This window comes from Notothenia rossii, assembly GCF_949606895.1.
Source record: "Notothenia rossii genome assembly, chromosome: 12".
Taxonomy (NCBI): domain Eukaryota; kingdom Metazoa; phylum Chordata; class Actinopteri; order Perciformes; family Nototheniidae; genus Notothenia; species Notothenia rossii.
The window spans coordinates 22,613,251-22,685,339 of record NC_136911.1 but is presented as its reverse complement, the minus strand read 5'-3'; the positions used below and the strand labels follow the sequence as shown (position 1 = coordinate 22,685,339).

The 72,089-nt window shown below is 41.3% G+C and overlaps 3 protein-coding genes across 9 annotated transcripts in view; 1 reads left to right on the top strand and 2 right to left on the bottom strand.

Moving 5' to 3' along the window:
- en2a (engrailed homeobox 2a) overlaps positions 1 to 5,386 on the bottom strand; it is an 8,862-nt gene extending 3,476 nt beyond the window's left edge. The window contains exon 1 of the mRNA XM_079661466.1: positions 2,372 to 5,386. Coding sequence (XP_079517592.1) covers positions 2,372 to 2,861 — 490 coding nt within the window. The 5' untranslated portion in view covers positions 2,862 to 5,386. The remainder of the gene's footprint in view (positions 1 to 2,371) is intronic.
- A 9,517-nt stretch (positions 5,387 to 14,903) lies between these two features.
- Positions 14,904 to 24,146, bottom strand: insig1 (insulin induced gene 1). Its single transcript, XM_079661706.1, has 6 exons — positions 23,981 to 24,146; positions 23,522 to 23,869; positions 21,991 to 22,115; positions 20,894 to 21,060; positions 19,629 to 19,728; positions 14,904 to 16,854 (listed from the first exon to the last, which is right to left on the bottom strand). Exons 2-6 carry the CDS (start codon positions 23,853 to 23,855, stop codon positions 16,825 to 16,827), a joined length of 756 nt encoding a protein of 251 aa, XP_079517832.1. The 5' UTR covers positions 23,856 to 23,869; positions 23,981 to 24,146; the 3' UTR covers positions 14,904 to 16,824.
- A 9,789-nt stretch (positions 24,147 to 33,935) lies between these two features.
- LOC307026223 (protein NLRC3-like) lies at positions 33,936 to 64,929 on the top strand. 7 transcript variants are annotated; one of them, XM_079661449.1, is made up of 13 exons: positions 33,937 to 34,026; positions 51,595 to 51,723; positions 52,098 to 52,232; positions 55,680 to 55,784; positions 56,989 to 57,269; positions 57,907 to 59,716; positions 61,358 to 61,531; positions 61,927 to 62,100; positions 62,571 to 62,738; positions 63,131 to 63,301; positions 63,714 to 63,758; positions 63,926 to 63,949; positions 64,413 to 64,929. In XM_079661449.1, the coding sequence occupies exons 3-12, from the start codon at positions 52,108 to 52,110 to the stop codon at positions 63,933 to 63,935; spliced, it is 3,063 nt and encodes a 1,020-aa protein (XP_079517575.1). In that variant the 5' UTR covers positions 33,937 to 34,026; positions 51,595 to 51,723; positions 52,098 to 52,107; the 3' UTR covers positions 63,936 to 63,949; positions 64,413 to 64,929. The 7 variants fall into 7 exon arrangements, 5 of the variants coding, with proteins under 5 accessions (XP_079517577.1, XP_079517575.1, XP_079517573.1 ...); XM_079661447.1 differs by having other exon boundaries at positions 57,904 to 59,716; XM_079661450.1 differs by having other exon boundaries at positions 33,938 to 34,026; positions 57,904 to 59,716; positions 63,714 to 63,754; positions 63,929 to 63,949.
- Positions 64,930 to 72,089: the final 7,160 nt, after the last annotated feature.

The following is a 72,089-nucleotide window of genomic DNA, read 5'->3' as shown; positions in this document are numbered from 1 at the left end:
GTATTGAAACAGAGACTGCATATTGATGGTTTTTGGCACTGTACGGTGGGGAGGGGTTCCGCAGATCTTGGTTTGTCAGCATCAAAACATGGCAAGGATTACAAGGCAACAACGTGACCAAGCATACGGTTTGATATCAATTTTAGAAATGTATTTTAAATATAGGTTGCTCTTTAAAATACTCTATTCAAACAGAGACATCTTAAACTGGTGTTTTTTGGCACTGTAATGTGGGGAGGGGTCACTCAGATATTGTTTTGTCAGCATCAAAACATGGTCATGGTTACAAGGCCAAACGTAATGATGCATACGGCTCAATAACAACTTTAGAAATTAATTTTAAAATGAGTTTTCTCAGTACTCAATCTACGTGGTATCGTGCTACTTTACATGCAAATGCGTCCAAAACTCGTGCGTAAAATGTATTTTAGAAGTAAACTGAATTTTAAAACCATCCAAATTGAGAAATAATTAAACCAATCCATACATCCAGGGTAATATGAATCCAGAATACGTGCGTAAAGTCTACTTAAGAAGATACATTAGATTTGAAAACGTATTTACCATATAAGTAAACCAATGTGCATGAATCATTATTACGGTAATGTTCGTATTAATCTTAAACTGGTGCGTAATGTCTATTTAGAAGAAAATGTGACTTTCCAAAATAGATAAATATGTAAACCATTCTCAAAACACAAAGGGTAATGTGTATGTATTAAAAACAGGTGTTTTAAGTTTGTTTTAGAGGACAACATAGATTTTCAAACGTATTTAACGAACCAAAATAGAGAAGTAACTAAGTAAACCAATGTTCACGCATCCTCAAGTCATTCGGGGATTACGTGATTTCGTTTTAAACAATTCACAGAATAAGTTTGATTGATTCCCAAAAGCCTTTTTTTGGCACACTTTAATACGATTGTAAAATTATTGACACCACCAACACCCAGGAACCAAAACCTCCCCCCCTCCCTCCCTGTTCCTATCCTTCTTCCTCGCTTACACACACATATAGGCTATACACACACACACACACACACACACACACACACACACACACACACACACACACACACACACACACACACACACACACACACACACACACACACACACACACACACACACACACACACACACACACACACACACAGTAGTAATAAGGAATTATGAACCAATAGGACGACAGTAGGAGAAACATCACTTTTACGCAGCAACAGCGCACAGGATACAGTTCGCTGCAGCTGCTTTGCATTTTTGTTTTTGTGGGCCACTTGAAAAGCTCCTCAATGGAGGAAACGTGAAGAGAATGTAGAGCAGCAACACATTACGATCATTTTCATTCTGCTTATAGAGGCCTTCGTGTTTGGTTCCCTCCTCCAATCAGCGAGGAAAACATACATGAAGCTATACAACACGCCGAACCTGATGAATCAGCTTGTGTGTGTGTGTGTGTGTGTGTGTGTGTGTGTGTGTGTGGTGTGTGTTTGTTTTCCACGCAGCCCATATACAAGCTGAGCAGCTCTACAACTCGTAGTAGTCCTCTACGCTACTCCATACAGCGTTACATAATGCATGAGAACAAGTTGTACTCCACTTTTCATATGGACGCTCCAGAAAACACTCCTGATATTAAGTTTGCTGCAGGCTGACAACTTGTACCCTATATTTTCTTATAAACAAAACACAGGGAATAATAGGAGACACTTCTGGACAGTATACACACATAAGCTGTGGGAGCGTCCATTGTTGAAACATGCATTTTTAATTCACCCCAAACTCAACTTTCAGCAAAGAGCCAAAGTGCTAAAACAGGAATATAATTTTTTGCAAAATTGCAGTTCCTCTGGGAGACTTTATGCATGCATCGAGCTATTTTTTTTGTATTTATGCGACCCCGGTTTCATCATATTCAAACCCGAGGAAATAAACAACAACTTGTAACATTTAAAGAAAAATAAATCTGTGCGTAAATGCCAAACAGCTATTTTTAAAATGTATTTTTAATTACTTTGTGAGTAGTTTAAATACAAGTTACTTTTAAAATACATAATATTCCTTTCTAGTTTCAAACAGGCCTCATCTCACGGAAAATCCCGATTTATATTTATTTAGATTTATAAAATCACATTTTACAACCGCATACTCTTCGTGGACCAAATGTATTTGTGTTTTACATATAAATGATATTTCTACACAAATCCTACGCGCTTTTATGCTCAGTATATTCTCAGTTTTGCTCCGCTCTCTCTACACGCGTCGCTGCTCCACTCGGGAGAACTCGGTCAAGGCATCCGGGGTCAGTGTTACGGGGTATTTCAGGTTACCGGGAATACGGGACGGAGTGAAAACGAAGTGAAGCACCAACCTGAAGAAGGCCTGTCCGAGTACCGGGTGCAGTAAACCCAGGCCGGCCACAGCATGGGTTTACTGGACTGGGGAGGGTTCGAGCTGGCTTGGGAACTGTCTGAGTCTGAGCTTAGGCACTGGTCTCCTTTCTCTCTGCGGGCTTTCAGGGGCTCCTCCTCGGCTATAGGGGGCTTCTTGGTCCCGGTGACAGTGTGAGGAGTGGAGGTGCCCTCCGCCGGCACCGTGTTCCCTCCCACCGGCTCGGTCTGAGCAGGGCTGTGGAGGTTCAGGCTGCTCTCTGATCCTCGGGTCTCCCCACCGTCCTTTTTGCGTCCGAAGTCCGGGCGCAAGATGTTATCAATGAAGAAATTTGTGACCCGGTGCGGGATCTGCGGGTTCCCGGGCTGATGGAGCATGGGGAGGATGGCTCTGTTGGACTCATCTCTGTTGGATTCATCCGCCGACTCATCCACCACCACGTCTCTGTTGCCCTGATCATTTTCTTCCATACTGATTCACTTTCCTTTACGCGCTTTAACCCCTTTGTCGCCTCTGCAATTTAAAATGTGCAAAAAAGAACTTCTGGGGAGAAATTAAATTGCAGGATTTTTTGCACGCAAAAAAAATAAAACTCAAATGCTAGTGAGCGCCTCGGACACCATGCAAAGTCTTGCAATAGTGTCCTCTGAGAAAAGCATACTTTTTTGACATATATTCCCTCAACCTCGGGTTACAGCTGAGCTAAATGTGCCATTTGCGCACCGTCCAATTTATCCGATTTCTGTGCGCTCCGCTACACCTAAACTAAACTAAGGGTAAATAAAGAGGTTCCTAAACTGATGCTCTAATACTCTCACTCTGGAGTTTTGTTCTTATTTTCAATACGAGCCCCTCGAGTGACGTTTTCCCACCGCCCTCCCAGACACGTGCCTTGGACCAATAGGATGGCAGAAACTAGGCCACGTGACGCAGACTCCGGAGCAGTCCACAAACGCCCATCCTCGCCCCAGTAAAGGGGAAGAAGCCTCATTTAAATCCAGTGCATGCTCACACACACTCCCAATAATTACTCTGCGTAAGAAGCTGCATTCTATTTTTTCTTTATTTTAGTTTGCAATGCAAAAAATGATACACATCACATTGTTTGATGTTTTAAAACAATGGAAGCACCGTCTGTCAAATTGAGACCCCCGGGGCTCCTTTGCTTGCAGGGCAGGGAGGAATTCCCAATAAAACCAAGAATAGTACATTTTTACTACATTAAAACATATCGTAGGTGTACATACGTTTCATTGTAAGCACTTTGAGGTCACCAAACTTCGATTTTAAATCAATTTAAACCCACAAATCTTATTTTAAAGCTAACGTGATAAAATCCCAGCGCTCAATGTGGACGAATTTGGAGATTTAGGACATTAAAAGCTTTTTCATTTACAATATCTGAAAATATATTGAAAAAATCATATTTACAACAGGCTTTTGTCTGCTTTACAGGTTATTATAACACCTCTGAGGTCAATAGGACTTGTGGGCCAAGGTTAAAGCCGGAAAACAGTGCACATGCTCACATTTGGAGTCATTGTGGACCCTTTAAAACATGCATCTCTTTGAAATCCAATGCAGTTACATAACAATGGTAATTATAACCAATTTATTTGAAGGATGTGTCTCACAATTGGCTCCAAAAGGCCTGAAAACAGAAACTGTGCCAAGCTAAATGTCCATGTGTGTTTCTGATGTTCTCATGTTGGCCTCTCGTGACGCTGCGCGCGGACAGGGTTCTTATCCCTTTAACAGAAATCAGTGATGCAAACAAACTGTTTCGGGACACTGAGTCGCGCCAAAGACAAAACTTTGGGTAACTTTGCTGACCGATGTGAAGTTAGCTCTCCTCCTCCCGGGACGCCCCCCCCCCCCCCTCCAGGCCTTTAGAGGATCCAGAAGCCGGGTCTCCGCGACTGATCCCGGGCGTAAAGAGCCAAGAGGGCACCGAGGAGGACCAGAGACTGAGTGAGGAATAAATCTGTTAGAAAGTCACGAAGCTGCTTTCTTTTTACAAGTGTGCATTGTTTTTAGGAAGTGGGGGAAGCTTTTTTGTGTTTTTTAAAAATGATTAAGCAGTTTTTTTTTACCTTTTGCAATAACATATAAACTACTATTCATGTGCTGCTGCCCAAAACTGTTTTAATGTAAGTACATTTTAAGTTAGACAGTCATGCTTTCTTGTTATCATCTAAAGACTGAGAACGTGCATTGTAGGTTTTTGTATTAGTTGTGTTGGAGCAGAAGGACTGAGACTGAGTGAGACACAAATCAGTTGGAAAGTCACGAAGCTGCTTTCTTTTTACAAGTGTGCATTGTTTTGGTTTTTTGGAGTGAGAGCAGCTTTTATTTTTGATTGATTTTTCAGTTTTATTCACATTTGCAATAAACTAGTTTTCATGTACTGCTGCTCAAAAGTGTTTTCATTTCAGTGAGTCATGCATTTGCTTTCTCTTATATGACAAGCACAGTGTTTTGTTTTTTTTGGCAGCCTTCATTTCCTAAAATGTTGAAGCATTTGTGTGGTTTTTATATGATTTTGCAATTTTTCACCTTTTGCAATAACATGTTAACTACTTTTCATGTGCTGCTCAAAACTGTTTTTAATTTCAGTGAGACAGACATGCAGATGATTTCTTAGTAAATAGTTGTGGAGCAGAAGGACTGAGACTGAAAGCATCTGCTTTCTCTTGACTATCACAAGCGTGCATTATTGATTGTTTTGTTGATCTTACATTTCCAAGATTATAGTAAAAATGTATTTGTGATTATCTTAAATATCTCAAATGGAAACAACAGTATTTTTTATAACATTTTTCAGTGTTTTTCTAGCTTTTGCCAGAACTTACAAGGTACTTTTCTAAAAAACTGTTTTCATTTCAGTTAGAAAGACATCCAGATACTTTCTTTTTACTAGGACAAGTCTACAAGTGTGCGTTTTCGTTTTTTCGGGAGTGGGAGTAACTAAAACTCCTTAAAATGTTATTTTGCTGTGGGCCTTTTTAATATGATTTCGCTTCTTTTTTTGTTGCTTTTGGCATACCCGCAATATGCACTTTTCCTGTGCTCCTTTTCAAAACGGTTTTAATGTGTTGGTTTCTAAATTGAAGCTCGAGAATAAGTGTGTCTTGCGTACACACCCTATAAGTGACTTTTCACTTGTTAAACACGGGCTTTGTGCAAAAAGCGAAGCAAATTAGATGATTTTATATGACCTAAAATACTTTAGCCCATATTCTCAAAACGCACGTCACAGGCTGATATGTGTTTCTTTCTTTCTTCATTTTTAAAAATCCTTATCCCTAAAATCTACCTGTTTGTGTCTCTCATGTGGCACAAAGGGCTCATCACATGTCGGCTGCACAGAGTTAAAAGTGAGAGATGTAATTAGACAGCCTCTCTCATGCTGCGATTGTTTCTCCCTATGTGAGGGGAAGCGCAGATTAATGTTGAGGCTAAATAAACACAAAGGACCCGCAGACAGGCCGCTGCTGGCCTCTAACCTCACAGAGCAGGAGGAAATCAGTCTGGAGGAAATGACACCAGCCTCTGAATTATAATAAGAGCTGTGTGCACTGCTAAACATGCACATATCAACCCATATTACAACTCATACAAGCCTATCATTCTTTAAAAAGCGATATGAATGTTATTTCACCTGTTTCTATTTTAAAGTGCCGGTTATGATTTTTACGCACAGCCACTTCTACCCCCAAAAGTGCGCAGAAGTAATCTTTCTATTTTGCAAACTAAACTAGAATATATGTGTGTTTTCTGCAGTAAATATCACACAATTACACATATTGTATTCTCTATTGTTTGCTCACTTTGAATCGGTTTCTTTTGGACACAATGCTTCCTGTTTTAGGAGAGCCAGTCATTGCTTACTGAGGATTTTTTGTTTGACTGAGGCCTCCGTTTTTACTCTTAGGACACGTTGTACTGTGAATGAAGGGTTAACATATAGCTACAGCATCCAGTTGATTTGCATATTAGTGTTATTTTTTTACAAGTAAAGACAGGCAACAAGCTAGTAAGTGTGATTTTAAACCTGCTTTATGATTATGTTTGGCTGTTTTTGGTTATATTGTCTTGCGCTTCATCGGCCACTGAACCCCGTTCATGTTATTCAGTTGTTTCTTCAAATATTGCTGGATTCAGTTGGAAATATCCATCCAAAATGAAGCGTTTATGACCCTTGAACATATTTTTAGGTGTGTTTTATTTTAATTGTACCCGTAGGTCTGTGCAAACGTGGTGTTAGGATGTGAGTCGACATTTTTTTTCTTGCTTTTATGATGTAAAACAATCCAAAAGAGTGCGTAAAACCTGCGTTAAAAAGCTTTACAGTTGGTTTAAGCGTGTGTACTTTTTATTTAGTAATTAATTTAAAACATCCACGCACATTTTGAATAGTCCAATAGTCCAATAATGGCGTTTTAAAGACACGCTGTCCTTCAAAGTCGACTATAATTAACCTATTTCCGTGTGTAACAATCGCCCTGCACACACGTGCACGTTCCAAGCGTCTATTCTCTCATATAGTCGGAATATTTTGCACAATTCTTCTTTTTTTTAGGCCTTATTGTAATTCCCCAACATACGATCACACCCTCATCACCGCAGCTTGTTGTTCTGAACCTGCTTAACGCACGTATTGCCTTGTATTTGAAGCAAACCTCGGATACAATTATAATTTACATGAATATATTCGGCTCTTGTTCATGCAAGCAGGAAATATTGATCATGCACATGTCATGTCTGTCTGTAAATAAGTGAATGCTTTACAACAAAAAACACACACACTGCATGGTGAAGCTTTCCTGCTTTTGGGGTTAAAATCCCTAAGAAAAAAATCAGTTTTCGCACTTCTAGTTTTGTTTCTGTGCAGGTTTCATATTATAGCTGCCCCCTCCTCCTCCTCCTCCTCCTCTTCCTCACACATACCCCCCCTTCTTACTACTACTATAAGACATCGAGTGCATTGTGCGCATGTGCCCTGTCCTTGAGTTCCTATAACCTATTTCTCCCCCCCCCCCACCCTCCTCTCTTCTTCTCTGTATTTTCCTTGGTAGGATTGTCTTCCACGTCACCAGCGCTCAGCACTATGGAGTTACTACAAAAGGTGACGCGCAGAGGAGGATTTGTGAATGGACGCCGTGATGTGTGCAGCTCACAGATCAGAGGGTGCTGGGACCTCTTCTGCAGATGCACCCTGACCCCCCCCCCCCCCCCCCCCCCCCACACACACACACCCCAACATCCCCTCCATACACCCCCTCCAGATGAATGGGGGTCTCTAATATCAGCTCTGTCACTATGCAGGGGTCGCACCAAATCCTCCAGCTTCCTGTGCCTTTCAAAACCCTGAAAGCCAGCCTCTGCTTTTTGGTGATCCTGTATGATTTTTTTTTTTTGTCATGCTTTAGAGGGTCTGGAAGCCCCCCGGTTTTTTTTTATCACGGGTCAGGTCAGAGCAGTAGCCGAATGAGAGATGATTAGAACCGGGCCTAATTACGCAAAGTGCAAAAAGTCCGAAAAGCAAATTAATCTAAAATACATGTAAATGATTTGGAGAGTGACTTCCACCTGATTCCATGTTCTTAATTACGTGTAGTGGGTTGAAAATGGGAGAACTGGTCAAAGCACCAAAAATACATGGTAAAAAAAGAGACATTTAGATGAAAAAAAAGGCAATTATTTGTCAAATCATGAATATTTTTGCAGCGTAAAACACGAACCTCTTTCTGATTAGCGTGCGTAATTTAGCTTTTTAAAATATGCTACTATACCATGCTCAATATTCTACTTTCTACTATGTATATTCGATTTATAAGGCCATTGCATGATATACAACTTGTATTTTTAAGTCTAATTTGTCATTTTTACGTCTAGTCATCCAGAAATCATAGTTTACTCCATTCTTTATTCACCCTATACACTCCCGCATTGTGTGTGTGTGTGTGTGTGTGTGTGTGTGTGTGTGTGTGTGTGTGTGTGTGTGTGTGTGTGTGTGTGTGTGTGTGTGTGTGTGTGTGTGTGTGTATACAGATGAATCCTCTGGACTTTGGGGCTGCAGGCTCTTCTGGTGTCGGGCCTTTTATAGGTTTTAATAACTCCTAATCCTTCTGATCGCTCTGGCGTAGATAAGTCTCATTTCAATGCGGATTGTTCTTAAGGAGCGGCGCGTATTTCTGCACAACAACATGTGCGCCACCCTGAGCGCAATTAAGGCCTCAGCTAAATTGGATGAAGGCTAATTGAATGCAGCTGAGCTCCCTTCAGAAGACTGCTCACAAATATGAGGAAGACGTGCACGTGGAGTCTTTGATTTCTTAATAATTCCGTAAAAGAAGTGAAACTCCTGCACGAATTAACATCAAGGTGAACACTGTTTTTAGTTGCTGATAAAAAGTGAGGTGAAGTTTCTGCAGGTTAATTAAGTTGTGACCAAATACAAACTGTGCCGAGTTCATTTAAAATAGATTTTGCCCGAGTGGAAAATATAGTTATTTTTTTAGAGCTATGATTAGTGTGTAAATCCTAAACAGGCTGATTAGGACACTGAGAGGCTGGAGCAGGAGATCAGGCTTTCTGAATCATTTATTGACAAAATACGGAATTTTAAATCGGAGAGAAACACACCTTCCAGCTCTGAATAACAACCAGGAGACATAAAAGTTACAACAGAAAAACTAACACAGAAAATATGTTTCTATTATTCATTTAGAATTGTAAAAACGACTTCTCCGTCAAACCCAAATGAAGTGTGCAAAAAGAGAAATGAAGGCTCATAAAAACGCATGGTTTAAAGTAGACTACTTTAAATTTGAGGTATACTTTAACTGAGTATTTTCATTGTATGCCACCTTAAACTTCTACTTTACTATGTTTGAAGCCAGTATTATACTTTTTACTCTAGGCCTACTACAATTACCTAAAAGCTTTTACAGATTCAGATCATTAGCTAATGCAAAATATGAATCCACTAGTAAATTAAAATATAAAGTAAAGATATCCAGAAGCAGTTTATAAAGTAATTTAAATTAGCTCCACTTTCACCAAAAATCCAGTACTTTAATATATATTATTCTGTATAACATGTACTTTTACTTTTGGTACTTTGAGTATTTTTTAACGCTAACACTCTAGTGCTTAAGTAACATTTTAGTATGCAGGACTGTTACTATACAAAATGGAGTACTTCTTCCACCTCTGCACCAAAGACTGTGCTTTAAACCTGGGCAAAGTTTTTTTTTTTTTTCAATAATGTAATTTAATACAATCGTGACCAAGTCCCTTCAGAAATTCTGTACAAAGAAATATGAGAGTGTTGCAGCAAAACAAAGTCACTGAGTATTTTATGTTACTTTATTTTGTTGGCTATGACTTTGTACTGAACTAATAGTGTTAAAATATTGTCTTTGTCCCTTTTTTAAATATCACCCTCATAAATTAACCCCCCAGTAAAATTGGTCTAAGCACCACTGATGCGTAAAAGTTAGAATGTAGTAAGAGTTTCTTCCCAAATGTTGCTAAAGTCCCCGGATGTGCATCAGGTAGCTGCCTTTTTCCCCTCTGAGGCCCTCAGGTCTATTTCGGGATCAGGTCTCTGGGTTTACATTCTCCATATGCAGCAGGACGGAATGCAGAGTGAAAGAAAGAATACGATAATCTAATGTACTTTTAGTGACCTGCAGCTCCCCATCTAAAGTATTCGGTTCCTCCCAGCATGCTTCACGGGCTTTGGATGGTCCAAATGCCTCGTGCACCTGTGTCAAAGTCCTGTTTACGAGCAGGAGGAACAAGTGTGAGAGAGACAGGTGGAAAGCACTTGCTGCAGAAACTGTGTCTGAGAGCAGGTTGGGGAAATACTCTCTGGTTTTTCTGATTTGAAACATGTGACGTGCAATCCTAAAGATGCATGCAGACACTAAGAACATTTCCCCAAATTATATCTATTTTCAATTCTCATAAAGTGGGTTAATGATCCAAGCGTTAAGTCGCTTGTTTAATAAATCTGTGGGAAAACCTCATACTACTCTTTGCACCTTCTTGTTAGATGCAAGCTGCATTTCTTTCTGTGCATTGGCAATAAAGTTGGATCTAATCTATAGAAAAAGAAAGAAAGAAACACACGTGCAACTTTAACCCCCTTCCGTGTATTCCCGTTTCCAGAGTTCATTCTAAAAGTGAGAAACAATTCCTGTAATGTCCGCGCTCCGGAGGTCAGACTCCCTGTGTGGTATCGGATAAAAGAGCAACCGAAATAGCACCGGACTCCCATGAAAGCACCATGTGCCACCGGGTCCCTTTCACCCCTGGGTGCACCTGAGTTGTTTTTACCCCCCCTCCCCAGCTTCAGATATGCTGTGAATTTGTCACTTATCAGGGGGGCTGAGCTGCCAAAGGCCATTTTAGGCGCAATAACTTTCCCGGATGGATTTAGCCTGCCAACTTTGCGCGTCTCTCAGCAGCTCAGAGATGCCTGTTGCTTCCCAGAAAATGTCTCCCGCGCCTGCTAATGAAGACTAATTAAAACATGACAAACATCGACCTTTAGTGCATCCTAAACAGGGCTGCAAGCATGACTGGGATTATGCAAATGAAGGCTGCTTTCTTTGACAATATGTGAGCAGGTGATTTATCTTATATGTGTGTGCGTGTGTGCGTGCGTTCCTGTGCATGGAAACAGCTCTGCTTCTTTAAATATGGCGCACATCTGTCTGCACAACAGGTGTCTGAACTGTGAGTTATAAGGGTACAGATTATTCTAAAAAACGTGTTTATTCTTCACATTCTGGTATCTTGTACTACGTTTTTATTCCGATGTTTTTCTTATTCCTGCAGCCTTCTGTCACCATTTTGTCTTTTGCACTGTTTTATTGCACGATTTCCTTTTGTTTGAAGTGTGTTGCATTGTTGGAGGACACTCGTCATATAAATCATATGTAAAGCTGCAGGTAAATCAGTAGAATCCACACGATCAGAGCTCTCCCTCGTATGTCCTTATTTATTTTAATGTATCAAGGGAAAGGCTATGATATTAACTTGCTCTGCACCTTTTTTTGCAAAGAAATGTTGACTTCCTGCCTCTCGGGGTATCACGTTAGCTATTATTATTATTATTATTACGCTGGTCGGTTTAGGGAGTCAGATGTGAGCTGAGCTGCAGCAAGTGTGTTTTAATTTACACTGGGAAGGATTTGTTTGGATGGCATGCATAATTTTCCATCACATGAGGTTTAGCCTGTCATTCTGTTGTTGTCCTGCGGAGGAGGAAGAGGAGGAAGAGGAGGAAGGAGAAGAGGAATGGCACACAAGGCTAAATCCCACTGTGACGTTGTTTCAACATGATTCTGTGTCTCTGATTTTACTTTTGATTTACTGCAAGACAACCGGTTTTATTGTTCTGAAAACCCCTCCTTAAATGAAGAGTGGGGGGATAATAAGACCCTCCGATGGGAGCATGTGCAGAGCAGCCTGCCATTTGAATGATCACAGTAGTAATTTGAGCTAAAATGGAGTCCAATGTTCTCCCCCCCCCCCCCATGGCATAATAATTCATTATTCCTGGCCTACAGTGGGAGAGGCACTGATCGAGGTTAGAGGACAGGAGTGGACCTCAGCTCTGGTGTAATGAAGACTCAGTAGACCCTAAACACACACTCCCACACACACATAATCTTTCGTTATACATCTCGCAGGGCAGCACATTAATGCGGCGGAAGACCTTTTATATTTTTTGGGCCGAGAAAGAAGAGAGTGCAATGATTTCCTCCACTCGATCCATTTCATTGACCTTTTCTATCATGCATTTGACTCGCTGCAGCGCCGGATACATATTCCAGGAATAATCTCCCTGCCTGCCAATGTTTAATAAATCATCTTTTGGAAATCTGAATTTTTATGTTCTGGTGCATTTAAGGAGAAATCTGGTGTGGAGTTCTCTCTCTTTTGTATTCAACATGTATAAATGTGTTGTCTGAATTCTCCTGAGTTCATACATGTAATTTTGTATGGAATAAGTTGATGAATAAAACCTTTTGCAAGAGCTCTCCCGTTTCCCGTGCCTCCACTAGGGGTCCATGGAGGTCATGGTGTTAATGTCCAGACAGAGTAAGAGGATAAACACTGTCATCTGGTGGCAACAAAAGCCATCACTCCTCACTGAGATCTACCTGCTGCACTTACCTCTCCTCAATGCTCTTGTTTTTAACTTCCACCTGCATGCATGCAACGCTCAGAGACTTTTAAATGTGTGTGACAGGCAAAGAGAGGAGGAAGAGGGGGAATGGCGTCTTCACCCAGAAACTGAAGAGACCCCGAGGTGAGGAGAACACACACGTTTATAAAAAGTCATTTACTGTGAGGTTTTAAACACTTACACACTCTGAGTTTACACACTCTGAGTTTTAAACAAAAAAGGAAATTAAATGTGGTCTGCTTTTTATTTGATTGGACCTGTAGATTCTGTAACACCTTTCTTGATCCGTACTTTCTATTCTAATCCGCTGTGCCACCTTTCATTTCAGCAGTGGTGGAAAGAAAATAAGCACATTTACTCCAGTGTTGTACCTTTTTGACATATTAATACTTGAGTATTTGAAAGAGGACCAACTGTATTCTGCTTTTTGGGGGCTTTCTCTTCCCTGTAGTGGCATCAGGGCGACTGTGGTCGTCCTTCAACCAGAAGGCTGTGGGTTCGATCCCAGCCCATGCAGTCAACATGTCGATGTGTCCTTGGGCAAGATACTTAACCCTGAGTTGTTCACGATGGCCAACGGTGTGTGAGTGTTAGGTCCTAGAGTAAGGTACACTGCTCTGTGTGAACGACATGTAGAATGTAAAGTGCTTTGAGGGGTCTTAAAGACTGGATCAAGCGTTCAGTCAATCTGACCATTTACCTGTAGTGTATTCTTTAGGTTTCGGTGCATGTGAATGGTCTGCAAAGGCTAAAAATCCTCCTATATTGTGTCTTCGCGTGTGAACAGCATGTCATTCCAAGCTAAATCAATAATTAATGCACTTGTGTGGCAACAGCTTACAGTAAGAGAGCCCCCTTTCTTTTTTGGACATGTGACATCAAAACAAACTCCAGTGGGAAAACCAAAATACACGAATTCCCATAAAAAGGCTTCCCTTACAGTTGCATTAAAAAAAAAAATCTGACTAGCGTTAAATTGGGGATGTATTCAACTAAAACTGAGCATTGTCTGTTGGCTCAGATTTGATTTGTCTTTTTAACTGTAGTATGTGCTCGTGGTGTCTAGGCTACTGCCTGAATGCTTCATGATATAAGGTCTTTTAGCAGAGGACACATTTTGATATGTTTCCTGGCAGACAACAAATTAATAGGCTCAATAACAGCTATTCCAGAGACAAAATGGAAACACAATGTAACTGCGAAGAGATGAAACTGATGTTCAGATCAATACATCAGATGGGTCTGTCTCCTGGCCTTGGAGGAAGGACGTAGAGAGGGGGGGGTGTACGAGGAGGGGGGGGGTATTTTGGCAATAAGGAGGCGCTCTAATGGAGTCTTTCAGTTTGCCGTGGCTGGAAATGAAAGGAGGCTGAAGCCCGGCCAATTATTGTGCCTGAGAAGAGGACGAGGGGGAGTGAAAGAGGAAGAAGAGGAAGAAGAAGTGGCGTGTGGCGCCGGATCGTTGGCCTGTCAGAGAGAGAGATAAATAGAGAGAGGGGCTTCCAGAACGAGGGGTTTCCATTCAGAATAGCCCACAGATATTGGCCCCACTCCCAGAAATGTCCCTCCCCAGAGCAAAAGGTTAACTGTCAGTCCCCCGCTAGGTATATATAGAAGTCTGCCCTCCAGAAAGGCGTGTTTTCGGAGGGGAGGGGGAGAGCTAGTGACACACAGGGGGTGGGTTTTATTCGGGGAGGGGGGAGAAGATGCAGCCGAAGACATTATAATGGCTCCGGAGACTGACAGAGGCCACGGACAAAAGAGTGTCCTCATCTATTCAATTTGGGCCTGACAGCAGACACAACAAACAGCCCAGAGACCCCCGGTGCAACGGACCCCCAGACGAAAAAAACAAACCCAAAGCCATTGTGTTCCTGACGCTGCGGAGACGTGTAATTAGGGTAAAAATAAAAGGTCTATATCGTGATGTAATTAGTATTAAAGAGGCCGTATTCAGCTTTTTCCTGTAGGGTGTTGTTGTGCATGTAGACCTAACATAATGACGTCCCTATGGAACACCCGCGCTCCTATTGGCTACTGCTCCAACACATTGTACATGATAGGTTAAGGGGCGGGATATCTCTTAGTGTTTGACCAATCACAACAGAGCCGTCCAGAGCAGACTGGGCTCTGGTTTCAGACAGAGGGTGAAAACAGGTGCTGCAGCACAGGCAGTATGGGGAAAAATAAAGAGCTTTTTGAAAATTAAAGCATGAAGACATGTCACAGTAGAGACACTTAATACACACTTACAATTAGAAGGATATGTCCTCTTTAATTGAAGAATGACTAAAAGCAGATCTCCTTATGAGGTGTTTTTATTTTTCACTTAAATCCATGGTAGCAAAAAATGATACACCGCTGAAATATCAGACACACAAACGCTTAAAACATCCAAAAAGGTGCTTCACCACCTCCAAAAATAAAGCTTCCTCTCCAGAATAACACACCTGAATGTGAGCAGATCGAAGTGATCCGCCACAAAATGTTTAAAAAAATATGGTTTCCTTCTATGATGAGAATTGTTTTGACACAATATATTGTTTCCTCTCTTGTGAGAGTCATTGGTTTTGACTCTGAAGGCATAGTCTGACACTAACCTCTGAAACAGATGTTATTGTTTTAGGTATCCACACTGCATATACTTGTCAGAAATAATAAATAAATGGGCTCATGAATACTCTGATTGCACTTAATCCTCACTAACTAACATACTGTAGGTCTAGTGTGGCAGTAATACCTGTCTCACAAGGAAAGCCATTTTACATTAGCAATAATGTCGTGTTTGTACAAATGATGAAACTAAAATGGTTATAGTGACAAAAGCACTACGTTCTATAATACACAGGCAATCACAGACTGCAAATCTTAATGTCTTCTTCATCGCCGTATGTTCCCAAAACTAAAATCACCGGAGAGCGGTTTAAACCGGTTTACCCGTGGCAAAAGTACTTTCCTCCTGGTACATTATCTCCAGAATAATGCTCTGACTCTGTCCATAACTTAATAACTAAAAACGGTTTTATATGGAGGAGGATTAGGGCCCCAAACGTGAGGATTATGCAGGGAAAAAAATATATTTTTCTGAAAATCTGATATTCTTTTCAGGATTCTGTTAATTTTTTTTCCTTAGAATTCCGACTTTTTCTTAGATTTCCAACTTTTTCTCCCAGAATTCCGAAATATTTTCTTAGAATTCTGACTTAATTAGATTTCCGATTTTTTTTCTTAGAATTCCGAAATGTTTTCTTAGAATTCCGACTTTCTTAGATTTCCGATTTTTTTTCTTAGAATTCCGAAATGTTTTCTTAGAATTCCGACTTTCTTAGATTTCCGATTTTTTTTCTTAGAATTCCGAAATGTTTTCTTAGAATTCCGACTTTCTTAGATTTCCGACTTTTTTTCTCAGAATTCCGAAATGTTTTCTTAGATTTCCGACTTTTTTTCTCAGAATTCCGAAATGTTTTCTTAGAATTCCAACTTTTCTTCTCGAAATTCCGATTTTTTCTTAGAATTCCGACAAAACAAAACAAATCTCTTTTGGTCAGATCTCCCCAAAAATGTCACACGCGGCCCTCATCATCCTCCACCGTTTTATAATAATTGTATGGTGTAGGTATACCACTCAAGGGTCAATGCGACTTGAATTTTGACTCGTAGCATATTGAATTTACGCAGGTGAATCACAGCCTGTAAAGACTAATTGGCACTCCTCTACATACTCCCTGTCTCTCTATTCCAGCCACCATCGTCACTTTAAAGGAATACTTCCATATTTGGTTTGGGGTCATTCAAAAATAAATACTTAATTTGGTTAAACTGGGAACACACATCTCCCTGCGCTTCAACTGAGAATACATTTCACTGAGAGAGAGTGAGGACATCTGTTTCGCCCACTCGTACAATTCCCTTTTTATGATTATATATATTAAAAATAACAACAAAAATAGTCTTTTCCACCAAGTCCAGGGTGCATCAACACCTCCACTCAGGAAGATGCTTCCAGCAGGGAAATAAATCACTTCAAAATCAAAGAAAAGGCAAAACACCGTCCTCCTGTCTCGATGCTGATGGAGGTTTGGCCACAAGGAGGTGCATGGCACTTTGTCATGAGGACGAAGGATGAAGTCTAATCAGAGTCTTTTCCCTCCTGTTCTCTCCTTCTTCACATAACGTGTCCATCTTTAATTCGCCTGTCCTTCTTCCTCTTCTTTGTGCTGCGTTCAGTCCATGTGGGGTTTCTCCACGCCGCCCTGAGGGGAGGCAGAAGAGTGTCAATAATACACTTTATTTATACATGTTTGACGCTGCCCAAAGAGTATGACAAAATAAATCACAATAACAAATTAGGAACATAATTAAAATATGTAAAAACATTAAGCTGTCCTTGGCTCTTTTTCTGCTGTAACAACGTACATGTCCCCTCTGTGGGACTAGTAAAGGCATTCTGAAAACAAGAACAGTGATACATCTAAACAGGAGAGGCCAAATAAAAAAGATAGGTCTCAGAAAGCAGCCTCTCCAGTTTTCTTGTAAGGCAACTTTAGGTACTTTTAAAAGTGAAACATTGAAGGATGTAAGTAGAAGATTGCAGCAACACATATTCACCAAATCAAATTAATGCAGAAGTTAAAGAGCTGGAATGAAGCGCTTCAACGTGAGCTGCTTCATAGTCAGATTCATGGTGCTGAAGTGCTTTGTAGAGCGATATCATAACTCAAAGTGTCGATGTGTTCATGACCTCAGGTGACTCGTTTCCAAGAAATGAATCTGAGTAGTTTCACTTTCCTGTGAAGAGCTGCACCCTCTCTCAACAACCAGTAGCTTTTAAGCAAATAAGGACCAGTTGCTGCTTTTCAAAATATATTTTAAATGTCAGCACAGGAATATTTAGCTCTCAGTTCCTATTTTTTTTGGAAGTGCTTATTCCTTATTTTTGCAAAAGGGGAAGATGGGACTTCTTGCTCAACATGTTCTGCTTTCTGATGGCTCATTTAGCCAAATATCAAAGAGATATCATAAGAGACATATCCTGCCCTTCCAGGTATCGTTCTCGGGTGAGGGCCAAAGGCTCAAAAGCTGCTCAAATGAAGCCCCTCGTTGTGGTTTCACCTACAATTATGAAATGTGCTATGTGTATGTAGCATGGTGAGACGAACAGAAAAGCTTCTTGGAGACATATCGAATAACGAACAGGAAGTCGGCTATTTTGAATTTTCTATGCAATGTTTCGCACTTACTCGAGCCACATTCGAACAAACTCATGCTGCAAAAAAGATCTGTAAGAAAAAGCCCCCAAAGTCTCGTGTTCTTCCTAAAATGCCCCTCTGGAACAAAAAGAGAGAGAAACCCATGAGTGCCGCCTTGTGCCAACATTCCTCCGGCCCGATCACAAACAAAAACAACGAGGAGCAAATGACCCTGTGGTCAGCCGAGTCCTGACTGCCAACACTGTGACACACAAACAGCTTTAATCTGCTTTCACGCTGCCACTCGAGTCAAACTGAGCGCTGACGGGACTTTACAGACAGAACGAGGTGAGGCTTCTGGGCACGAGCTTAATGGAGACATCAGAGCTGACTTGACGGGATGCTTATGAGAGAAGTTTTTTTAAAGGGCCCTGACGTGCTGCGGAAGTAGATTTATTTATTTTTTGTGTACAAACTTTTAAAAAATGTGATATTTGAAGTGTCTCGTTCCCGGGTGAGGGTCTTCAAAGTTGCTAAAATTGAGCCCCTCGTTGTGGTTTCACCTACAATGAAACCTGACATATCGTATATCCAACAGGAAGTTACATTTTCTATGCAATTATTCGTACTTTACTTCTGGGCACAAGCTTAATGGAGACATCAGAGCTGACTTGACGGGGTAATGGTGAGAGAAAGGGGGGAGGGGGCGTCCAAGGCACTACTTTTTTGACAATGTTATCGTGGCGCAGCTTAGTAGATGCACATAAAGCGTGCAGAGGAGTTCTCTAATGCAAATCTGAAGCTGGTTGACGGCATGTTTTGTGGAGCTGTGGGATTATTCTGTTTGCTGAACATGCATTTCTATAATTAGCAACCCGCAAACACTTAAAACTATCAAAGTATTGTCTTAAACGTGCTTGTTTTTAAAAATATATTATGCTTACCATCAACATAAGGCTCGTTACTTGTAATCTAGGATCCGGTATCGTCCTTTAAAATGAAAACTAATTGGAAATCAATGTAGTTTACAGTTTGCTAAAGTACCAAGAAATGTTAAATACCTTAAAGATTTATGTTAGAAATGAACAATATAGATCCCCAGCACGTAGAAACTGCCGGATGCCAACTTGCATATGTTGTGTTAATCAGCTTTAATAAGCCTATTAGTACAGCTGTTTGAAAATGGCATTCAAATCGATCCTCTCAAACTTCAAAATGGATTAAAAACAACCACACCGGGAGTTGAAATACGGCCACTGTCTGGTTCAATGTGTTATCGTGGTGCAGCGTGTGCAGAGGAGCTCTCTAGTGCAAATCAGAAGCGGGTTGACGGCATGTTGTGTGCAGATGTGACACGCCAAACACGAGGTGTTTAACCTTCAAGTGTACTCTTTGCAAAATATGAAAAACATCCAGGTCAAGAGTTTTGCATAATTGGAAAAGTTCCCTTGAAAACCGCAGAAGTGGAACTGGTTTGGTCGCTGCTTTAAAGGATTAGCTCACCCAAAGTGACATTTAACTCCATTATCTCCAGAATAATGCTTTGAATTTCTCCATAACTAAACAATCTCCGTCTGAGTTGTACGGAGGAGGATCAGGGCTCCAAAAGTGAGGATTTTGCGAAAAATAATCCGGCTTTTTTCTGAAAATCTGAGATTCTTTTCAGTTTTCTGAATTTCTCCTCATCATAATTTAATTAAAATATCATATTTTGCCCTTAAATTAGATATTAAAGAACTGAGATGAACATAAGGACTGCACTTGATATCTTTAAGTGGAAATAAGCTGTCAAGATAAAACTTTAAGTTGTATCTTTGATGCTTTTAAATTAGACGTACCATGGCGAGCTGGCGTCCGATGTTCCCCACGGTGACTCCGCCTGAGAAGAATATGCACGGGAGCCAGGAGCGCACATACAGGAAGTCCGGAGACGTGTATCTAAAAGAGAGGAAAAGCCCCAAAAATGTACAATTAATATCCATGAAGTAGAGATGTTTGGTTCAGCAGCTGTTAAAATAACTCCCATTGATAAGAAAGGCACCTCGAAGGACACCTATGAGTGGGAAAACCCATCGTGCTAGAAACTGTATTCATCATTCAGTTTCTATCTCGTAAAGTCAGCTGCGGTTTGAGCGTCTTATCGTGAACAGAAGTCTCTTTGCTCCGCTGTGTGTTTTTGATGAACTCAGGAGGGTTTGTTCATTTGGCTTCAGGAGAAACTTCCCAAAATAAACCTTCACCCATCCCGTCTGTTTGATGGATTCCTACAGGTGGGACAAGATACTTCTCAGTCTCACAAGCTGTGTATTTAAAACTAAACCTACGTGGTTTGTGGTGTGAGAGCAACATGAAACCAGGAGTTAGGGATGACAGCGCACTGCTCCTTAATCCTCTGGCATTTGTTTCCTCAAAAGGGAACACTTGTCTGTCGTTTGCTTTGTGTGTTTTAATATTTTTGTATCTATTATGAGAATGTGTATACTTATCTCATTTGCTCTGTTTTTTTTGTTTTTTTTCTTGGGGGTGGGGAAACATATATTTGATCTGCTTTTTGGCAGTCTGGTTGAAATGTGCACGGTTGCATCTACAGTATGTATTTGACTGCTCAATGACATTCTGTACGTGCATTGGGGTTAAAATCCCCTACGTGCATTTGGGTTAAAGTCCCCTACGTGCATTGGGGGTACAGATGGGGTCCAAAACTAGCAAGCCACATGGCTGTCTGGGAGCAAATTCATTTGATATATATTGAAGTAACAAGTAACATGTCATGATATGCTACAGAAATATGGCCAGGATCCGTTGAATATTTTGGAATATTGGGTTGCAGATTAACATTTTCAAAAAGGGGGGAAAATAACTAAATAAGTTGAAAAATAAAGTAGAAAGAAAGTGAGGTCAAAGAAAACTATTTCTGCTAAAAAGTGAGCAGTGATTGAGTCAGAGCTCAACATTTCAGATGTGTGTATCTCACTCTGCACTGTCTGTTTGATTATCTTTTAAAGCAGTGTTTTTAAATGCCATTTTATAAAATGTTTCTTAACGTCTTTCCTTCTTGTAAAGCACTTTGGATTGACTTTCCCTCTTTGTGCACTGAACTCACTGGTAGACTCCGTTGTAGACGAGCAGCTGCGTGAACACGGTAGCGAGGACGGCGGTGGTGATGCCCAAACCGAAGCCGCTCCTGGACCGATCGAACGTCCACCAGAGACCCAAAGATAGAGCCGCCAGCGTGAGGGAGAGCTGCACGTTGTTGTCGAAGTCGAGCTTCTGTGGTGCGGGAAGTTAAGGACAAAACCAAACAGTGTAACGCAAACACAGGATTAGATCTAACTCAAATATTTGTAGAGGCTAAGTTAGGGATCCTGCCAGTTTCCGGACCGGAGCACTGACCTATTGATATCGGAAAGTTATTATTATATTTGCTAAGAGTAAATAGTGTTTTTAAAAGGCCTTGCAAAAGTAGATTCTTTCTTTTTTGTGTGCAAACTTTTGAAAAATGTGATATTTGAAGTGACTCGTTCTTGGGTGTGGGCCAAAGAGTCTTCAAAGCTGCTCAAATGAAACCCCTCGTTGTGGTTTCACCTATTTCACCTACACCTATATTTTTGGAAGTGCTTATTCCTTCTTTTTGCAAAAGGGGAAGATGGGACTTCTTGCTCAACACGTTCTGCTTTCTGATGGCTCATTTAGCCAAATATCAAAGAGATGTCATAAGAGACATATCCTGCCCTTTCAGGTATCGTTCTCGGGTGAGGGCCAAAGAGTCTTCAAAGCTGCTCAAATGAAGCCCCTCGTTGTGGTTTCACTACAATTATGAAATGTGCTATGTGTATGGAGCATGGTGAGGCGAACAGAAAAGCCCCTTGGAGACATATCGTATAACGAACAGGAAGTTGGCTATTTTGAATTTTCTATGCAAATTGTCGCACTAACTCGTGCTGCATTTGAACAAACTCTTTCTACAGATTACATCCGATAGACTTAACATCGAGTCAGTAACATCTTAAGACCTTGAGGAACAAAATGTGTGATGTGCAAGGGCTCGTCCAAAGTGTTTGCAGCTTTAATAAACCTAAATAATTCTTAATCAGGTAATGACATCATGACATCCTTTGGTTCAAAACTGTAGATAGAACAGATAGTATCCTCACATAACACAGATCTGTAAAAAAGAATCCACAGGCTCTGAAAGGATACAACACTGGCGTGGTTGATGCCCACGAACACTGCGATGCACCTCATGACGCTGGCCCACTCCCTCTTGAACTTGTGCGGCTCTCCCAGGTGTTTGTCGAGGCACGGATACAGCAGACCAACCACAGCTGTGCAGAGGAGAAAACAGACCAGTCACACACGATAAGCAGACAATCTGGAAAACGCCAGCTGGAAAATCCTGTCACAGAGCGGTGGGATTATTCTGTTTGCTGAACATGCACTTCCAAAATTAGCAATCGACTATAGATAGATATTATGTTAACCATCAACATAAGGCTCATTACTTATAACCTAAGATCTGGTATTGTTTTGCATTCCTTTAAAATGAAAACTTTAATTGGAAATAAATGTAGTTTAGAGTTTGCTTAAGTATATTTGACCTGGAAATGTTAAATACCCTAAATATTTATGTTAGAAATTAACAGTACGGGTCCCCAGAACGTAAAAACTTCCCGATGCCAACTTGCATATGTTGTGTTCTTCAGCATTAAGAAGCCTATTTGTACAGTTGTTCGACAAAACGATCCAGCATCAAAATCAACCACACTGGGAGTTGAAATACGGCCACTTTGATTAAATGTGCCCTTATGGATCCTGAAATTTCAGAAATGGATACAGCGTCCTCTAAAAAAAACAAAATAACTTAAATATTGTACAAATCTGCTATTCTTTCATTTGAACTTTTGTACATAAAGGCTAATACTGCTAGTTAATGCTTATTGCCCAACAGATTCAAGTTTTCTTATTGCTGGGGACGCATACTCTACATTTCAAGTAGCCTACAAAACCTTTGCTGGTTCACATCAGGAGTCTATGAGCCACTGAAAGTTTACACAATGAAAACGAGTCCCTACATGATATGAGATATTTATTGGCACTCAGTAATGTCAACAATCTGTAAAAGCCACACATCTCTTTCATGTGTTTCTGCCCTGCAGCACATGGAGGAGGAGGAGGAGGATGTTTTTTCACTTCTTTCTCCCCCCCACTTCCTGGTTCCTATCCTTAAAAGGTACCGCCCCCTTTCAGCTCACCCGTTATGACACTAGCCAATCAGCGCCCAGGTCGTATAGTATCCGGCAGCTGCGGCCAATCAGAGTGCGAGAAAGTCAACCCACTGGCAGAAGATGACCACGAAGACTAGTATAGCATTAGACAGGAAGGCTTGTATAATTGCCAACAATAACAAAGCCGAATGATGATTCATGACCACATGATCATACAGTAAAGTGATATAAAAAGGGAAAATAAAAGGAGAACAGTTTAATATGTACAATTGTTTAAAATTGCACTATTTTACGCGTAAGTTTGGTGAGGCATGTGCGTAAACGTTACATTTCCAGACTTTTGGCACCCATAAATTCATGTTACTAGTATTATTTTCGGCCTTTACAAAGAAAAGGCTACTTCCCCTCTTTGTCTGAAACTAAGCAGCCAACTCAAATTGCTCTGCACAGATATTTTAAACAAACTAGCTTCCATTTTTCTCCAACAAACAGTGTGTTTAACTCACCGGCCCCTGTGCCGCAGCACGGAGGGATCCACCAGGCAGACGAAAACAAAGTTGCCATCACCTCCTCGGGAAACAAGGTGACATTTCTCTGAATCTGCAGCAAGTTGAGCACCAGGGCCAGGAAAGCCCCCACGGTGAAGAGCACGAGACCCCTGCGGATCAGATTGGCCGTGCGCACATCGTGCAGAGACCCGTACGCGTTGCTGAGCACAGAGGTGATTATGGACATCATTTCTTCAGCTTTGGATGCTAACCAGTGAGCTCCGGATGAGTGTTTAGTCTCAACACTTGATGCACAGGAGCAGCTCCAACAGTGGTCCTCTAATCTGGGCATTTGGCACTTTAAGGCTGAAGAAGAAGTGGATATATTTAGATCACAAGTGGAGAGAGAGAGAGAACACAGTGTTGCAGAATGGAAACGGTGTTCTGTTACAATAAGTTGAAAAAGCTGGTGTTTACCTTGATCTGGAGACGTCTTGTTCTGTGCGTAAAGACTCAAATCTCGTTCACATCATCGTTCGAGGAGAAAACAAACAGCTCTGCTCCATTCCACAGCACACAGCTCATAGCAGGCACAGGAGCTTCCTCTGCACAAAACAATCACAGCTGTGTCGGGTGAGAATCGGCAGCCAATCAGAGCGCGGCGGGTGATATGACGTAGCGCCACTCCACCGCCCCCTCGTGCAGGACAGACGCACAAACTCCAGTCTGCAGAGCAAGTGAAAGTGGAAACAGAGAAGTATTTAAATGTCAGCCAAAACACACCAGAGTCTGGATCAGAATCAGGTGTATGGCCAAGAAGGTTATTCATACGAGTAGTTGGCTTATGATGTAAGTAAATAAACACAGATAAAGAAGATACATTATGAGAAAACGACCAAAGAAAATACAACTATTATGGAAAACTATTAAAAAAAACATTAAAATATACAGAAATATTTACATGAAATATAGATAAATATAGATAAATGCTAGGGATAATATCATGAAATATAATCTGTGAAGTATTGGTATTAAAATGATAAAGCTGTGCAGATATTAGGAGGTATCTTTGTCTACAAATATGCAAAAATATTCAGAGGGTTTTGCAGGACTGACATGAAACACAAACTATGAAGAGCATTTGAACAGCTGCAATAAAAAGCAGTGATGTTGTTTACAAAATGAGATGTTATACGAGCTAATAGACAATAAAGGTCACCCAATAAATCATGGTAAAGTCAGTGCTGAGATAATATAAACTAAGATATTCTTTTATTGATCCTAGGATGGGAAATTCCTTTGTCACAGCAGCATGTAAACAAGCATTGCACATGAATTAAACATTACATAAAATACAAAATAACAGCAAATATATATGTATACAGTAATACATTAACAAAACAGAACAGTATGTACATCTCAACAGTGTCAGATGTATCTCTATTGAACATACAATATTAATACACAGATTTGAAGTCAGTGTAGTTTGATATTATTTGCTATTAGTTAATAAGTACAGTTTGGAAAAGACCCCTTTTAGATGTTTTTATAACTGTTTGTTTACCACTTCCTGTCTGATACTCTCCCAGATATTTTCCAAATAAAGGTTACACAAACTACTTCCCCTCTCCTGGGAACAGGGGTTCGTTGTGGCACATTTAGTTTAGTCTGTTGTTGATGAAAAGTGGTTGAATTCGGGGTCATGTTAAAGGAGGTGTGGCTGAAAAAGGAGGAGTGTGCATGAAGCCAAACGGCACGTCAGTGAGAGATAACGTGAGGGGGAACGGTTCAGTGCCCGAATGACACCATTCTCCAAGGGCCGACGACAACAAGGAACATGTTGTGCAAGAGGCCGTGTGACCTAGCCGGGTGGGCCGAGTGATAACAAACCTCCATGGCATACGTGAGGCAGAAAGCATACATCCATAGGTGCAGGGGTTGTTTTCCACTGAGCCTGAGGACATGCATACACTTCCTTTTGCAGGACACATCTGAGACAAATGGAAAAATACAGTTATTTCAATTTAATGATAAAAAATGGATAGACTAGCTGCTGGCACTGTGTTCAAATTAATACCATGGATGAATCATCTTTTTTTTCATGCAAATAAGCTTGAAAATTAAGCGACGCCTCATGACCTACAGCAAATTTGCAAAACAAAAACAGAAAGCATGTCAATCAGATAGCATTTAATTTCAATTAAGCTACATTGGTGTAATTATGCCGCCAATGTTTAGGGTATTAAATTCATTTTTGTGTTGTTTTTGAAATGATTTGCGTGTTAAAATGAGGGGACTATGTTTCTAGTTGTCACCAAGTTTTCAGCTTTAATAGAAACAGCTGAATTCACCCTGTTGTTTGTATGGCTGCTTCGACATGTTGAGGAAAACGATGCCCAATTACTGGGAATATTGTCAGAAAAACCAGCTGTAACTATGTAAATACATTTCAGGCACAACAGATCCTTTTTTCCAGCAGCAGTGCTTTGGTCTAGGCTGAAATACCTCAGCAAATATTCCATGCATTGCTGTGAAATGTTGCACAGACATTCATGGGTATCCTAAACACTGCCTTCCTCTGCACTCTGCAGGAGTTTATAACACAGCAGGCCAGTCCATAGCTGAGTGCAGGAGAGAGAAGACTCTTCTTTACTAAACAAATGGTGGCTTCTTCAAACCACCCCTTAAGTTTTAGGGGAATAGTACAGTCCAATTAGCCAGATACATTTACAGGTATTGCTCAACAGCTCAGATGTTTGCCAGCCAATGCCAGGATCAAGGTGAGCTTCAAGACACTGACACAACACACATTAACAATCACTAAACAAAATGATAACCTTCTCAATCCCCCAGAAATGGCACCAAAGTTGTGCTTTTAAGGGAAAATCTCTGTACTGTACTAAACACTTTCTATTTGGTGCTAAAAGCAACGGATAGCATGTTGACTCGCCTTACTGAGACCTGCTTAGCAGAATAATAATGCATGTATTTATATAGCGCTTTTCCTGGTGCTCAGAGCGCTTTACAAGCAAGTAAAGAAGAACAATAACAACAAAGTAAAAAGTGCTAAGCTAGGTGGAATAGGAGTTGAAGGCAAGAGTGAAAAGGTGAGTTTTTAGGGCTTTTTTTTAATCAAAATGATTCTGATTTTTGAGCATGTTGTCTTCGTGAGCATGTTGGCAAGCTGATGTTAGCATTTATCTGAAAGTACTGCTGTGTCTAAAGTCAATAAAGCTCCTAGCCTGAATTTACTCTTTACATTCAAACATCATAGCTGCTTAGCATGTTAGCATTATCTTTTTGAGCCTGTTAGCACAGTGTTTTTAAAAGTGGGGGCCCCGACCCCCCGGGGGCCGCCAGGGGGCACCAGGGGGGTCACGCAAAGTTTGAAGGAAAAGGGATTTTAATAATTTTTTTAAAGTTACATTTTTTTTTCAGCTTTTGGAGCAAGTGAGAGCGAGTCAATGTTTCGCTCTGCAGCTGGATGAGAGCACGGATGTAGCAAATGTCGCAGAATTGCTCGCATACATCAGATTTATTTCAGAAGACAACTTTGTTGAGGAAATATTATTTTTGCAAAGCACTGGAAGGTAGGATCACATGAAGAGACATTTTTCGAGTTTTAGATGAGTAGGCTACATCATCTCAAATGGACTTGACTGGTCTCGTTGTGTGGGTGTGTGTTCAGATGGGGCAGTGGGGCTATGACAGGCAAAGAAAGTGGAGTGACAGCTTTGATCAGGCAGAAGGCCCCAAATGTAGTGGCAACACACTGCCTGCTCCATCGCGAGGCACTTGTACACATCATTTAAAAAAAAAATTGCAACAGGGGGGTCCCCGCCAGAGGATAATGCTATATGGGGGTCCTTGGCATGGTAAAGTTTGGGAACCCAAGCACACTGAAATGAACATTTAGCTGAAAGTACTGCTGTGTCTGAAGTGTCCCAAGCTACTAGCATGAATTCAGACTTGTACTTCCAAAAGCTGATGTCAAATACAGGGTAGCAGAGGCTACTTTATTCCAGAGACTTATTTAAAGTTATTAACCATGTCATCACACAATTTAGAAGATAGCCGAGCTGTTTTAGTCCCACATGAGCAGTTTCTGAATGAGTTTCTGAATGTTTCACATGGATATACGGTTCATCTTTGGCATTACAGTTTGCAGACGGCGCCTTCAGACAGGCCGAGTTTAAATTGGTTTCACTTGAATTGAATGAGAAAGTGGCATTTCTAAAATGGCAGTAATATCAGAATGGTTAAATATAAATGTCACAGCTGCACTCCACTGGAGCGGTTTCACTATTTTGTACCAAACAAGTCAAGCATGAAAGAATATCGACGGGTTGAAAAGTTTGCATTTGTCCCCCTGTCTCTTTTCTGAGTGCAACAAATACAGCATGTCTTATTGGATGAGAGGACATTCTGCTTTTCAACCATCTGAATAGCTTTTCTTCCTCTCTCATTTCATAGCTCTTTATCAAAGACACTTTAATATACATGCTCAGTCGTGTCCTCTGTGGTCCTAAACCAACATACAGAGACATTCACTTTGCTGCAGTGCATGGATAACGACATCAGTCATATTCACTCTATCCTAATTTTACTGGTCCATGTGGTTAACTCAGATAAATCGCCAGAGCTTCACAGTTTCACAAAGGGGGAAAGGAGGTCAAAGTGAAAAGTGTGCTCTCACCAAGACCCCAAAAATCCAGTACAAAGCACAAATGGGTGAGCTAATACATTTCCCAAATTAATAGGTTGCTTTTTATTTAAACCAGTGAGTGTGTAATCTTAATCTAAGAAAGGTGTATTGTTGGATATGTATTACCCAGTGGTGGAAAGTATAAGAACGGTACTTGAGCACATTATTGAGGTACATGGACTTTACTTGAGTATTTTCATTTAGTTCTACTTCTACATTTTTGCTGCAAATATTGCACTTTTTATACTAGATTCATTTGAAAACATTAGGGACTTTTGCACTCTGAAAGTATGGGATTTTATAATTTGCAGACCATTTACATGCACTAAACCTATAGAATACACTACAGGATAGGGATAACAACAAGACACAGAATAGGGCCTCTTTAATGTTATTATATCCGGCAATATTAAAGTGATAGACGCAGAAATGCATCACTAATTATAATCCAGTGACAAAATACATATTATTCCGAAAAAGGCCACTTTGGATATTAAGATTTGGTAAATGTTTTATGTTTACTTGTAACAGAGTATTTCCCTCTTACTTTCACTGGTGTTACCTGAGACAGCTTCCACACAACACAAATGTATTATATTAATTAATGGCGGTGGTGGCGAAGTCCATAGGAACTTGGCTTGGCAACTGGAAGGTCACCAGTTCCAGTCCCGGAAAGACCGAGTACCGAGGTGTCCCTGAGCAAGGCAGCTCCCTACACTGCTCTCTGAGCGCCGTACATAATGGCAGCCCACTGCTCCTAACACTAGGATGGGTCAAATGCAGAGAAACCGTTTCGTTACATAGAACCTGTACTACGCAATGACAATAAGCTCAATCTTCTTCTTCTAATGACAGAAAGAAAAGGTTAAAAGGAAATATTGTGGGATCCTGCAGGAATAAAGATCCCTAACATAGCTAGCTTAGTTTAGCTAGATGTGCATTAATGTGTAAACTGAAACTACAAATCGTAAGCTGATAGGAGGCAATAACAACCATGAAAGTGACTCTGCATAGCAAATAGCTCCTAGCAGCCGAGCTGGCGCGGGTGTAGAGGAGGTCTCAGCCCCGTCAGGATGCCACGACACTTCAAATGAATAGCAGATCAAGCGTCTCATAGATTATGCTGTTAGACTGGGAGGGGTTGAGTTATAGCTAAAGGAGAAGCATGCTGGGTAAATTGATCCATCAAACTCGAGCTTGACAATTCCTCTCCTCGATCCTGTGTGAAATTACGAAGGCAAACATCCTAATCCGTCCCCTCGGAGAGTTGATTAAGACGAAAACGGTTCATCCTGTTTGTTCCCTTTTAGTTCAGGTGTCAGAAAGGCACTGCACATTTAGACAACCTTTAACCATCTAATAAAGAGTGGGGTTTAATGTAAATGCACCTCAGGTAATTGTGTCATCATGCATCCCTTTTTTTATATCTAGGTTAATAATTCTCTTAACATTCTCGAACCCTTTCTTCAATACTGCTGCTTCAATGCATTCTGGGTACTCTGGATACACACAACCTTTTTCCAGTACCTCTGTCTCTGTGCCATGAGAAGATGAAAGGGGATTGTGGGTACGGAGGGCATCAAGCAGCTTAACAAAGGCCCTGACTCTACAGCCTGAGGGTGTGGCACCAGGATGCAATCTCCCAGCTCTTTGTTCTCCAGCGTTAAGCTCCACAGCAGCTCACCTTTTTTTAAAAACCAGATCCTACACTTACTCCTGCACAGCATGCCTATTTTTTGTATGTATTACACCAAAACAGCAGAAAAAAACCGTGTTAGGGTTTGGCATTTTGAATCTGAACTACAAGACAAACAACTCCGTTTTTCAGAGAACAAAACGCTTCTATCCTACAGGCTTCTGCATTCAATTTGCTTTTATAAAAACTGTAGATACGTGTATCTACTTTTCTTGGAGGGGTTGTGAGTAAATATAGGGGAGCTAGCCGTTAGCTTAGCACAGCGTAAAGACTCACAGTGAAACAGTAGAGTGGTGCAGGAATTAGTCCTAAAATCTTACTGTACCCCTGTCTGAAGGTCAATGGTTTTCTGAAAGTGTTTTTGGTTGTTAGCCTGAAATAAGGTCAGTAAATACCCCACTGATGAATTTAAAAACGGTGGTTGCTAACAAGTGTCTAAATAAGACGATTAAACGTCATCACGCCCAACATTAGCCACCTTTAGCTTAGCGGTGGTGACGTGAAGTCATGTGACCGTGCTGTAGTTCCTTTATAGCCCAACATTAGCCGCCTTTAGCTTAACGGTGGTGAGGTGAAGTCATGTGACCGTGCTGTAGTTCCTTTATAGCCCAACATTAGCCACCTTTAGCTTAGCGGTGGTGACGTGAAGTCATGTGACCGTGCTGTAGTTCCTTTATAGCCCAACATTAGCCGCCTTTAGCTTAACGGTGGTGAGGTGAAGTCATGTGACCGTGCTGTAGTTCCTTTATAGCCCAACATTAGCCACCTTTAGCTTAGCGGTGGTGACGTGAAGTCATGTGACCGTGCTGTAGTTCCTTTATAGCCCAACATTAGCCGCCTTTAGCTTAACGGTGGTGAGGTGAAGTCATGTGACCGTGCTGTAGTTCCTTTATAGCCCAACATTAGCCACCTTTAGCTTAGCGGTGGTGACGTGAAGTCATGTGACCGTGCTGTAGTTCCTTTATAGCCCAACATTAGCCGCCTTTAGCTTAACGGTGGTGAGGTGAAGTCATGTGACCGTGCTGTAGTTCCTTTATAGCCCAACATTAGCCACCTTTAGCTTAGCGGTGGTGACGTGAAGTCATGTGACCGTGCTGTAGTTCCTTTATAGCCCAACATTAGCCACCTTTAGCTTAGCGGTGGTGACGTGAAGTCATGTGACCGTGCTGTAGTTCCTTTATAGCCCAACATTAGCCACCTTTAGCTTAGCGGTGGTGACGTGAAGTCATGTGACCGTGCTGTAGTTCCTTTATAGCCCAACATTAGCCGCCTTTAGCTTAACGGTGGTGAGGTGAAGTCATGTGACCGTGCTGTAGTTCCTTTATAGCCCAACATTAGCCACCTTTAGCTTAGCGGTGGTGACGTGAAGTCATGTGACCGTGCTGTAGTTCCTTTATAGCCCAACATTAGCCTCCTTTAGCTTAGCGGTGGTGACGTGAAGTCATGTGACCCTGCTGTAGTTCCTTTATAGCCCAACATTAGCCACCTTTAGCTTAGCGGTGGTGACGTGAAGTCATGTGACCGTGCTGTAGTTCCTTTATAGCCCAACATTAGCCTCCTTTAGCTTAGCGGTGGTGACGTGAAGTCATGTGACCCTGCTGTAGTTCCTTTATAGCCCAACATTAGCCACCTTTAGCTTAGCGGTGGTGACGTGAAGTCATGTGACCGTGCTGTAGTTCCTTTATAGCCCAACATTAGCCTCCTTTAGCTTAGCGGTGGTGACGTGAAGTCATGTGACCCTGCTGTAGTTCCTTTATAGCCCAACATTAGCCACCTTTAGCTTAGCAGTGGTGAGGTGAAGTCATGTGACCCTGCTGTAGTTCCTTTATAGCCCAACATTAGACACCTTTAGCTTAGCGGTCGTGAGGTGAAGTCATGTGACCCTGCTGTAGTTCCTTTATAGCCCAACATTAGCCTCCTTTAGCTTAGCGGTGGTGACGTGAAGTCATGTGACCGTGCTGTAGTTCCTTTATAGTCCAACATTAGCCTCCTTTAGCTTAGCGGTGGTGACGTGAAGTCATGTGACCCTGCTGTAGTTCCTTTATAGCCCAACATTAGGCACCTTTAGCTTAGCAGTGGTGAGGTGAAGTCATGTGACCGTGCTGTAGTTCCTTTATAGCCCAACATTAGACACCTTTAGCTTAGCGGTCGTGAGGTGAAGTCATGTGACCCTGCTGTAGTTCCTTTATAGCCCAACATTAGCCTCCTTTAGCTTAGCGGTGGTGACGTGAAGTCATGTGACCTTTTAAACAAAATCTACTCCTTCAGGTTGACACACAGCCTTATGTACTGTATGTGTCTGTTATGATGAACTCTTATCATCTGTAATCCATCTGGTGCCAGGCTTTTTGCTGCTGTTGACCTTTTTAATCGCTTCTTGACTTTAGAGGAAAACATTTTGTTATCTTTCTTTCAAAATTGATAAGAACTGTATGTAAGCAGGGCTGTACTTGTTATTACTTTATGGTGTTCGTGCAACATTTGAAACGACACCAAAGAGTCTTTAAAAGCCCCACAGACTTCATTGCAGGGTTATTGCAGTTCATTATACAGCAATATGGGCCATCCTGCCCCCCCCCCCCCCTTGGCTGTATATCTGGCATATTTACACAAAAGCAGCTCTATTCAAGTCTGCTACACTAGTAGTGCCCTTGAACAGCACATTTCCAACAGCCAATCAGCGTCCTTTAATGGTCCCTGTGTGTCTGCTCAGGTGTCATTCTCGACCAATCACATCCCACTGCTCCTCATGTGTGAGAGAGCAAATGACAATGCTCCTAAAATACACCTCGCATGCTTTTCTCTCCAGCATCGCACAGGGTTCATTCATTTGTTTAATGAGAGGACATTTATTGATGATGTAATCATAAAACTGATCCAGATCGTGTTGCAGAGACAGTGACAAACAACACAGCTCACTGACACTCGCCTCCCATTGTGATTCACGGACACACTGGAGTTATTGGAAATCAGCAACAACAACAATTCTGCAGAAAGCGTCACCTTTTTTTTATCATCTTTGAATCACGGGACATTCACTTTACTGTCTAAGATGAATGCAATAAAATAACTGATATGCATTGTTCTTATATAATTAACTTCTACACCTTCTCTGCTTTATTTCCAATTCTAAAGTTTGTTTCTAAATCACATATTTAATATTATGTTTGCAATTTATAACAATTGATCTCCTTTTTTAAATTCATTATTATTCATCAACTTAGTTCACAGATAGCCTCAGTGTGCAAATAAATGTGTTTACGTAAAGTATAAATTAACAAAAATGTAGAAAAATATAATTATTGGCTTGTTAAGTTGATCATGTGTAATTTAAACAGCAATTCAATGATAGATCTCGTTAAACGCTAACACCCTTAAACATATTGGATCCACCAGCAGTGACTTCTTCTGCAAGTACTTCTATTTCAGTTTGATGTGTGAGAGCATTCTGTTTTTGGTTTTAAATCCCTGATGGTACTCCAACCTCATACAGATCTAAACTTTAAAGATCTTTAAGCGCTTTGAGCACCAGGAAAAGCGTTATATAAATAACATGTATTATTATTATTAAAGGTCCCATGTCACGGTGTGCACAGTCACAAACCCTCAAAGTACGGAAGACCTGTCTATGCTGCCCCAGAACGCCTCGTTGGACATTTCTCTTTTTCCATTGTTTACTTCTTGGGTATAGTGACGTATTTCGGGTATAGTGCCGTTATGTCCGCGGAGCCGTTACGTTTGGACCAATCCGCGGAGTTCCTCACACACACACACTCGGCGGGACGTTGCGTGGCTCTCTGCTGCGAGGAGCGGGACACTGTGAGCTGGCTCACTGGGGTGGGGTCGGCGAGACAGCGAGACAGCGGGAACTCAGCATGAGCACACACACACACACACACTCCCAGCCAAAATTGCACAATATTCATTTATTTTAGTAGACCTCAACAATGGAATTATGATCAGTAGAAATGGCCATGACATGGGACCTTTAATAAACATGTTGAATGAACCCAGTGGGACAGAGGGACTAAATGTAACTGGTTTTATTGTGCTTTTAGTTCAGAATGAAAATGCTGAGGAGGTGAACCACATCGAGGTGGAGCTGAAGACCGGCAGAATGAGGTGAGTAACCTTTACACAAAACACTCTCTGAACTCTGCAGAGAACAACAAGAGCTGCGTTGCATAACTCCATGGCATGTACCCAAAGCACTGAGTAAACACTGTACAGTCTGTGTGTGTGTGTGTGTGTGTGTGTGTGTGTGTGTGTGTGTGTGTGTGTGTGTGTGTGTGTGTGTGTGTGTGTGTGTGTGTGTGTGTAGACTTTATATTGATAATGTGTGTGTTGTCTGCTCTGGGGATGATGTATTCTGCTGTTGACTCTATAAGAAGTGTCAGGATGTCACCTTTATGTGGCTTGAATGCTCGGTGCATACACTTTGTACTTATTGTTGCTCATTCTTGCTAAATCGTCTGAGTTTTGTTGTTAATTCTAAAATAATTACAGTTAAGAAGGTCCTTTATATATAATTGCTTGTCTGTTGTGTGTAGCAAATAAGTGTAATACCTGTATGTGGCTTCTAATGCTTGTTGCACCTGCCTTGGTGTTCATAGATTTATATATTTATTGTTGGTCATTCTTGCTAAATCTAATAAGTGAGATATTATGTATTCCTCTGCTGAAGCTGTCAGGCAGGTTGATCATACGATCGTATCCTGTTTACTCTCTTTGCCGAGCACCTTTCTGAAGAGTCACACCACCTTTACCTGAGGCGACCTCTATCTGGGTTGCTTAATGTTTAAACCAGTGGCCTGATATCACTGGGAGCGCTGAACACCCTGCTTTAGTGCGCGAAAAAACATCCAAAAGTTAATCAGTAAGTAAACTTGTTAACTCTTGTGAGACGATTTCCACCTGACCCTGGTTTCTACAGCCAGTCCCCAAATTAAAAGTCAACAGAGACTGACTTTTGAACAACCCCCCTCCCGCTGTTTCCCCTTGAGTTCACAGTTTTGGTAACGACACACACTCGGTGACATCATGGGATTCTCAAAGTCACAGGAGTGAGATTTGGACATCGTGTAAGCCCCCCCCCCCCACACACACCCACCCACTGTCCTCGCTGCCGTGCATTGACACAGATGGAGCCTTGATGCAGTCGAGTCATGTGACCTTCTTTTGTTTTGAGCCGTGTCTTCAGCCTTGCATCAGGGCGCTTTTTGACCAAATTGCAAAGCAGATAATATATTATTTTCCATTCTATTCGTTTTCCAGAAGAACATTGTGGATAGTGAATACAAAACAATATTAAAATATGATGGTTTAATTCTACATTCTGGTTGGTGGATGCACATTTTGAGGCCTCACTTCCTGTAGTGTGTAATATAGGTTTTTGTGCATACAAATCTTGTGTATTTCATTGCATTGAATTTGACATTGAGGTAATTTTGCTATTCACAAAAAGTACGTTGAATCCTCCAAATCTCTTCTGTTTGACTCCTAGACCTCCTAGTGGTGTAATCAAGTAACGTTTGAGCTTGTTTGCACATGAACGACCAGCAGATGGCGCCCACACAATACAGCATGATTTCACCCTGCATCTCTCTTCCACTCTGACATGCTTTCTTGGTCTCCTCTCAACCACATGATGAGGTTTGATGCTGTAGGATCACACGTTAACACATGTGTCAAGGGTGTAGGTAAGAATGAACATCACTTTCTGGAGAGCTAAAGTCAAGTGATGCACTTCAATATATAACACACTGTGTTGCTATGGCACCAGAAGACACACATGTCCTTCAGCTTTCAGGGTTTTATATAAAAAAAGTCACTTAGATTGAACAGAAGCTATCTTAGGACACAGCCATTCAACACTATGTGACCATAAGCATGCACTGTGCTGGGACATGGGAATTAAAGGAGGTCACTTGAGGACAGGTTGTTTATATCCCCGCTGTAAGTGGATGTAGACATTTTCCATTTTCCACCGACACCTCCCACGGCTCATTTGAAAGATTCCAGCTGAGGCGACAGACGGGTTTGTCGATAGCAGCTGGTGAGTCAAAGAGAAGAGATCCTTTATTCCTGCAGAGATTACCTGTGGAGGAATTCACCTGACAGGAAGGGACACAATTATAGTCTGCTGGTTGTTGTTCGAGCTTTTCCTTTTAGGTTATTTTGTCAATACAAGAAGCAGGGTTGGGAGGGTTTAATTTAAAGATGTAATCCATTATAGTTCCCTGCGGTGTCCGACAGGTGCAATAAACACCCAGAAACATTTCTATTAGGACAAACATGCTCAGCGTTTACTGAAGGCTCTGAATACACGAAACGATGCAGCTCAAACACAAAGGGAACTTGGTGACGTTCAAGGATTATCAACGTTACAAACATACGTTCAGTCTCACACATCCTCTTTATTTACTACGTGTCGTTAGGGAATCATTTGCTCAGGTATTCAACCGTCGACACAGTTCATAATGTTCTCTTCTCAATATCTCCTTTCCCACGGCATAGGTCTACGGCCTTGGGTATTGCTGCTATCTCTCTTAAGGAGGGGCAGCTTGGGCACATTGTTGCTGCCAGTCTGTGACAGAGCACTAACCGCCATGAGGTAGTTTACTGTTCAGGGTCGAAGGTTCCCTGGCACTCATTCTTTCCTATGGACGAGAGTCTTAGATTCAGGGTCCATAATGTTTAGCCTCGCTGATGAAGAATGTTGATTAATACACTCTGAACTAGTTAAAACCTCAAGCTGCAGAAGAGTTCTTCAGAATTGGTTTGGCAACCGCTGTTTCAACTCGTGACACACCACCTGTCTTGTCAATTCTCCGGCCGTAACTCCAAATAAACCGTCAGTGTTTGCCATCAGAGCTCCAGCTCTCCTCGTGTCTCTCTGAGTCCTGACTCCATCAGAGCTCCAGCTCTCCTCGTGTCTCTCTGAGTCTTGACTCCATCAGAGCTCCAGCTCTCCTCGTGTCTCTCTGAGTCCTGACTCCATCAGAGCTCCAGCTCTCCTCGTGTCTCTCTGAGTCCTGACTCCATCAGAGCTCCAGCTCTCCTCGTGTCTCTGAGTCTTGACTCCATCAAAGCTCCAGCTCTCCTCGTGTCTCTCTGAGTCTTGACTCCATCAGAGCTCCAGCTCTCCTCGTGTCTCTGAGTCCTGATTCCATCAGAGCTCCAGCTCTCCTCGTGTCTCTGAGTCCTGACTCCATCAGAGCTCCAGCTCTCCTCGTGTCTCTCTGAGTCCTGACTCCATCAGAGCTCCAGCTCTCCTCGTGTCTCTCTGAGTCCTGACTCCATCAGAGCTCCAGCTCTCCTCGTGTCTCTGAGTCCTGACTCCATCAAAGCTCCAGCTCTCCTCGTGTCTCTCTGAGTCCTGACTCTCCATTGCTTCTGAAGTTTCCCCCACACAACGCTTTTAGTAAACAAACATATGTTCAGTCTCACACATGCTCTTTTATTTACTCCGTGTTATATTTGAAAATGTAAATCTGTGCTGCTGTTGTTACACAAGCAGGTAAATTGTTTTCTACTTACTCCGTCATTATCTTCCTTTTTAAAAGGTAATTGTTCCCCCTAAATCTAGTGCAGTTGGAGCTTTAAGGAGCACTTTCAGATCATGAAACAAGCTAAATGCTAATAGGCGCCGGCCATCCCAGTAATTGCCGGCAATTATTACAAAAGTTCCCTTTTCATCTAATTGCAGATAATGAAATCATGAGATAGGGAAACAAAGATGATTATTCCAGAGATTATGTATATCAAACCCCCCCCCCCGTCAAGTGGCTCTGCTTGACGTCACCGGAGCCTCTCATTGGTCAGCTGGATGTCACTAAGCTGTTTGTTTTGTATTTCTCCTCACATGACATCTATGGAAGCTCATTTACATTTTCAAAATGAAAGATTTCTCAGCTGAGAGCCTCTCACTTTTCTTTACGTTTCATTAATACGTTATTTCAGGCACTTTGAGGCGAGGCGAGGATCTTGAAGCCTTGAAGGTGGAGTCAAACAGAGGATCAGATGTTTGAAGCTTCTGCAACACAGGGAGAAATGAACCAATGTTTCAGCTCAGACAGGAGCTACAATGTGCAGGGTCACACAATAAGTGAAAACACCTGTGAGTGTGCTGGGGTTCACACACACACACACACACACACACACACACACACACACACACACACACACACACACACAGCTACAGTTGGCCTTAACAGACTTTCTCGGGGAGTAAGGGATTACATAATGGCTAATTAGGATACAAAAATGACGACTGTATTCCCTTACAGTTACATAAAAGAGACGTAATCAGATTGCTGTTAAATTGATAAAACATTGTGATTACTAGCGGGGTTCTTTAAGCGTTTGTGCTGGTCATTAATTACACCTGTGCTTTTCCTGCACGTGGAAAAAAGAGTAAGGGCTTGTAAGCCAAAATGAGTCCAAAATCCTTCCCTAGTTAAACATATTAGTGGGGACGTAAATGTAGCCGTCAAACATTGAGGATTATCATCATATTGTGTCATCACTTACCTTCCTTTATAAATGAAGTTATAATTGCATCACTAAAGGAGTATGTACCTGCACACACACACACACACACACACACACACACACACACACACACACACACACACACACACACACACACACACACACACACACACACACACACACACACACACACACACACACACACACACACACACACAAACACACACACACACTCTCTCTCTTGAGAAGCGGTCTAATTAAGCACCACAAGTGAAAACACCTGTGTGGGTGGACTTTGAGTGAGCAGGGTCTAAATATAGCGCACACACACACACACTGCGTAATTGCTACAGTCGGCCTTAACAGACCTTTTTCACCTCGTGACATTTGAACATGTCTTAGCAGGAGTAGCGCACGTGTGATACACAACATGGATAACAACATGTCGTTCAGGTGATGCCTACTTCCTGTCACACTCGCTCAGTGTGAGTGGGATCCAGGAGCTGGAAAATCACAGGTTTACCATCCTTCTTTTTCTATGAATAACATATAAATGCCACTTTAAAATAGTGCACAGTCTATTGTTTCCACTCAAAGGTGGAAACGTATTCAGATCTTTTACTCAAGTACAAGATCCTCATGTTGCGAGTCAAATGGCTGAATTGGAAGTGTTACTTGAGTAAGAGTAAGGGAGTATAATAAGCAAAATGTAGGTAAAGTATTAAAGTACCCAATGGAGAAGAATCCAAAATACATAGAAAAGACTATTTACATGCATATTATATATATATATATATATATATATATATATATATATATATATATATATATATATATATATATATATATATATATATATAGGTATATACACATTTGCACACATATTTTTATATATATTTATTTTTATATTCTGGATTGTGGGAAACGGTATTTCGATCTCTGTCTGTACACACAAACTGGAAGATCGACAATAAAGTTGACTTTGACTTGAAAACAAATGTAAATAACTTGTAGGTGTTATGACCGGCTCGTAGGCCACAACGGAAAGAGAGAGAGGGACGTTCAAAGGTTTCCAAAAACCACGGCACATTTATTGTGGCAACACCAAAAACAGCACAAATGATGAGAGGCTGGGCGAGGGGAAAGGACCCCGGCGAGAGTCTCCCCACAGGAGTCTTGGAGAGAGTGGCGAAGGGGCCGTGACTCCGGGCAGCTGGGCTTAAGTAGAACCTCCGGCCAGGTGTCCCCAGTTATGCTGATTGTCTCCTCAGCTCCGCCCCCATCACCGGACCCGCAACACACGCACACCACTAACAGGCCACATGCTCTGGGGCCGTCACATAGGCTACTAACCCTACGCGACGTTGTTGGTGGGGAAATGCATCCGATACAAGACCAGTAAGTAAGCCAACGTGTTCATAAAAAGTTATCAGCGTGTGTTTACAGCGTGCTGGAGCTGACCTGCTTGGCACTGACGCACAACACGAGGTGAAACAATGGAAATGTGGGGGAGAGATATTGGGGCAAATTTCAATCGTCTGAGAGAAACAGGCCGGTTTTAATTAGCAGAGCGTGGTAATCCTGCAGGATTTATATTCAATTTCCCAAGGTCTCTTTTTCTTTGACACTTTCCCCTTCATCTGTTATTAACCTCTAAATTGATTAAAGAGCATAATACGTTTATATCTATTTAATCTATTAAAGAATTAATTTCATCAAACCTAATTCTCAAGGATGATATGTGCAGGGTTGGGTTGTATTTTATGAAGATATAAGTTCACCTACTGAGTTAAAAAGCGATGACATTAACCAAAGAAAGTGCATGTGCTTTGCTAATGAATTGGAATCCTGCTATAAATCCACTTTTCTTGCATTTTTGTATGAAACTGCAAGAGAATGCAGGTACATTCACAGTAAATAAACTCATCTACTAGTGTTCCTTCTTGATAAAAACATACAAAAAGGAATAGTAGGAAGTAAGAAGACCAGAGGTGGGAAGTAGTAGAGTACAAATACTTCGTTACTACTTAAGTACATGTTTCTGGTATCAGTACTTTACTCCACTACTTACTTTTCTGACGACTTTTTACTTTTAATTCTCACATGTTGAACTCAAATACCTGTACTTTCTACTTCTTACATGTTGAACTCAAATACCTGTACTTTCTACTTCTTACATGTTGAACTCAAATACCTGTACTTTCTACTTCTCACATGTTGAACTCAAATACCTGTACTTTCTACTTCTTACATGTTGAACCCAAATACCTGTACTTTCTACTTCTTACATGTTGAACTCAAATACCTGTACTTTCTACTTCTTACATGTTGAACCCAAATACCTGTACTTTCTACTTCTTACATGTTGAACTCAAATACCTGTACTTTCTACTTCTTACATGTTGAACACAAATACCTGTACTTTCTACTTCTTACATGTTGAACTCAAATACCTGTACTTTCTACTTCTCACATGTTGAACTCAAATACCTGTACTTTCTACTTCTTACATGTTGAACCCAAATACCTGTACTTTCTACTTCTTACATGTTGAACTCAAATACCTGTACTTTCTACTTCTTACATGTTGAACTCAAATACCTGTACTTTCTACTTCTCACATGTTGAACACAAATACCTGTACTTTCTACTTCTTACATGTTGAACTCAAATACCTGTACTTTCTACTTCTTACATGTTGAACTCAAATACCTGTACTTTCTACTTCTTACATGTTGAAAAGAAGAGGGACCAATGAAAACGTTGTCATGTTGCCGTTGGTCACCATGGAAACATTCATTAGCTAACAATGACATTATTGTTCTATTAATATAAAGGGAGGTCAGGTACTCTTTAAAACAGCTGCTAGTTATGGGTACTTTTTACTGAAGTACATTTCAAAGCCTCTTTACTTTGACTTGAGTAAAGAAGTTTAGTCAGTACTTATACTTTTACCAGAGTATTTTTAAGTATCTGTACATCTACTTGAGTAAAGCATGTGTGTACTTTTGCCATCTCTGCTGGAAGCTCTCTGCTTTTGCCTTGGTGCATGATTGTTTTACTTTCTACTTCTTACATGTTGAACCCAAATACCTGTATTTTCTACTTCTCTCATTTTCCAAACAGGCTGGTTCCTTTAGTCTGAATGTGTGTTTGGTGGCGTGATCATTATTATTTTGATTCATTGCGTGCCTATTGATTTGAACACGATCCGTGTATCCATCATTTCCTGGTCTTCTCTAAAGAAGAGGGACCAATGAAAACGTTGTCATGTTGCCGTTGTTCAGCATGGAAACATTCATTAGCTAACAATGACATTATTGTTCTATTAATATAAAGGGAGGTCAGGTACTCTTTAAAACAGCTGCTAGTTATGGGTACTTTTTACTGAAGTACATTTCAAAGCCTCTTTACTTTGACTTGAGTGAAGAAGTTTAGTCAGTACTTCTACTTTCACCAGAGTATTTTTAAGTATCTGTAGTTCTACTTGAGTAAAGGATGTGTGTACTGTTGCCATCTCTGAAAAAAAAAAGATCAATCCTGAGATCTGTCGATGCTCCACATCCAGGTTCAGACGTCAAAGTTCACGGCTGAGGACACGCTCCATGTCAATATGAGCATGACAGGATTGTGTGTTCGTCGTGTAAGACATAACACTCCTCAGACGAGACACCTAAAGACTTTGGCTAATAACGTCACTCATATGTCGCCCTCTGTGTGTCTCCCATCGGCCTCTACCTGCGAAAACAAGATGCTAACAAACTGAGAAATGAGTCCTGGCGTGTTTTCGGGTCCTTTCTCTCTCCCAGAAGCTGGCAGGTGCAGAATCCCTCCACTTTTGATCTTTCCACAGAGTGCCTCGCTGTGATTATCCCCCTCTCTCTCTGCCTTTGATTACTGCACCGTGGAATCCATCTGTTTTGTTATACCGTCTATTGCCTGCTTTTAGAAGACGATCGTGCTGCATGGAGAGCACAGTATTGCAGCAGAGGGCTTCACTTTTCCATGATAACAAATACATTGTGTGGGGAATAAAAATATCCATTCATGCCCGCTCCTTGCGAGGGATGCTGGGACTGAAAGGGCAATTGTATTGAACCAGAAACATTCAATGGTACAAAACGTTTTTTTGCAATACATTCAGCTCCATTGAACACATTTAAGTTGGAGGATGTGGCGCTATAAGAGGACTGGTGTTACATGTTCTGCATTTAGACACATTCATTCAACAATTGAGCCAATGGAGAATGCAGAAACATGTTTTTATGTGTATTTTTGTATTGTTTGTGGTGATCATAAGGCAGACATATAGGTGAATAAACATTTGGATTATTATCAGTTGAATTATTTTATTAATAAGAGGGGGACATTAGGTTCTGGGACAGTTGCACCATATTAGAATACAATTAATGATGAAGACTCAGTCGAGAAGCCTTCAATGGAAAGGTTTGAAACGTTGATAATGGGAAGGTTACCCAAACAATCCAGAAGTCATGGATGGAAACGTTGTTGATGGAAAAGTTGATAATGGAAACGTTGTTGATGGAAAGCTATTGGTGGAAATGTAGTTGACAGATACTTTGACCGTTTCTCAATCTCGAGGAAACTGGCTTCCAAGCCAATATTTCAAGGATGCTACGTCATCGAGTGCCGCCGAAGGACTGTTCCAATCTCCAGCATACTTGGAATTCCACCGAGGCCGCGTCCTTGGTTTGGGGGTAATTTCGAGGCTGCACATGGGTAGACTTCGCGTCCTTAAAATCCCCACAATGCTTTGCGCACGGACCAATTTCCCCAAATCTGTGGCGGAAAATGTAAGGCGGGGGCCTCTCATATGACGCACACCTGCACACTTGCTAGCCTGTTTCACTCTTCGTTCTCCGAATGCCAGGAAGGATTCTTGCCTAGCTTCTGAAGGAAGTGACTCGGAAGACATGTGCTACATGGGTGTGTGCTCAGGCTGAGTTCCGCGCTGTCTCGCCGACCCCACCCCAGTGAGCCGACTCACAGTGTCCCGCTCCTCGCAGCAGAGAGCCACGCAACGTCCTGCCGTGTGTGTGTGTGTGTGTGTGTGTGTGTGTGTGTGTGTGTGTGTGTGTGTGTGTGTGTGTGTGTGTGTGTGTGTGTGTGTGTGTGTGTGTGTGTGTGTGTGTGTGTGTGTGTGTGTGTGTGTGTGCGCGTGCATGTGCTGTTTAGCCTTGATTCAGAAAGTCACTGCCATACATTTGGGATTTAGCGCCTGCAGAATTTATACACATAGCTAGTACAACACTTAACACTGAATAGCAATTTCCAGTTCTTTTTTTACAATATTCTCCTCTGTGGTAATGTATTCCCTCACAACCCTGACTATATTTATTTGCTTTGATTTCTCTTGTTCAGCCAGGAGACAAGGCTTTTGTAAGAAGAACATCATAAGCAGGAACAGAAATACAAAACATAACCAGCGTTTTATCAAAGATGTGAGAGTGCTCTGTCATTATTATTTCCAGCTTCTGGTACAGATCAATAATTGCCCTGCAGTTAATCACATCAAACGGCCTCATTAGAGTCAGATATTGGCTGTGGAGTGAATCTGTTTCGCATCTTCAGTCACTCTGAAATGTTTGGGTGCCAAGGAAACACGGGAGTGTGTGCCTGTTCCAATTTACGTTTTGTTTTTGTGTATAGCTTTCAGAAAGTTGGTAATTTCTGATCCTTGAGTTGGGGAAACTTGTGTTTTTTTTTACCCGTATGCAGTCAGATAGTGCTGCAGATGATTGGATATGCCAGGGAAATCTTTCAAAAGTGGATACAAGAACTGAAATAAGCACTTAGAGGTTTTGAAAAAGCCAGAAAATTACAAGATGGGGGCAATTTTCAACATTGGCCACCAATAATGGTAATTTTCTGCCATCAAACCACTTTCACTTGCCCTATTTAAACGACCTTTGGGTCAAATCATACATTTACGACTGCAGGAAGCTTCTTTTTACCATGACTAAGCCATAATAATCTGCCAATGGGAAACCGGGTACTCTAACATCATGGAAGTGGAGGTGGTGGAGGTATTTTTGGGAGTGCAGCAGTAGAGGAAGCACTGTTGACATCATGGTGTTCAGTGAGGGCTAACGAGTATAAGTGTGGTTTAGTATCCCAAATGCTTTCACATTTGAACATTTGTTGTCTAAAAGCTCTGAAGAAGTGTCTGAATAGTGAATGAGTCAAAAACATATAATTCAACACCAGAAAATCAAAGAAATTGACCCTGTGATTAAAATTCTGTGGTAAAATCCTGTTTCCTCGGCTGGAAATGACAGCCATCTTGGAAAATTGGGCTCAATTGAGAACATTTAAGTGGCTTCACGGGCTCTTTTTGAAAAATAAATGTCTACAGAGAGATGAACGTGGACATTTTGGAGCTTATATCCTCCTTTTTTAAAGATTGAATCACCTGTGGGAAGATTTCAGAAGTATCCGGTCTTTTAATCATCAAATAACTTTTCTTGTATCTTCTTTTCAATTTATGCTTAGTCCCTATTGGACTGTGTGTGTGTGTGTGTGTGTGTGTGTGTGTGTGTGTGTGTGTGTGTGTGTGTGTGTGTGTGTGTGTGTGTGTGTGTGTGTGTGTGTGTGTGTGTGTGTGTGTGTGTGTGTGTGTGTGTGTGTGTGTGTGTGTGTGTGTGAGATCCTTTCTCTCCGTCTTTGTGAATTCGTCCACGTTCAGGCTCCCTGATTTCTATTACTTTTTAAACATTTTCCAATTTGAAATTGCCAGACAGAGCCAGATTTTAACCACAGTACCGTGATCGTATTTTAGATTGTTTCATCAAATATTTAGAGCTGTATTTCTTTTATATATATTCATAAATCAAAAATGAGTGAGCAGAAAGTAACATCTTCACAGAGAATGAGTTTGTTTGGCCTGAACAAAGATGTGTTTTCTTTTAAACATGACTCACATCAACAAGAAATTACATCGGTCCCTTTAGAGCTGAACGTACGTCTGATTGTTTTCTATGTTCCTCCTTTCTTTAAAACAACCAAACCATCATCAGAACCAGAAATACTTAATAATCACAGAAGGACATTGGTTTTAGTAACAGTCAAATATAACCTTATCTATAATATAATATGATGCATGTTTTGGGGGTATTTTTAGTGCACTGCCTGGAGACACTACATACTGATATACACCTGAACATCAGCAGAGAGGACTCTTTAAAGTAGAGACACTACATACTGATATACACCTGAACATCAGCAGGAGAGGACTCTTTAAAGTAGAGACACTACATACTGATATACACCTGAACATCAGCAGGAGAGGACTCTTTAAAGTAGAGACACTACATACTGATATACACCTGAACATCAGCAGGAGAGGACTCTTTAAAGTAGAGACACTACATACTGATATACACCTGAACATCAGCAGGAGAGGACTCTTTAAAGTAGAGACACTACATACTGATATACACCTGAGCATCAGCAGGAGAGGACTCTTTAAAGTAGAGACACTACATACTGATATACACCTGAGCATCAGCAGGAGAGGACTCTTTAAAGTAGAGACACTACATACTGATATACACCTGAACATCAGCAGGAGAGGACTCTTTAAAGTAGAGACACTACATACTGATATACACCTGAACATCAGCAGGAGAGGACTCTTTAAAGTAGAGACACTACATACTGATATACACCTGAACATCAGCAGGAGAGGACTCTTTAAAGTAGAGACACTACATACTGATATACACCTGAACATCAGCAGGAGAGGACTCTTTAAAGTAGAGACACTACATACTGATATACACCTGAACATCAGCAGGAGAGGACTCTTTAAAGTAGAGACACTACATACTGATATACACCTGAGCATCAGCAGGAGAGGACTCTTTAAAGTAGAGACACTACATACTGATATACACCTGAGCATCAGCAGGAGAGGACTCTTTAAAGTAGAGACACTACATACTGATATACACCTGAACATCAGCAGGAGAGGACTCTTTAAAGTAGAGACACTACATACTGATATACACCTGAACATCAGCAGGACAGGACTCTTTAAAGTAGAGACACTAAATACTGATATACACCTGAACATCAGCAGGAGAGGACTCTTTAAAGTAGAGACACTACATACTGATATACACCTGAACATCAGCAGGAGAGGACTCTTTAAAGTAGAGACACTACATACTGATATACACCTGAACATCAGCAGGAGAGGACTCTTTAAAGTAGAGACACTACATACTGATATACACCTGAACATCAGCAGGAGAGGACTCTTTAAAGTAGAGACACTACATACTGATATACACCTGAGCATCAGCAGGAGAGGACTCTTTAAAGTAGAGACACTACATACTGATATACACCTGAGCATCAGCAGGAGAGGACTCTTTAAAGTAGAGACACTACATACTGATATACACCTGAACATCAGCAGGAGAGGACTCTTTAAAGTAGAGACACTACATACTGATATACACCTGAACATCAGCAGGACAGGACTCTTTAAAGTAGAGACACTAAATACTGATATACACCTGAACATCAGCAGGAGAGGACTCTTTAAAGTAGAGACACTACATACTGATATACACCTGAACATCAGCAGGAGAGGACTCTTTAAAGTAGAGACACTACATACTGATATACACCTGAACATCAGCAGGAGAGGACTCTTTAAAGTAGAGACACTACATACTGATATACACCTGAGCATCAGCAGGAGAGGACTCTTTAAAGTAGAGACACTACATACTGATATACACCTGAGCATCAGCAGGAGAGGACTCTTTAAAGTAGAGACACTACATACTGATATACACCTGAACATCAGCAGGAGAGGACTCTTTAAAGTAGAGACACTACATACTGATATACACCTGAACATCAGCAGGACAGGACTCTTTAAAGTAGAGACACTAAATACTGATATACACCTGAACATCAGCAGGAGAGGACTCTTTAAAGTAGAGACACTACATACTGATATACACCTGAACATCAGCAGGAGAGGACTCTTTAAAGTAGAGACACTACATACTGATATACACCTGAACATCAGCAGGAGAGGACTCTTTAAAGTAGAGACACTACATACTGATGTACACCTGAACATCAGCAGGAGAGGACTCTTTAAAGTAGAGACACTACATACTGATATACACCTGAACATCAGCAGGAGAGGACTCTTTAAAGTAGAGACACTACATACTGATGTACACCTGAACATCAGCAGGAGAGGACTCTTTAAAGTAGAGACACTACATACTGATATACACCTGAACATCAGCAGGAGAGGACTCTTTAAAGTAGAGGAACTAAACACTGAAATATATCTTTGAATGAGCTGCTGTAAAGTCCATAGTAACGCTTTCGGTGTCAAAACTTAAAATACTGCTTTAATAAAGTTTCAATTTAAACTGAATCAGATTTTATATCGGAGGAAAACGCTCCCATCAAAATGATTAAACCCCTCGAAGTAATATAAGTATGTTTTGCTGTGAACAAATTTCTGCTTCCTCTCTTTTTTTCGGACCCCTTCCCTGTCGCTCTCTGTAATAACTCACTCTGCCAGGCCATGAATAGTTAATACTCTGGAGGTGGGAAGAATCTCAAACAGAGCGGGCAGATGCTGCTGTGCCACAGAGCCTCTGATGAATTAGGATAAGCTTTTGACATTTTAAACGCACACTGGAGAATACCTCCATCAGTCTTAGTAAAGCCTCGTCTTGTGAAAACACAGTTTAGTTTAGTTTATTTGTTTATAGTGTCGTGGACAGTCCCCATTAATCAACTGTCACAAAAAACAGTAAATGTTGCAGCTTTAGCCAACATTGCTCATTTCCAGTTGGTAAAATAAAATACATCAACAGCATTAGTTATAAAGAAAGACAAGGAGATACAGGCGAAAGGATAAACGAGAGCATAACACAACACACGTTACTACATACAGTACATGTCACATATAGCACAGCAGAAACATCCTGTCCGTGCATCCTCACAACATAAATATCATATTCTCTTTTCCATCGGGTTGCAGTCGGGTGAAAGAAGTGTTATCTGTTGTGGTGTCTGGCTGTCTGCATTTCAATGTTACACCCCAGTGGGCTCTGTGAAACCAATGCAGACACAGAGAGTCCTTTTGAAAGAAGTCTAAATGCCGTTAGAAGAGGGCTGGCTGCCGGTGAGATTATGAAAACTTCACGATGTGATTGCTCAGAGTCTGTATATCGGTGGGAGGTCTCATCGTGTGTTCATCAGGGAGATACAAACACAGACACATTACAGAAACACAGGAGCGTTGTTATTCACTCACTCTTATGAGTCAAAGCAGCAACAGGTGATTCCCTCGTCTCCTCCGTAAGATACACGGACTCACGCTCTGTTGCTATGGCGCCAGGAAAGTGAAAGAAAGCTCTATACATGGAGATACTCAGTCATCGAGGTTTTGGGATGTCTAGAGGGCAAGGTATTTGTTCTTCCTCCCAGAAAACGTATGAACATCTCTAACAAGTGTGCTCGCTTTTGACTTTGAAAGAAGACTGAGGGCGTACTTCTTCGTGTTCAAAACCATTCACCTTATTTAGCCCCGTCCCCTTTTCCACTTCTGTTACATATGTGTACGTTTGTCTGGTTTAGCACTAGCTGCAATGTAAACAATACTTTTGATTTGGGATCATTCTCAGATACACTGCGGAGATAGGATGGTTTTTACAGCATCCATATTCTGTAAGTGACTGCAGGATGATTGAAAAGGCCAAAAATCACATATGTTTATTAACTCTGTGTTGTCTTTTAGTGTAGATGGCTCCGTTACGATGAGCTACGAACGTTTATAATAACTCTCACTGCCAGAAGAGGAGACAACGGCCAACGAAACAATATAATAAAAACAAGTTAACCTACAGATCAAACTATAGTGTGATATCTAACTAGCAAATGTTAGCTATCTATCCAATAAGCTGGCTAGCGAACTCTATATATCCCTCTGGCAAACATTAGCTGCTGTATCTACTTTACAAGCTAACTAACTAACTAAAGAGTAATTATAAAATCATGGTGACGTGTTTTATTTAAGCCAAACGAGCCGCTTTCATACAGCAGCAGCTCCAAACATCGCCCTAATTTCTGAAAAGTACATGTAACCCTAACCCTAACCAATTTTCAGATCATTTTATTCGAAAAAGAATACTCTATTTTATTCAGCAATGGATCTAGCACCTGACCTTTAATCTGACCCCTAAACTTAACCAGTCGGGCTTAGATGCCTAATCCTAAATTGAATATCCATCAATTAGCATACCACCTTATCTTTAGTTTGACCTTTAACCCTAAACACTCTGGCTCCTTGCCTAATCCTAAAACCACATTCTCTCCCCACTTTTTCATTCTGACCTTTCTTTCAACCCCTTTCTGGGTGAGGCCCTCTGGGTAGGACATAAGGAAACGGGCCATAAGTAGATACGGCCATTGCGGCAAGGCGAGGCATTCGGCGGTAACCACCAACTAACCTCCCTGTATCTGTCCTTCAAGCTTAAATGACTCTGTCTACTTCACCTTTACATATTTATGATTCAGTCATGATGCCCAAAGCTAAGATAAGAGCCGACACGCAATCTATGGCCCGTGCATTTCCTTGGATCTCTGTATAACCATGAAGTCGTTGGGCGACATGGGGAGATCCGGTGGCTTTTAACTAACCTAACCCTAACCCATAATTAACTTTCATTTTAAGTATTCAACCTAATATAGAGATCTCCACACCCTTTAGTGGGGTATTTACAGACGTAGAATTAAAATCTGTTCAGCTTGTGTTAACCATAGAACCATATGAGGCTTACAACCAAAACACATTCAGAGAACCATTGACTTCCAGACAGGAAGTGCTGGAATGCTAAGTCTAAGACTCATTCTTGCACCTCTCTATTGCCAGGCACTCCTACAGACAGCAGGGTCCGTACGGGTGCTGGGAATCCTTGAAAATGCTTGAAATTTGAAAGCCTTTTCTTATCAAGCTCCACTTTTGTGAAATCAACTTCCAGTTTGTGTTCGGGCGGCAGACACCCTATCCGTTTTTAAGAGTGCGCTTAAGACCTTCCTTTTTGATAAAGCTTATAGTTAGGGCTGATTAGATTCAGCCCCTAGTTTTGCTGATATAGGCTTAGTTTGTCGGGGGACATCTTACTTCTTCCTTCTCTCTGTCTATACCTGTGTACTCTCATGTTCCGATTAACCCAGCTTCCCCAAATGTCTTTCTTTTTGGTGTCTATATACGCTGGGATCCGGAGTCATGGATGATCGTGTGGTCCTGTGTCATGGATCGCGAGTCCTGGATCTTGAGTCGTGGCTGTGGTCCTGGATCATAAGTCCTGGATGGATATACTCGTGGATTCATCTTCCTATTATACACACATGCATCTCCAAACATTTGGTCTACCTATGTTGTAAATATATTATCTTTTCAATTTACACACGGCATCTATTGCACGTCTGTCCGTCCTGGGAGAGGGATCCCTCCTCTGTTGCTCTCCCTGAGGTTTCTCCATGTTCCCCTTTAAACTGTGGGGTTTCTCTGGAAGTGTTTCCTTGTACGATGTGAGGGTCTAAGGACAGAGGGTCTAAGGACAGAGGGTCTAAGGACAGAGGGTCTAGGGACAGAGGGTGTCGTATTGTCATACTGATATTCTGTACAAACTGTGAAGTCCACTGAGACAAATGTAACATTTGTGATATTGGGCTATATAAATAAACATTGATTGATTGATTGAAATTTAAATAAAAACATCTATTTTGATTCTGACTTTTCTCCTCCTCTTAAAATAGAAAAAAACACGTTACTCTACCAGCAGAGAGAAGATGGATTATTACAGTATTAATGTTGATGGATGTCATTACATTTGGTGAAAAGCTCAAAATGACTTGTTTAAGACTCGTTTTTTCAAAGTTTAGGACTTGACTTGCCCATCCTGACTTGAGACTTACTTGTGACACACATCTTGTAGATTAGTAGCTTTGTGTTTTTATTGAAGTCGCTGTTCATAGTTTTTTATATGAAGCAGATTTAATGATTTCCTATGGACGCTGATGTGTGGATGTTGTGTCGTCTTCTGATAACTTTGTTGAGCTGGTTTTTAGCTGCTTGTCTTTTATTTGATCTCACTGAACAAAGTCCCTGTCTGTGAACTGCTTCAGCTGAGGAGGCTGGATATGAATCAAGAGGAAGAGCTGCAGAGAGGGAGGGAAGTTGAAAGTGAAAGTAGGAAGTCAGACTTGTCAGACTGCCAGACGACATTTTGCAGCTCGGAGCAGGAGGACAACAGGGTGAGTGTGAACACCAGGATCTGCTTTCTAACACATTCATTATTTACTCTGTTTTACTGGATGTCAGAAAATAACTTCTTGGTTAAAAATGAGCGTCCTAGAGTCCATTGAGACTTCTGCAAGTGTTGTAAACTTTGATTATTTCCTGTTTCCTCATTCATCAGAGTTACATAACATGTGACGCAGTCAAAATGGAGAGCGGCCTGAAGTCTGACTGATTTCATGTATTTGAACCAAGTTTATTATTAAGGTGTGTGTGTGTGTGTGTGTGTGTGTGTGTGTGTGTGTGTGTGTGTGTGTGTGTGTGTGTGTGTGTGTGTGTGTGTGTGTGTGTGTGTGTGTGTGTGTGTGTGTGTGTGTGGTTTATCACTCAGACTGGAGAAGATGAGTGATTTAAAAGATGAGGAAGAGGACACATCTCCAGTCCCCAGCTGTCTGTCTCTGAAGAGTGAACGGTCTATGGGGGACCCTCCAAACTTCAGTAATGAACCTGGACCCTCAGACACAAAGTAAGAGTTTCTACTGTACACTGACCTGAAGAATATTCAGTATTTTGGTATCTGACATAGCCGTGGGAACATGTTTCAAATGGGGGTGCTTTGGGGATGACACCAGGGCCGGTTCTGACCAGTTTGCTGCCCTAGGCAAGATTTGAGCTGCCCCGGGAAGATTTTTAAAAACATTTAAAAGTAAAATGCTTCAATCTGGTGCACTTTGAGCGCCCAATCACTAGAGACCTGGGGCCGTATTCACAAAGCATTTCATCTTACCGCTAGGAGTGCTCCTAACTCGCGCTAAAACATTTTACGTAGGAGTTTTTTCTTAAAAGTTATTCACAAAGCCGCTGAGACCTACTCATACTAAGGATAAATCACTAAGAGTGAACTAAGAGTGACGCGCCGTTGCTATGGATGACGTCGATTCTCGTGCATGAGTTTAGAAGCGGTCAGTACGGTGATTGGTTGTTCAGAGCAGGCGGTCTCGGTGAAGCTCATCCGCAACATCCCACAAACGAGCCCACTAAAACAAGGAAATAGCCGAGGCTAGAAATGTATTCCTATCAAATAGTTATGGACAGTGCAGTTAGCAGAATACACGCATGATGACAAGTTTGTGCAGACCACGATAATGACGTTGTATATGCACGTTAAAGAGAGAGAGCAAACAATACAAATACGTAAATTGCATTAAATCAAGGGGGCAATTAAAAGCACCCTGCAAACTATTATCCAATGAGCATATTTCCAGCACTTAAACACTTTCAATAACAGCCCATACCGCCGTTCAAGCCCCCTATCATGATGAATGAAAACAATCTGCGTGTTGATGGAATGTACTTTCTTTCTATTGACGAACACGTCCTCATCTTTTGAGGGCGCAATTATTTGTATGTGCGTCCCGTCAATAGCACCGACCGCACCGGGCATACCTGCAATTGCCATGAAGTTGGCTTTGATCCTGTGTAGTTGTTGATAGTCCAAAGGAAACCGGATAAACTGTTGGATGATATGTGGTCTAGAGAGCGCGTTGATGGTTTGGTTTATGGCACGGCTGACTGATGGTTGCGATATTCCTAAATCGTCGGCATTGCAAAGTTGCATTTTCCCTGTTGCTAAATATCGTAGTGTTGCCAAACATTTTATTTCCGGACTAATCGGGTTATTCCTGTTAGTCGGGGATGTTATTGCATCCCGCACTAATTCCACAACAAGTTTGATACCCTCACGATTTAGCCTATATCTCTTGATCAATTCACAGTCTTCCATTGTCTCCAAAACATTTCGTCTCGCAGCCATTTTCAGATTCTTTGTGAATAGGTCTTACTGAGTTAGGAGTCCTCTCGAGGACTTTTAAGCTCTCCCAGACTTAGGTGCTACTTTTAGGCCTAAAATACTTTGTGAATTGCTCTTAGTGAATACAATTAGGAGCCCTAAATTTAAGACTGACACGCCCATTATGCTTAGGAGTTTCTCCTAAATTCGCCAGTTAGGAGCTACTTTTAGCCCTAAGATCCTTTGTGAATACGGCCCCAGGTGTATATCAGAATGTAGTGATCTAGGGGGTACAACTTTAAACACCCATGTGAAAAAGATCGGTTTGCATTTAATTTTAATAATCAAATAAGTATGTGAACATATCCAATAACCTACCATAGCCAATAACAAATAAATGTAACTTATTTTATTTTTGTGGTTCATTTATATCTTATTTTATTATTATATATATTATATCTTATATTTGTTAATCTCTCCAGTTTTAAACAATATTTCTGGTTACTGTCCTATAGTATACATTGGAATGATTTCAAACCTGTTTTTATTTATCCTAATAATTATAAAGGAGTTCCTTGGAAATATTTGTTTACATAAATTGTGATCAAACCGTTTGAGAGCCACTGAGATAACTTCGACTAAAGTGAACTATCCAAACACTCAGAGTCCTTTACCTCACTGAGCCTCTCAGTCTGACAGGAGAGCTCTCCCTCCACATTATTGTAGAAACAGCTTCTTATATCCGTTAGCGCAGCAGAAGCTAACAACAATTCCCGCTGGTACCGGTGCGCTCTCTCTCTCTTTCTCTCTCTGGCTGTGAGCTGCGGACGCCTGATAAGCCAACATCCCCCACTTTCATCACTTACAGCGCCCATCGTACAGGGCAAATGGAAAATGTAACCAGGTGGAAAAGGGTGTTATCTTTAATTAATTATGAATGTTGTTACATCAAGGGCCATTTCAATTTTTTCAACATCCTCCGAGGGCCGTACACATTATTGACCTCTGCTTAAAAATACTACGTGCACGGTGTGGCATGAGCACCAAAACAGAAGGATATGGACACAAGATGTGTGCAAATGTATTTAGTTTCCTATCCATGTGGACATGATTTAAGTGGGGGGGGGGGGGGGGCTAACCTCCTCTAGGGGGGTCCTCACCTCCTCTAGGGGGGTCCGGGGGCATGCTCCCCCGGGAAGATGTTTTTTTAAATGTTGAAGTTAAAAGCAAAAATCTGGTGCACTTTGAGAGCAACATTAGGAGATCTATGTCTCAACACGATATGAAACAGAACTGGAAGCAGATTTTATTTTCCTCTATGGATGTTTTACAAATCACTCCCCTTTCAAACTGTATTCTTGTTTATTAATAGCAACGTTTTTTTACTGTCATATAGTATTGTATACCTGTTTACTTTATTCTCTTATTTTTCTATAACTATAATGACCATATAAAGATGTGCCTTTACCTCACTGGTTGTAGAAAAAGCTTCTTATATTCGTTAGCATAGCTAGCTAACCAGATGCTAATAACAAGTTATTGACTGTATGATCAGTGTGACAGAGGAACAGATCGTCACTGGGCTTTCAACTAAAGACACAGCCACGCAGAAACTGCGGCATGTGTACGGCTCCTTATGGGTACAGCAATTTTTAGAAGTGCCGGGGTGGCGTTCCGGTGCTCTCCTTCAGCATGTGTCAGACGCGTCAGACGAGACATATACCACGTGATGACACGTTAGGCTCGTGTTGTGTTCAAGGACCCTGACCTTGGCCAGGACAAACAGGCACTCGTTTGCTTAATTTTTTTGCGGTCTAGATTTCTTAAATTTCTTTATTTATTGCGTGTGTTTATAAATGACTTCGAGGGCCGTACCAAATGGTCTTGCGGGCCGTATACGGCCCGGGGGCCGGAGGTTCCCCACCCCTGATCTAAAATGTTTAATGAAACCCAGTAGAGTACATTAACAAAGTGTAATTGAACTCTTGCTTCTTGTCAGAAATAGTAAATAATCTACTAGTGAAATCATCCTCACTCTACATGTTGGACTTGAATGAATTTTAAAAACAGAAACCCACAATCACGACTCAAAAACTCTACAAATCTTTAATCAGGTGAACAGTCATGGATCAAAAGCTACTCTTTAGATGAACTAATGATGTTTAAAACATGTTGTTTCCACAGACAGAGAGCAGAGTCTCCAGTCCCCAGCTGTCTGTCTTTGAAGAGTGACCGGTCCATGGGTCTTCGTCCAGACTTCAGTAATGAACCTGGACCCTCAGACACAAAGTAAGAGTTTCTCCTGTAACCTGATCTGAAGAGGATTCAGTTTTTATGTAATCTAATATATGAAACTGTTCTTTAATGAAATCATGTGAGCAGTTTGTAAAGGGAAAACGCAGCAGAGTACAGCAAGCTAACTGTGAGCCTCTCCGCTCACACAGGGTTCAAAGAGGGACGGAAAGAGCAGGGTTTGGGTTGAACACGACGTTTATTAGCACCAAAACAAAGTGTACAACACGGGTTGCAAAACGTTGCCCTTGTGGGATCCTTCACAGGTCCTTCGGCGACCTTCCAGGATCCTGCCTACTGCAAGACAGACCAGAACCAGGTTACCACATGCTTTTATTCAGTGACTGATTACCTGATTCCGATCAGCTGTCTGGCCTCCCCGAGCCACTCCCTTCACACCAGCAGCCGGCGCCCTAACCACACCCCGCTGCCACACTAACATTATTTGAGGATATTTCAATATGCAATTATATTATCATTGTATCTGTGTATAAAATGGTTTTAAATAGCAAGAATGTTGATAAATTCTGATTTAAAAAAAGAAAGATATTGTCCAAAACATTATTTAACTACTTGGGCATGTTTATGATATGTCTTTAAGATGTTTATTAATAATAGTGATAACCTGGTGAGCTGGGTGTTTTTAGCATTAGCAGATAAAACAGAGTTTTGTGAAATCACATGTAGAGTCAATGCAAAGACCCAGATCTGTGCCTGGCACTGTGGTGCTAACAATATACTCACTGCTGTACGTATGACTTCATGGAGTCACTCTGAGTGAGGATGGAGCAGCTAACGTTAGCATAGCTTTAATCAAACCGGTCTCGTTGTGTTGGAGACAGACCTGACAAAGCATTATCTCAGGCTGTTTACACATCAGTATCATTCTGTTGTTATTTAGGCATCCTTTCAAGATGTTTACTGATATGAATTCACAGCAGATTCTCTGTTGGGTTTATAAAGCTCCAGGTTCATACAGCTGAGTGTAGATTCAGGGAACATGTGCTCCTCTGGGTCAGGAATCCAGACAGGAGGCTCTCTGGTTTTATGATCATGTGAGTTGTAAGCTGTCTGATCACAAGGGTATATTATATAGACCTTTATTTAAATATCAAACTAGAATTTTCCCCCTTGTTGAACCTTCGCTGAGAATCAGCTCCTCTAATGTAAAGTGCTTTCAAGGATGTGTTCCTCTCCACAGAGGGAAGAGGAAGAGTCCTGTTCCTGTGGAGGAGAAGCTGTCCAGCTGTGCTCTGTGTCAGGACGTCCTGAAGGATCCAGTCTCTACCAGCTGTGCTCTGTTTCAGGACGTCCTGAAGGATCCAGTCTCTACCAGCTGTGGACACTGGTTCTGCAGACAGTGCATCACCTCATACTGGGAGCAGAGACCTCCATCAGGAGACCCCTCCTGTCCCCAGTGTGGAAAGAGACCCAGAACCAGAGCTGGCCTGCAGACAGCCAGTCAGAGCAGCTCTGTACGAGGTAAGAGGCCGAACTCATGCAGCGTCTTATTCCTCTTCCTGGTTCATTTGTTTTTTTAATCAGGTATTCTGTTGTAGAGTGTGAGACTGACCGTTGTGCGGCCCGACCAAGCAAGGAGGCAGAGGCAGAGAATTCAAATATAACCCGGTGTGGGCATTTATTACAGCATGAACACAATACACACAGCCTCAATCCTGCTGCTGCTGTTCACCTGGACACAGCTTGCAGCCACCAGGATCTCACACACACACCAGCCTCCTAACAGACAGGGAAACAGAGCCTAAATACACACACAACTTAATCAACCAATTAGACACAGGTGGGGTGGAGGAGACAACCCAGGGCACCAGGTGAACATAATCAGGAGCAACAGAAAAACCGGGAGGGGGAACACTTTTCAAAATAAAAGACATGTGCAATATACGTGGGGAACAGGGAAGTTGTAGTCAATATACCCCACACACTACAATGATTATATTCACATGTCCACGTGAGCTCTAGTAACGGCGTCTCGTCGTTACATAGAGCAAAGACATTAACATGTTTATAAAACATTTAAACTTTTTATTAAATTTGTTTGATTGTTAGATTCTCTAAAGCATTTCCTGATTCTCTCCTGTTTCCTCTCTTCCAGCAGAACGTGGTCTGCAGGAGGTTCTAGATGAACATAGGCTCAGTCTGAGGAGGACATGTGAACGTGTGACTGAAGGAACTGATCAAAGTGAAACCCTCCTCAACAGCATCTTCACTGAGCTCTACATCACACAAGGCCTGAGTGAAGAGGTTAATACCCAACATGAGGTGAGGCAGCTGGAGACAGCTTCCAAGAAGGAGACCCTCCATGACACTCCAATCAAGTGCCAGGACATCTTTAAAGCCTCACCTGACCAACAGACTCTCATCAGAGCGGTCCTGACCAACGGAGTCGCTGGAGTTGGAAAAAGCTTCTCAGTGCAGAAGTTCACTCTGGATTGGGCCGAGGGTTTGGGAAACCAAGATGTCAGTCTGGTGATCCCGCTCTCCTTCAGGGAGCTGAACCTGATCAAAGGTGAGCAGTACAGTCTTCTCAGGCTGCTCCATGTTTTCCATCCAACCTTACAGAAGCTCACAGCAGAGCAGCTGGCTGTCTGCAAAGTGCTGCTCATCTTTGACGGCCTGGATGAAAGCAGACTTTCTCTGGACTTCAGAAACAATGAGGTTGTGTCTGATGTCTCTCAGCAGTCCTCAGTCAACGTGCTGCTGACAAACCTCATCAGGGGGAAGCTGCTTCCCTCGGCTCTCGTCTGGATAACTTCCAGACCTGCAGCGGCCAATCAGATCCCTCCTGAGTGTGTGGACAGGGTGACAGAAGTACGAGGCTTCACTGACGCCCAGAAGGAGGAGTACTTCAGGAGGAGATCGAGTGATGAAGACCTGTCCAGCAGAATCATCTCTCACATCAAGAGCTCCAGGAGCCTCCACATCATGTGTCTGATCCCAGTCTTCTGCTGGATCACTGCTGCAGTTCTGGACCACATGTGGACTACAGACCAGAGAGGAGAGCTGCCCCAGACCCTCACTGACATGTACTCACACTTCCTGCTGGTCCAGACCAAGAGGAAGAAGCAGAAGTATGAAGAGGGACATGAGACGAGTCCTCAGCAGCTGACGGAGGCTGACAGGGAGCTTCTTCTGAAGCTGGGGAGGCTGGCGTTTGAACATCTGGAGAAAGGAGACATCATGTTCTACCAAGAAGACCTGCAGCGCTGTGGTCTTGATGTCACCGAGGCCTTGGTGCACTCAGGAGTTTGTACAGAGATCTTCAAAAGAGAGAGTGTGATCTTCAAGAAAACAGTCTACTGCTTTGTTCATCTGAGCGTTCAGGAGTTCCTGGCTGCAGTCTACATGTTGCACTGTTACACCAACAGAGACACAGCGGTACTGAAGGACTTCCTGAAGAGAGACTGGCCCTATGAGAACAGTAACAGCAGAGATCAGGATTACCCATCCCTGGATGTCTTTCTAAAAGGAGTCATGGCGAAATCCCTCAGAACTAGAAATGGCCACCTGGACCTGTTTGTCCGCTTTCTCCATGGACTCTCTCTGGAGTCCAACCAGAGGCTGTTAGGAGGCCTGCTGGGTCACACAGACAAGAGACCAGAAACCATCCAGAGAGCCATCAGCAACCTGAAGGAGAAGAGAACTAAAATCTCTCCTGAGAGGAGCATCAACATCTTCCACTGTCTGACAGAGATGAAGGACCTCTCAGTACATCAGGAGATCACAGAGTTCCTGAAGTCAGGGAACAGATCAAAGGAGAGACTCTCTGTGATCCACTGCTCTGCTCTGGCCTACATGCTGCAGATGTCAGAGGAGGTTCTGGATGAGTTTGACCTGAGTCAGTACAAAACATCAGCTGAGGGGAAACGGAGACTGATTCCAGCTGTGAGGAACTGCAGGAAGGCCACGTGAGTCCAGATGTGATTCACTTTATAAACTAATGTGGATCAGGAGTTTAATTATTCATATAAACACGTTAACATTTCTGCTGTTTAAATACTGAGAGGCGACATGTCAAACACATGAAGGACTTTAGAGGTTCCTCAGCATGTGATCACACCACACAGCAGGACTTACAGTTATCACTTATTATCACTTTCTAGTAGTTTCTTTATCATTAAACACACAATTTATCACAATGTGTTAGAGTTTAAAATAAGATCTATATAATCTCCCACCAATACCAGAGTTATGTCTTAATGCTCATATAGTGAGAACATCTGATGGTATTCAGTTTAACATATTTAAACTTTATTGGTTTGTTAATTGTGTTTGTGTCCGCAGTACATTTCCAGATGCTCAGAGAAGCTCGACAAGGGCTCGACATTATAAATAGCCCGCTGGCCCGGAAGCACTATTTAGACACCCCTTGCCAGCATAACGTACTTTCCACTTGCCCGCTCCGGCCACTAAAAATATTGTTTAAAAAAAATGTTTCCTGTGGTATTGGTATTTTGACTAGCCATTTAGTTAGATTGTTTTGTTTATTAACGCTACAACATAGCGTTTCGTGAGTCGCTTGTCGTTGTTGGGTGAAAAGCAAACAGCTGTTTGCTGCGGAGCGCAGCGCGAGCAGGCTCCCCCTCCTCCTTTGTTCACTACAGACTATCGCGCCACCTAACCATTCGCCAAAATGTTTTTAATACCAGCGGTAACCGGCCAAGCGCCGGGCAAAAAACTATCTTCAAATAAAAGAAAGTTACTGGAGGAGTTAAAGGAGAGTGACAGCATGAGAAGAAGAGAGAGAGAAAGTTTCAGCCAGCTTGATCGATGGAGTTGGCTTCTAGTGGTGCAGTGACGCGTCCTAAAACCCTTTTATAATCTATCGATTAGATTTATGATTAGAAAATGATAAAAGTAGGGTAGACATGTGGAGATTATCCGGCTGAACAAAACGTGCATTTATCAAACAGGTTTGTTTTCCACAGACCTTAGTTCCAGCTATTTTCCAAAACCCTGTGGAGAAATCCCATTGCTTTTTGTCGAGGGAACCAGCAGCTTACTTCCTGGTTTAGGACGCGTCACTGCACCTCTCAATATGATGCCAATATAAACAAGGTCTTCTGTCGGCTCTGTACATCAATGCCGACCTATGCTGACGTAAGTAAGTGAAGAGTAGAAAATATAAAGGTATTGGCTACAGGGAAATGTCCCAGCAGTTTAGGAGAATGAAGGTTCTAATCTAATCCAGATATATATATATAGGGGGGGCCAGTGAGAATACAAGCCAGTGAGAATACAAGCCATTTAGTAGTAATTTAAGTTTACCCTTAATGTCTACCCCTGAAATATGAATTAACATTTAAATATGTACTTCTCTAATATCGTCAAGTGATTTATTTAATTTCTGTTTCTTTGGTAACAGTCAGTGACAGCAGGAGCACAGACATGTGATCAGATCACACTGACAACGCATTATACTGTTATTATATATAAAATGGACTAACAGCAAATCTCAATCAGAACATTTCAAATGTTTATTCATCAAATGCTCGAGGTTATCATGTTCCCTCTTTTTTTAACATGTTGTAATTTATGTGTTATTATAGACTTACTGGCTGTGGACTCTCAGAGACTCACTGTGAAGTCGTGGCCTCAGCTCTGAAGTCTGACTCCTCCCATCTGAGAGATCTGGACCTGAGTTACAACGCTCTGAAGGATTCAGGAGTGGAGCTGCTGAGTTCTGGACTAAAGAGTCCAAACTGCAGACTGGAGGCTCTCAGGTCAGTTCACTGACTGAACTTCATCTGTTTGTATTTAGGATTTTCTGAATTTGAACAAATACATTTAAACTATTTGTTCCACTGTTGCTAATGACTGCATATTGATCAGAGTAACAGAGAGAAGGTGAATGTGTGAGGGAGAGAGTCTGAGCTTCCACAGACTCACTCTGTGCTCCAGGAGTCAGTGGAGATGCTGTCAGTACTGAGGAGCTGTGAGGGAGATGAAGGAGTTGAGAAACATCTGATCAAAGTTAAAGTTCCAGATTATCAGTGGATTGTTTCTAAATCATCTCTGACATTAAAACCCTGTTTAACTCTGAACAGATTATTAAACCTGGAGTTATTTCAAACAGGAACTTTGTTTTCTAAACTTACATCATGTTTTCTTTATTCAGTCTGAGGGGCTGCATGTTGTCAGAGATCAGCTGTTCTGTTCTGATCTCAGCTCTGAAGTCCGACCTCTCCCATCTGAGAGTTCTGAACCTGAGTGAGAACGCTCTGCAGGATTCAGGAGTGGAGCTGCTGAGAGATCTTCTGGAGAGTCCAGACTGCAGACTGCAGACTCTCAGGTCAGTTCACTGACTCTCTGTTCCTGCTGGAGATCTCATGTTTCATTAGAGATTCATCCTGATTCTTCTACATCATTAACTTACATCCATTACGTTGTAAATGTTGTTTTGTTCAAATGTGTATCTCTCTAAATGTAGTCTGCAGTCATAACAGTTTGTTTCCTAAATAAACTGTTATTCTTCCTGTTAGTTGTTAAAGTAAATGTATGTTTTCTTTAGTAAATGCTCTGAATAAAGACGCTCCTCTGAACTAATATTAGTTTGACATAAAGTTTACTTTCTGACATAGAAATGTTTGTTCCTATCATTTGGATGTGAACAGAAGGCTGATATAAAGATGATCCGGTCTCTGTTATTCAGGGAGAAGTTCATTGATTAGGACGCAGTAATGATGAGCTGCACATTTCAGACCTGAACATCTCATTGGATTAAAGACTCATTTTTATCCTCATCATGTTTTCTTTATTCAGACTGAGGAGCTGCAGCATGTCAGAGATCAGCTGTTCTGCTCTGATCTCAGCTCTGAAGTCCAACATCCATCTGAGAGATCTGGACCTGAGTTACAACGATCTGCAGGATTCAGGAGTGGAGCTGAGAGATCTTGTGGAGAGTCCAGACTGCAGAATGCAGACTCTCAGGTCAGTTCACTGACTCTCTGTTCCTGCTGGAGATCTCATGTTTCATTAGAGATTCATCCTGATTCTTCTACATCATTAACTTACATCCATTCAGTTGTAAATGCTGTTTTATTCATATTTTCATTTGTAGCTACTAAAGTAAGAACTGCAGACTGAAAGGTCGTCTGATTCCTGAAGGAACTGTAATAGATGTTAGTTGTAAAAAGTACATCTATGTTTTTAATATTTAGTAAACGATAGCGTCTGAATAAAGGTCATCTGAAGTGATATTAGTTTGACATTAATAAAGTTCACTTTCTGAAGAAGACATGTTTTTGTTCCCATTCATTTAAATGTTGAGAAACATCTGATTATAAACTGATTTTTATCCTCATCATGTTTTCTTTATTCAGTCTGGATGGCTGCAGTTTGTCAGAGATCAGCTGTTCTGCTCTGATCTCAGCTCTGAAGTCCAACCTCCATCTGAGAGATCTGGACCTGAGTTACAACGATCTGAAGGATTCAGATGAGAAGCTGCTGAAAGCTCTTCTGGAGAGTCCAGACTGCAGACTGGAGACCCTCAGGTTAGTGAGGGGTCTCTGCTGGTTCAGCAGGATGAAACTCAGGGAGGTGTTTCTCTCTCTGGGGAAACAGATCAGTGATGTTACCCACTGACTGCAGGCTCTTCCATTCTTCCATCAGCTAGAGAAGAACAGCTGAACCTGCAAAGCCACACTTTAGTAATCAGCTCTCTAACAGACATGTGGGGTTTTAGAGAGGAGTGGGAAAGGTGGTCTGTTCTTATGGGATGTTTTTAGTTTCCAATGACTGGTTACTTCCTGTCATGCAGCTGAGAGCTGTGGCAGGCAGTCGTAGTGTTTGCAGAGGAGATATGATGGGATGTAGAGCATGAGATCAGGACTCTGAAGCTGACTCAAAGAACTAACACTTATTTAAACTGGATCTAAAGCTGTTGGGTTGTGTTCATCTCTACAGGATCGGATATGAGACGGTCAGAGCCACGATCCAGAAGAGCTGTGAGTACTGAAACCAAATCTCCATTCATCAAGATATGAAACTCTTTAATGGAGCATGACCTCAGAGGAAAACAACACTCTGTTTCTCTCTTCATCATTCTGGCTGTTTCTCTTTGTTTCATCATCATCATCATCATCCTCCTCTCTCTCTCTCCTTCTCCTCTCCGGTGACAGGAAGTGAAGACACAGAGAAAGGTGAGAGGTCGTACCGTGTGAACTTTATTTATTGAGGTTTCACCATGGAATAAATGTAGTTATAGCTCAGGGATTCCAGACAAACCTAAAACGTGTAATTAAAATGTGTGTTTTATATTATATTACATGCGGAGCCTCTCTGTTCAATTAAACCCAAGGAAATAAACATTTTCATGGTTAGGTGTTTACAAATGCATGCTGTTTAATAACCAAACAACAATTACAACAAAAAGCGAGTCAGAAATGTTTGTAAATACATTAAAACACCCAAAAGAATTGGATCAAAAAAAATCAGAAACACAGGAGAGCTCCGACATAAAGACGGTACGACTCAGTTCCTAAAGTCTGACTCCAGTATTACTTTGTTTGGTGACGTTTCATTATTCTAGATCTTACTGAGTATAATTAATCCATATTTCTTTTAATTAAGTCCTATGAATAATATATTGTCCCTTTCATCCAGATCTCAGGTTCCAGCATCACGTGATTTTTGGTGCAAATACTTGAATTTGGAGCTTTCATGATGTGTCTAATGTCAAAGAAGCGCGCCGTTACTGAATAAATCATACACTACAGTACATTACATGTCACACACATTCGGTACTGTGGACAATCCCCACAGGAGCACTGTGAAGTGTCTCAGGGACACAACGACATGCTGACTGCAGCGGGACTCGAACTTGCTACCCCCTGATTCCAAGTCCAGCACTCTATCTACTGCCTATAAATCAAAGTGCAACAACAAATATTGATTTGCTTCTAAATAAGGTTGTGGTTAAAAGATCAAAGGGTGGCCAGTGTTTCCCACCACAATCTATCACACCTATTTTTGTTTGTGAAATGTTGAAGTGATCCTACTGACTGTATCTTTATTTCTTCTGTTTTTGTCTGTGATGGGAATGTCATCTCCTATATGTTATTGTTATGTCCATGTTTGTGTCTTTAGCCTGTACAAAATAAAATCTAACATTTTAAAAATGTTGGCGGCCCACTTGCAATGCCTTCGCGGCCCACAGTTTGGGAACCGCTGCTCTAGAGTTTATGGTTCATAGTAGGGCTGCACGATATTGAAAAAAACTGACATTGCGATATATTTTTTTCCACTGCGATATATATTGCGTTTTTTTTAACTATATTTAACCGAATGAAGGATTTTAGTCACGGACGTCTGGATCTTAACTGGTTGACTCATCATACCTTAAGTCATGATCTAACATGTCATGATAACGCATGTTGCTTACTCTCAAATAAGGGGGTTCATCTGTGAATGAAAAAGAGAAGAACCTTTTTGTATCCAAAATAGTTCCAGATGGCAGATGTTGCTTTTCTTTTGGGAAGTAAATCTTCATTCTCTCCTTTTTCTTGTCCTCCTGTGCATCGCTAATTTTTTACCAGTGTTTTGATTTTCTGCAAACTAGCGGGGCGGGGCCTGCTGTGATCTGATCAAGAAAGATTTTGATTGGTGGTTTGCTGTGCATGCAGAGCCTGCATGTCACTCACTCAAGCACCCCTGACATGAGAGCCGCGCAAGTTTTCCTTTTTTGTAGCAAGCAGCAAAAAAATTGTAACATGACGTGTTTGAGTTAATTTTCCAACTTAATATCGCACGTCCAATAAAAATAAAAATAATAATAATAATATTTTTTTAAATAAAATCGCACATCCCTGCGATGTGAGTATCGCGCATTCGCATATCGCGGTTATCGCCGTGACACGATATATCGTTCAGACCTAGTTCATAGAGTCTCAACAATTTGTCAAACGATAGACACTATAAGACACCAGTTATATTGATTAATAACACTCCATTCAAAAGCTTAAAAACTGTTTCTTTGGCAATTAAATGTTGATAAAGACTGCAACGCTATAAAGGAAAAGCAATCTCCCTTTAATCAGAAGTGCTAACACATTATACGGTAATGTAGAAGCGCCCTAGAGCCGGCGGAGCGTAAGAAGAATATGTCAGGACTTGTGCGTACATCATTTGTTTTGATCAGGGTTGAAATAGAGAGACGGGCAAAGTTCACAAAAACAACCCTACGCCTGAGTGAAGGCACTTCTCTTGGCAGCCAGAGAGTAGGATGATATGTGGAAGTGTGTGTTTGGTGAGGAACAGCGTTAGTATTATCAGTCTTTCTGTTATTTAGTCCACACCGGTGCCCTCCACCTCCATCAGCTTTAAGGATGTTTGCACGCGCCACTTTGATGTGCATGTCGGCAGCGTTTCATCACACACAGAGCTTCTGGTCTGAATTCCCTTGAAGAAACATTACAATATGAATGAGATCTATTGTACTGCAACAATATGTGCTTGATTACCCCGCCTGATGATCAGAACGACGGGAACACAGCGGGCGTCGGGATTTCAAAGTTCCCTAACAAAGATTTAGAGCCGCCTAAGAAAAGAACCGCGTTGACCCAACCTCTGCGAGTGAAACAGGAGCATGCAATCGAGCCCATATGTTAGCACCACAACAACAAGTCTCTGGGGGGGGGGGGGGCTTTGTTTTGCATGCTATTGTTGCATAGCATTCATATTCAGGAGATGCTTGGCAGACTCTGAGCAAACTAGATGGCCCTAAAACCCCATTACGCACAGTGAAAACATAACTTGTGTGTTCCCGAGATTCTGTGCAGCTTGTTGCTATGGTTTTCTGTGAATGTGGTGCCTGTGTTTCTACTTTGCAAACTGTATTAACATCAGTCATTATTTGGAGTAAGGTCCAACAACATGATGCCATTTCACTCTTGGCTTAAGCATGTTTTTCTGTCATTAGAAGAAGGAACATTTGACCTGCCTGCAAACCCAGAGCTGAGAGAATCACACGATGCTGAACATGTCTGTGGTAGCTTTTTCAGTTTTAAACAAATTGTGCATGGATGGATGAAATGCCTGCAGTGGTAGGCGTGTGTTGTCCAGCTGATAACCAGTTAGTTTCAACTTCTTCTGTTCTGTCTGTGTTTTATAGACTCAAACTGCATTGAATACATACAGTAAGAAATGTTGATTATCTGTCAGGTAAGAAGCCAATAACAATTAGTGATATACTGTAGATCAATGACCGACCAGAAAATATAATATATAAACCAGGGATTTGTATGTAATCAGGATATTTAGTGTTAAGTTCAGCATCATACACCAACTCATATGTGCATATGTTTATTGATTATCTACAAGTTTGGGGATTACATTATAATAATTATTATGTAATCAGGAAACAAATAACGGTAACTGTACTCCCTTACAGTTACATAAAAACGTATGAAATTATGACCGTTAGTGGCCACAGGTGCGAAAGCTCTCTCCAGAGCTACTGGAAGCCCAATCTCGGGGACCGGAGAAAGTGGAGCAATATTCTCGCCACGCCAAGCAACAGCCTCGAACAACCTCAACCTATACAAGTGACCACTTAAGCCATGCTACTGATGCTGGACAGTTTTTCAGTGGATGCACAATAAACAGCAACATACACATTAATGTAAATAAACAGCCAAATAATGGATCAACGCTCTCTGTCTAATATGTTCGCTTGCTGTTAGTGTTGTTGCATAGCAACCACCTTGCACTATGTTTTGTGCAGAAGGCAACGGAGGGACTATTTTATTTTGAACATCATTATTTACTAATAAAAACTATTTAAATTAGAGTGTGTATTTTTATTTCATATTGCCACACTTGGTAACCGTTTTATAAAAGCAATAGCTCACTTCAGGCCGTGATATATATGTTGTCGACCCTCCGCTTCGCGTCGGGCCGAACCACGCCCCTTAGCTGTGATATAATGAGCATATACCACGGCCTGTCGTCAGCTATTGCTTAATTATAAAACGGACAAGTCAAATCAAGCAATCTGATTGGTTCTTAGCCGTGATATACTGAGCGTATACCACGGGTAGAATTGTAAGTTACTTTTCACAACAAGTCAGTATCCCTCCGCGTTTGAGAAAAACAGTATACCGTTGGGCTGGAACAAGAAAGCAGCGGAGAAGTAACGGGGCAGAAGCCCTCCTTTTTGACGCAGCGGTCCAGACATAGACATCAAACGACAAAACATATTCAGTGTGCAGTTCCTTTGGCATTAGGGCAGGGATATCTAGATACTTTTGAAGGTTCACATAATGAATTGTGCTACTTTTTTTAGTACTGAGCGTATACCACGGGTAGAATTGTAAGTTACTTTTCACAACAAGTCAGTATCCCTCCGCGTCTGAGAAAAACAGTATACCGTTGGGCTGAAAAGAACAAGAAAGCAGCGGAGAAGTAACGGGGCAAAAAAACTCCTTTTTACACAGCGGTCCAGACATAGACATCAAAGGGCAAAACATATTCAGTGTACAGTTCCTTTGGCATTAGGGCAGGGATATCTAGAGACTTTCCAAGGTTTGACATAATGAATTGTGCTACTTTTAAAGCAAGCAACGATGTTTTCAAATCTGTAATCAAAGAGGTCCGCAAAAACACTATCGACCAATCAGATTGCTTGATTTCACTTGTCAGTTTTATAAATATATTTAAATGTCTTCCTTTACGAAACAAACTTACAAAGCATAAAATGGAAACATTTAAGATTAACTTCGACCTCCGGGGGGGTCTTACTATGGAGGAGTGGATTGAGGAGTGCCTATCTCCAGAAAGAAAGAAAAAAGCACCTAAACGACGGCATGCAGAGCTACGTGAAGAGCAGGTAGACCAACTGGAAAAGTACCACCATTCAAAAGCTTTCTGATGCGGGTCTTGAAACAAAGCAGAGAAATTATGACCATTAGTGGCCACAGGTGCGAAAGCCCTCTCCAGAGCTACTGGAAGCCCAATCTCGGGGACCGGAGAAAGTGGAGCAATATTCTCGCCACACCAAGCAACAGCCTCGAACAACCTCAACCTATACAAGTGACCACTTAAGCCATGCTACTGATGCTGGACAGTTTTTCAGTGGATGCACAATAAACAGCAACATACACATTAATGTAAATAAACAGCCAAATAATGGATCAACGCTCTCTGTCTAATATGTTCGCTTGCTGTTAGTGTTGTTGCATAGCAACCACCTTGCACTATGTTTTGTGCAGAAGGCAACGGAGGGACTATTTTATTTTGAACATCATTATTTACTAATAAAAACTATTTAAATTAGAGTGTGTATTTTTCTTTCATATTGCCACACTTGGTAACCGTTTTATAAAAGCATCGCGTCGGCCGAAACACGCCCCTTAGCTGTGATATAATGAGCATATACCACGGCCTGTCGTGAGCTATTGCTTATATGATATATAAAACAAAAATACTATATTTCTAAGGTTGCATTGTTCCGTTGTCTTACATAAAACAAATGTATTTTCTTGCATTGGTATGATATTAAGGTAATCCGAAAGCAACGAAAAGTATATTTATATTTTTGTTTGAGTATCAAGTAATTTTAACGGAATAAATATCATAACCCTTGTTTTATTTTTAACTGTTAGCTCTATTCCACTTTTTAAGTATTTGTATTTTAATGTTGAACACACTGGTCCTGTAACAAAAGAATTTCTCAATTATGGATTAATACTGGACATAAAATACAGTTTTCACACACACATGTAAATAATATGTACACATGACCAAATATGTATGTTCATTTGAATTCATTTCTTATTTTATAGTTATTTTATAATTTTATCTTTAATTGTGTTAATCAGTGCTGTCCTGTTTTTCATTCTTACCCTGTTGCTGTTAATCTACTGAATGAACATTTAATAAAAGGTCTATCTTATCTTATCTTAATAAAGTATATATCTATTTATATAACCCTGATTATCAGTGATCCAGATTTCATGCAGAGCTCTTTGGGAATATTTGACTGCTGGCAAACTCCAAGTCAGTGTGTATTTAGCACCATTGTCTACACATGCCTTGGGTTTTTATTTAGCCGCAGCTGGTCAACGCCAACTCCTCTCCATCAGCCCACTTCTCAACGTCCTCCTGGGCTGAGGCACTTAGCAACATGTTCTCATTGCCAGCAAATATAACACGCAGGAGACTTCAAATACATTCTCTGCAGGAAATGTCAAAAAATAACACAATGTTCTCAAAAGAGCAGAACATTGCCCTCAAAGTTTTGATCATTTTACACTCTTTGAATTAGATTAATTCACTTTAATAAAACGTTCAGATATTAAAAGTGGGGTTTAATGGCTGCCTAAGGAACTTTAATTATCATATTATGATTTAATAAGAGGGTGACAATGACCATATATAGATCTCTCTGCATGCATATATTGTTTCAGCAGATTCTATATAAGTACAGTCCATTTACCATTCTCAGCATGCCATGTTCAATCAGGCGGATTGCAATGTGCCGAGTGGGCAGATTCAAGAGGAGTGAGCGGTCCCATTAGCTAAAGCATGTTCACCGTGATCATGGAAATAATTTTTGCGTGGTTGGTGGATCAGTCAGTGGGAATAGTATCAACAAAGAAGTGTGATTTTAAAGGAAGCTGCAGATAGGAAAATGACCATGTGCCTTTTGCATGTGTTGGAAATAAACATCTAGAAAATGTTTTTTTATGCATTCAATTATTCCAATTATTGGACTGTCAATCTCACATATTTGTATAGCACATACATGTATGCAGTTCAAGATTAGAAATGTGAGTCATAAAGCAGGTTTACCAATTTTAGCGGCTAAAATAACAGGTTTTATTAGCTAGCTAATTAAGCTAACCAATTAAGCTAACAATAGCGTCATGAGTGGTTTAATAACGCTGTCTTCAGTGGACTTCTTAAACAAAAGTTACTTAGTTTAACATAGAGGTTAGACAAAAGGAGGTTTATCAATTTTAGCGGCTGAAATAACAGGTTTTATTAGCTGTAGCTAGCTAATTATGCTAACCAATTGAGCTAACAATAGTTTCATGAGTGGTTTAATAATGCTGTCTTCAGTGGACTTCTTAAACAATGGTTACTTAGTTTAACATAGAGGTTAAACAAAAGGAGGTTTACCAATTTTAGCTGAAACTATACATTTTAGCAGCTGCAATAACAGGTTTCATTAGCTGTAGCTAGCTGGCTAATTAAGCTAACGTTAGCTTCCTGGGTTGGTTAGAAACAGTGGGTGTTTCTCAATGTCGAGGACGCTCGCTTGGTAGCACATGTACCTCCGAGTCACTTGCTTCAGAAGCGAGGCAAGAATCCTTCCTAACCTCGGAAAACGAAGAATTGTAGAACAGGCTGACAAGTGTGCGTCATATGCGAGGCCCCGCCTTAAATAGAGCGCGATTTCCGCCTAAGATTTGGAAATTGGTCCATGCGCAAAGCATTGTGGGGATTTTAAGACCGCGGAGTCTACACATGTGCAGCCTCGAAATTTCTCGCTACGAAGGACGCCGGCCTCGGTAGAATTCCAACCATCCTGGACAGTGGAACAGTCCTTCGGCGGCACTCAATGACGTAGTATGCTTGAAATAGTGGCTCTGGAGCAGCCTTCCTCGACATTGAGAGAAACACCCACTGTCTCTTGTGGACTTTTTTCAGCTCACTGAAGATTCTTTTCAAGAGTCTAAATATGCAGTTACATAAATCTTATATCTAGGTTAATGATATAACCGAGGCTAAACCGTTCCAGAGAAAATCTGTGAGATTATTTCATTGCATTTCCACAAAAAATACAATGGAGCTAAATGGCACTTGGCTTGTGGTTGTAAAAGCCCACAATATAATATTTGAAAAACTCTACAGCAATGTTCCTCTGCAGAAAATATGACTCAGTTACCCAAAATAATCCAGAGACATCGTGAGAGCCGTGACATGTAGATACTATTTTGGAAGCAACAACTCACACCGAATCAATATAGATTCATAGCAACACAGAAAGTATGGAGATGTGATTTTAGGGTGATCATTTTAGATCCAAGGCTTTTATTCTCATTTGTACATAGCTATACTTAGGTCACAGGCTCCTCCAACAGTGCAACACAATACAACAGATAACATAGTGCAAGAAGTACAAATGAAATATAGTCTATCATCATCTTAATCAGCTTTATTGAAGTGACTCAAGGTCCATTTTTAAAAGACAGACAACACTCAAATCATATCATATTGATATAAGTTGCAAACAGATTGATGTTATTTCAAAAGTTGGGATGAAACGGTCCCTGAGTC

Bases quoted from the DNA above. Each gene is read 5' to 3' on its own strand.
- insig1 (XM_079661706.1), bottom strand. From the start codon at position 23,855: ATGCCCAGATTAGAGGACCACTGTTGGAGCTGCTCCTGTGCATCAAGT. The intron at 22,116-23,521 runs GTGAGTTAAACA...TCCTCTGCACAG, and splicing joins GTGCTGCGGCACAGGGGCCG to CTGTGGTTGGTCTGCTGTAT. The intron at 19,729-20,893 runs GTGAGTTCAGTG...CCTCTCTTTTAG, and splicing joins GTCTACAACGGAGTCTACCA to ATACACGTCTCCGGACTTCC.
- LOC307026223 (XM_079661447.1), top strand. From the start codon at position 52,108: ATGAGTGATTTAAAAGATGAGGAAGAGGACACATCTCCAGTCCCCAGC. The intron at 62,101-62,570 runs GTCAGTTCACTG...TTCTTTATTCAG, and splicing joins TGCAGACTGCAGACTCTCAG to ACTGAGGAGCTGCAGCATGT. The intron at 63,302-63,713 runs GTTAGTGAGGGG...TCATCTCTACAG, and splicing joins TGCAGACTGGAGACCCTCAG to GATCGGATATGAGACGGTCA.